The sequence below is a fragment of the Coenobita brevimanus genome, chromosome 22 (assembly GCF_032717465.1).
Source record: "Coenobita brevimanus isolate Jiangsu-jjx chromosome 22, ASM3271746v2, whole genome shotgun sequence".
In the NCBI taxonomy this organism is placed as follows: domain Eukaryota; kingdom Metazoa; phylum Arthropoda; class Malacostraca; order Decapoda; family Coenobitidae; genus Coenobita; species Coenobita brevimanus.
The window spans coordinates 8635782-8707870 of record NC_136975.1 but is presented as its reverse complement, the minus strand read 5'-3'; the positions used below and the strand labels follow the sequence as shown (position 1 = coordinate 8707870).

Here is a 72089-nt window from a genome sequence, read left to right as displayed (position 1 = left end):
GTCTATCATCTCCTTTGTGAATAGGTATAATTTTAGCTATTTTGAAGTTATCTGGGAATACTCCATACTGGAATGAGGTGTTAGGTAACTCTGATATCCTGGGGGCCAACACGGTTATTGTACATTTTATAAATTTTATATTTACACCATAATAACCAAGACTTGTGTCATTCATGGCATTTACAATACTTGATTTTTCCTGAGGAGTGGAAGGGGTTAATTGAAAGTTGGGATAATTACTACTAAGATACTGATATGGGGATGTTTGGCATACTGGTAAGTTACTGGCTAATTCTTGTCCATTTGTTGAAAAATAAGTATTTATGTGATTACATATGATTTCAGAGGCACAGTCCAATTGTCCAATAATCATCATCTTATCGATAGGGATTTTTTTTTTTTTTTTTTTTTTTTTTTTTTTGCTCTATCCTGCAAAATATCACCAATTACCTTCCATACCGCTTTGCTGTTGCCGAATGCTGATTCTATTTTTTAATTTGTATTTTTTTTTTTTTGCCTTTTCTAAATTAATGTTGATCATATTTCTGTATCATTTATATTCTTTTCCATATCTTATTGGTTTCTTAGTATCTTTGTTGTATAGTTTATGTGGGATTTTTATTAAGTCTGTTAATTCTTTAGCTATCCATGGCTTTAAAAGTCTTTTCTCGGATGTTTTAATTGTTTTCAAAGGTTAATCCGTTCAAGGAGTCACAGAGAGTAGAGGTATTTAAGTTTGTATAGTCACGATAAGTAATAGTCACTTGATCAGTCTTACTACCAAGATATTTAGTGCTGGTATTAAATGGTAGGAAGTGACCAGAAATATGTTATCAGAACACCGCATTTGATTGAAATTCGTAAAATCTTTTGGTGGTAGGTGGTGGCGACCATCATCCACTCACTTGATGTAGTGCTGCCTACTTCTTCCTTATCCTTTATTATTCTTTTTCTGTGCCTGCCCTCCTCTCTTCCTATATCTCCCATCTTTCCTGTCACTTCTTATTGCTCTTCTTTCCTTTACAGGTGGCTTTACATTGAGTGACAAGCCAAATGGTTTCCTGTAAGCCAAGAAACCATTTACAGTGCTTTGGTAACCATATAACCAACCCATACGTGCTCCCTACGTGTCAACAAGTGGGTTGGTGGAGGGTTAGTGCCCCTCCCCATAAAACCAATAACTCAATGTCAAATGGCCATCCCTTACAAGATTATGGCATCTAGCATTAGATAGATAGAGAGATAGATTTGACCAAATATGATCAATAACAGATGCACTCCGAACCCCGACTCGAATAGGTTTATTGATACAGGAACAGAATCCATGACCAAACATTATACTAACAAACTCTTGTATATAATTACTGGTATTATATTTTAATATCTCTTAAAATATAAGACACGCTTTGATAGTTTAATACTATCTAATAAAGCCTCATTTAAAGTACTGGATAACTTTATATCGGAATTTGGTCATCTATATATTACTCCTACCAGATATGAGGGTTCGGAAACGCATTCTAAAAATAAAAGACTCGATATATACATTATTAACGTTCATATTGTCAACAACTCAACAATTTATAGTATTTCTAACATACAGAGCTACACCTCCTCCTTGACGATTTCTGTTATTTGTGAATAAATTAAAGCCATTTATACTGTAAATGTTTTCAAATTCAGTTTATAATCTAGTCTCACAAAGTCCAATAAAATGAATATCCGATAACACAGAAAATAAGTTATGATTAATCAATGATTTCAGATTGTTAGGAATGCTTCTGATATTACATGAAAGAATATTTAGACCATTTGAATTATTACGTATTATATTTTCAAATTCTGGTTGGTAATAATATTCCGTGTGGGAAACGGTATATAAATCCAGTAATCCTTGATCCAGTGAAGCACACTGATTATAAGTATCAGCTGAATCACGGGCTATACGACAACTGACTGTAATAATCATATGGTAACAAATTATCACGTGAAATATCAAGAAATAAGTTTAGTTGGTCATTGCTAATTTGTGAAACGGGGAGAGAAGATAAATGCATCTTAGAGGAGAGTAAGTGAAGCCAACAATGAAATATAATTAGAAAAAATATTAATAATATAAACATTAATATATATATATATATATATATATATATATATATATATATATATATATATATATATATATATATATATATATATATATCACTGCTATGAAGAAATCAATGCTTCTTGCCACCTCGACCACTCCTTAACTCACGGCCCACCCACGGCCCACCGACAGCACCCCCAACACCAGCATCATCCTGGAGAGATTCAGCATCAAGAGGGTGGGCGAGAGTCACGTCAAGGGGGGGACCAGCACGGTCGGAAGTAGGGAGGACGTCATCTGTTGCATGTGAGGGGATAATAGATTCAATATGGCTGGAAGTATGGGCTGCGTGGCTTGTAGGGGCTGCTCGATCTGAACCCCGTCCACCCCTCCCCCCACCCACCTTCCTTCTCCATAACGATCAACTTCGTGTGAATAAAGTACGCAATTTTCCCGTCTTGTCTTGCCTTCTTTTGCTGTGGTAGTTGTTCCCTACGTTCCCTAACAGAGGCCTCACACAAGTCCTCGTTCAACAAGATGCTGGGTTTTTCAGCCTTGCGGAGTTGCGGAGAGCCTGTTGACAATCAGAGAACTTGTTAAATCGAGCAACAATAGCCCGCAGTCGAGGGGGTTCGCCACTGCTTCGGGGAGCTATAGGTCCAACTCGATGGGCTCGCTCAAGCTCCACCCCTTCGAGTCCCAGCTTCCCCCACAATAACGGCTGGACCTTGTCTTGTGTCACCTCCCATGCGTCTTGCTGGTCCTCGGGCACTCCTTCTATATGCAAGTTATTCCTCCTGGGGTAGTCTTCTTGATAATTTATCTTCTTGTTGAGCTTTTCAATCTCTACATGCATTTTTTTATTTTTTATACTCATTAACTCCTTCCTCATTGCTACCATTTCTTCCTTTTGTTTTTCACAATTTAGGTTTAGATCGTCCACTTCCTTTTGCATAAACTGAAGAGAGATGACAAGTTCCGTATTTTCTTCCTCCAACTGCTTCACTTTGGCCATGAGAGTTGATTGAACCATTTCTATCATTTCTCAATAGGATTTCTGTTGAACCTCCAAAGCTAAGTTCACTTCGTCTCTTAAAAGCATGATTCGAAGATGGTTCGCTGCTTTACTTAGGACTGAAGGTTTGGCTAACTGGCTATTATTGTCTGGTTAAAAAAATCGCTTTGGTGGCAGACACTGGAGTCACAAACATGCAGTGTACTGTATTTCACTGATGTCTTCAAATCTCCTATAAATATTGTCGTGATTACACACGTAAGGCTTCACTAGCACTTCATACACATGGCAATATCATCACTATCCCTAAACCCAACAAAGACCCCATGTTACCCTCCTCACATCGCCCCATCACACTCCTCTGCACCCCCTCTAAAGTCACTGAACGACTGATACTACAACTAGTCACACCTCACATTCCCCTAGCCCAGTCACAACATGGCTTTAGGCCACTACACTCCACAAACACCCTTCTTATAGACCTTACACAGAGAGTTTTCGATGGCATAAATTCAGCTAGGCCACTGCACAGAACACTCCTAGTCACACTAGACATTAGCAAAGCTTTTGATGCCATCCCCTGCCACAACCTCATAAACAAAATACTCAACACAAACATGCACAATAACACACAAAGATGGCTGGGAAACTACTTAACAGGCAGATGTGCACATGTAACATTTGCCGGTCAGTCTTCTAACATCAGAAACTTCACAAACGGCGTCCCCCAAAGATCTGTTTTGTTCCCTACACTCTTTAATCTATAGATGCACGACGTACCCACACCCCACACACCGCAGATACACATAGCTTCCTATGCAGATGATGTAACACTTATATGTACATACCAAAACGCAAACACAGCTGCACACATCATTCAACCTTACCTCAACACACTACACGAATGGTTCACCACAAACAGGCTCAAAATAGCCCCAGCCAAATCTACAGTGACTCTTCTCACAAACTGGACAGTAGAACACAGTCACATCCCACACCTCACCATAAACAACACTCCCCTACCACACACACACACACACACACACACACACACACAAAATCCTTGGTGTAACATACAATACATCAATGTCATTTAAACAACACATCACAAACATTAGAAATAAAATAACACCAAGACTCAATGCTTTGAGGTCACTTGCCCGTACAACATTCGGACACAACAAAGAAACCACCACCACAGTATACAATACATACGTTCAGTGATGAATTATGCAAGCCCTGCCTGGGCTTATAACCTGACCAAAACACACTACAACACTCTACAGACCATACAGAACAAGGCCCTAAAAATAATCACAGGCTGCACAGCTACTACACCCACAGACCACCTGCATCAAGAAACCAAAGTCCTCAAAGTCAAGGATCACCTAGACATGAGAGGGACCCAGTTTCTTGCTGCAGCCTCCACAAACCCACAACATCCACTACACTACATGGCAGCACATCCACCCACACCAAGGAACATCAAAACAACACCCAGCACACGATACCATACACAAATACTGTCATCTCTCCCCCCTCGTCCACCTCAGACCAGCTTCCAGAAGCATATCCACACTCAGATCACTCGCCGCTCCATTCACTCACATAAAGACAACACACAGCTGCATGCACGGCCTCCTGACATCCACCCTTCTGAATCCTATCTTCCTTGTGAGGACAGGGTCCACCTGGCCAGGCTGAGATGTGGGCACCATCCAGCCCTTTTAACCCGCCCCATCCCGGAGACGTGAATTCACGTCCTCACATGATGTGCACTCATATCCCAGAGACGACAATTAACGCAGCAACATTGCAAAGTCCCTAATTTGCACAATTTTCAATTTTCGTGAGTGATTTCGCGAGTGATTTTTGGCACGTATACACGGGACACCTTCCTCTATTCCTCTACAAGATGCCAAGCAGGGACAGTGCCTTACACCACACAACCTCTCCTCCCTACACGCCATTGTCTTGGCAATTCACCTGTTACCAGTGACCTGGCCAATAAAGACATTCAGGGCCAGAGTGATTCCCTAATCAATGACAATGTGGAGGACAAAGTTTACATAGCATTAGAGGAAGAAACAGTCAGAAATGATGATCAGGTAATGTGGGAAAAAAAGGTCATGAATGGTGATGAGTTAGTGAGTGAAACAATGCTTATAATGCCTATATTACTGTTTGAAAACCAATATACTCTTGTACTACATATAAATTCGTACCAAGTAAATAAATAAATATTGTTTATGAGTGGATAAAATAGTTACCCTCCCATAGAACTCGTTTTCTTTGGTGCCAGCCTGTTAGAAAACCCAGTCAAGTAAGGAGGTACTCGTACCTGGATCGAGTATTTTAAACCTCAGGTGAGCGATTTCTCTATGAATTTTCGATGTTTCTCACCAAAAGCGAATGTTTGAGCCTAAAAAAAAAAGGTCCAAACATGTTGGGACTGAGGCGTACCACTGGCCAGAAAACGTCGAGATGTGGCGGGTTAAGCTACCAGAAGAGGCTGGATGACTCCGTTGCTGATGCCTGTCCAAGATGCAACACAACACCCCATGCTATTAAGCACATTATGGAAGACTGCATTGCACACAATCACCTACGCCAACAACACACCATACACTCCTTGAGAGTGCTGTGGGAAAGCCCGGTCTTGGCCGTGGCCTTCCTAAGGGACTCGGGGCTGTTCAGCCAGACTGCCTAGGGAACCACTACTACTACTACTACTACTACACCTCTTGTAAAGTTTGCACTGAGATTGGGTGTCCAAAAAATAGTAAATCAGAAGAAAACACAGGAGCGCTGGACAATACGTGTGTGTGCCTTGGTGATCTCCTTCATGGAAAATTAGGTGACATCCGGAATATATGGAAGTGTCCCAGATTTTTACCCCAGGCTATCTCAGAGAAAATCAACTGATAATAACCGTCCTCCTTTCCTTTGGCCTAATGAAGCAAACAGCTGTCCATCTAAGATGACCAAGTTTGAAGGCTCTAGGCCAAATAGCCTATGAAGCATCACAGTTTTAAAATTAGTAAGACTACAATATTGTCAAGAATAATAAAACTTCCCATAAGGATGTGGAAGTTTTAATAAAAACTATTTCTCACATGGAGCTATTTTTCCCTATCATCTTTATTCTTTTATAGACTTGTTCCCATTTGGGTCTAATTACCCCGAGAACCTATTTCTTCATGGGCCTATTTCATCAACGTATCATTTATCCAAGAACCAATTTCCGACTGGACCAGTTTTAACCTATATATAAATGAGTACTGAAAAAGTAGAAGGATACAGAGAAAGGTTTGCTATCAGTCATCAGACAGCTCAGGTTCTCTGAGAGAGACAAGGTGAGGTTTAGTGAAGGAGAAATGGTGTTCAATAGAGATTATTAACCCGCCCCATCCCAGAGACGTGAATTCACGTCCTCACATGATGTGCACTCATATCCCGGAGAAGTAAATTAATGCGGCAACATTGCAAGGTCCCTAATTTGCACAATTATCAATTTTCACGAGTGATTTTTGGCACGTATACACGGGACACCTTCCTCTACAAGATGCCAGGCAGGGACAATGCCTTACCCAGCATGACCTCCCCCCCCCTGCATGACCTTTTCTCAGCAATTCACCTGTTATCAGTGACCTGGCCAGTAAAGCCATGTCATGCCACGGTACGAAATTCAGGGCCAGAGTGATTCTCCAATCGATGACAATGTGGAGGACAAACATTAGAGGAAGAAACAGTCAGAAATGATGATCAGGTAATGTGGCAAAAAAAGGTCAGGAATGGTGATGAGTAAGTGAGTGAAACAATGCTTATAATGCCTATATTACCGTTTGAGAACCAATATACTCTCGTACTACATATAAATTCGTACCAAATAAATAAATAAATACCGTTTATGAATGGTGTAGAATAGTTATCCTCCCATAGAACTCGTTTTCTTTGCAGCCAACCAGATAGAAAACCCTGTAAGGTAAGGAGGTACTCCTAACTGGATCGAGTATTTTAAACCTCAGGTGAGCGATTTCTCTATGAATTTTCGATGTTTCTCACCAAAAGCGGATGTTTGAGCCAAAAAAAAAAAAGGTCCAAAAATGTCGGGACTGGGGCGGGTTAAAGGACATGAGCAAATGTTGCAAAAAGGAAGAAGTGAGTCAGACAGTGGTTTCAGGCATCTCGTTTAGCCGTCAACAGAAGATGGACGGATGGTGGGGTTTTTTATGGACCCCCCCCCCCTTTCTAGGGACTCCGAGGCCTTGTGCTGAGACGTCATTTAAAACAAATTCTGAAAAGGAAGAGTAGTGTGTAATGTGCGTGTAGTTTGGTGCTAACATTTAGAGGAACTTAAAATGGGGAGCATGCTGGTCTACTCTCTGAGATCCTGAAACACTAAAAAAAATTAGCAAATTGCGAACGGTCAGTAGCTAGTCCCAAGGGCTGATGAAACATGATCTCCAGCTCTTCCTGTTATCAGCTTTCCATACATCATTTGGATTACCGCCCTGTTCGACTGCTGCTGCAGTCTATTCCCTATATATATATATATATATATATATATATATATATATATATGTATTCATCACCCGATCCTACGTTGCCACATGAGGAGCGTAGGAGCCAGGGGCTAGGCAAGTTGGTCCTGACATTTAAGATGAGAGTGACCAGCCACACTTATCCCTGAGTGGCATTACGTGAGCAATAAACCCCAACCACCCCTTGGATAAAAACCTTCACCGGCTCAATCCGATTGGAGCACCGTAATTACACATTAAACCACCAGGCGCCAAAACTTGGTTATGTGGTTACCACCTAACGTAGTAAATGGTTTCCTGGTGTACAGGAAATCATTTGGCTTGTCACTCAGTGTAGAGTCACCCAAAGGCAGAAGGAAGAGGAAAGAATGAAGGAAAGAAACATAGGGAGCATAAAGTCACCTGGAGGCAGAAGGACGAGGAAAGAATGAAGGAAAGAAAAACAGAAGAGGATGAAAGGATATATATATATATATATATATATATATATATATATATATATATATATATATATATATATATATTCAATGAGATATGGAAAGCTGATAACAGGAAGAGATGGAGATCCTATTTCATCAGCCCTCGGGACTAGCTACTGACCATTCCCAATTTGCTGAATTCTTTTAGTGTTTCAGGATCTCAGAGAGTAGTCCAGCATGCTCTCCAATACAAGTTCCTCTAAATGTCAGCACCAAACTATATGCACATTACACACTACACTTCCAATTCAAAATTTGTTTTAAATGGCATCTCGACACAAGGCCTCGGAGTCCCTATAAGGGTGTGTGTGGGAGGCGGAATCCCTATGAGGGGGAGGCGTGGGAAGCGGTCTGTGAAAGCCCCCACCATCCGCCCGTCTCCGGTTGACGGCTAAACGAGATGCCTGAAACAACTCTCTGACTCGCTTCTTCCTTTCTGCAACATTTGCTCCTGTCCTCTGTTGAACACCATTTCTCCTCCACTAAACCTCACCCCGTCTCCCTCAGAGAACCTCAACTCACTGAGATGACTGATAGCAAACCCTTCTCTGTATCCTTCTACTTTCTTAGTACTCATCTCAAAGCTAAAGATGGATGCTGTATACATGTATAAAATAAGATATCTTGCTCTCATGTTTCTGAACTTGAATCTTCTTAATTCTCTACTCTCTGGCTTTGGCTATCCTATCATTCTCTGACTAAATATGTCTGTACCGTTTACTTATCCCATAACTCAATTGACAATGAAAAACTCTTCAGCTATCTTATTTCTAAGATGGAACACATCTTATCAATTTTTCCTTTCTATGAAATCTCCATCCTGGGTTATTTCAATGTTCACCACCACATTATGGCTCTCCTCTCCTCTCCTTTTTCTGATCCACTACATGAACAAGCCTTGATGACCTAGAGCAGCTTGTACAGCACCCTACCAGTATCCATGACTGCCCTGGAGAGAGGTCCAGCATTCATGACCTCTTTCTTAAAAGAAATCTTTGTGTTTAGCCTGTTAATCTTTTCTCTTCGTTAGGCTCCTCCATTCTCAACCTTATCACCTTAACCTGTCCTATTGCTCCAGTAAGGCCTGTGGACCCTCCCAAGAAGCCGCGGCTATGGCACCATGGAGCTGCTGATTGGGAGGACGTCAGACAGTACTTCTTTGATTTTCCCTGGAAATATCACTGCTTTAACGACAGAGAGCCATCTAAGAGTGCCTTGCACATTACGGAGCTTATTTTCACGGACATGGATGCGATAATATCATTCTGTTCTTCTGTGACTCTTGGAAAAAAAAAAAAAAAAAACTATCGGAGCCAACCTACCCCTGAATCTTATCTCTCTTAACTGTATGTTTCTGACCGCAATCTTCCAGAGTCTGTTCTTAGCTCTGCTAAAAATAATTTCCTTCTTATGAATTACTGTAGAGTGTCCAAATCAAATTTTTCCTGCTCCATCTGGCACATTGCCAAAAACTTTCGAACAACTTTACCTCACATTCCTTCCCTCCTCTTTTTCAGCCTGATGGTTCTGTAGCTGTTTTTTCTATTGATAAAGTAAAACTCTTCACTCACACATTCTCTTCAAATTCCACCCTGGAAGATTCCGGTGCTGTTCCTCCATCACTTCCCCCATGTGCCTTCCTCATGGCCGAAATTAAAATTTCTTCAGTTGGTGTATTTTCTGCCATCATTGGCGTCAGTACTAATAAGGCATATTGGCCTCATGGAGTCTCTCCTGTCCTCCTCAAGAACTATTTTTCTGTGCTTACGCCCTGCCTAGACAAACTCTGTCACCTTTATCTGTCAACTTGTACCTTTCCTTCTTGCTGGAAGTTTGCTCTCATTCAGCCTGTCCCAAAGAAGATTGACCTTTCCAGCCCTCTAACTATTGCCCACTTGCTTTAACATCCTGTGTTTCAAAAGTTTTTGAATTTATTCTTAACAAGAAAAAAAAGTAAATAAATAAAGCACCATTCCTGTCACAACCTTCTTTCTGACTGCTAATATTGGTTCCACCAGGGATGCTCCACAAGTGACATTCTCACCAAACTTTCAACTGTTGGTCATCCTCCTTTCTGGATTTGGCGAAACCTTTCCCATTGCACATGACATCTCAATGGCTTCCGATTGAGTCTGGCAAAAAATCTTTATTTTCCAAACTGGCTTTTTACGTTCTTTGTCGTTCAATATGTGCGTTCATCTCTAGTTTCCATTCTGGTCGTTTTATAGCCGCTTTGTTGACGGTCACTGTTCTTCTCTTAGAGCTATCAATAACGGTGTTCCTCAGGGCTCTGTCCTATCACCAACTCTTCCTTCTATTCATTAGTGACATTCTAAGCTGTATATATAACGCTATCCACTCAGACACTGATGACTCTACCTTGCACACTTCCATTTGTTTCCCTAAGCGTCCATCTCAGCAGTTGCTTCAATAAGCAAAGGATGGGGCTATGGAACACGTAATGTTTGACTTCGCAAACATCTCTGATTGGGGTAAAAAAAATCTTGTTGTTTGTTGTGCTTCAGTTACTTAGCTCATACATCTTTCAACACATCATAGTCCTCCACAGGACTATCCCGTAACTTTTAACAGTATCCAGCTAAATCATACACTCTCATTAAACATGCTTAGAGTTTTATCCTCTCTGGATATATCTTGGAAAGACATTCCCGCTCTTGAAAAAATCTGCTTTCAAGAGATTATTTATGCTAAGCCAACTTCGTGCCTTCCTTACACAGTTCGTCCATGTGTAGAGTAAAACTCTCATGCATGGAGATGCTCCCGACATACAGCTTTTCTCAACAACGTGGAGTCAAAGACTTTTCTTCTCATTAACTGTCCTCCACGTACTAGCTCCCTTCAACCTTTGTCTTTTCGCCGTACTCTTGCATCTTTATCTCTTTTCTATCGATACTTCAATGGTCATTGTCTATCTGAACTGTCTCCACTATTATGATGGGCGTGTAGAACCCGTCTAGCAACAAACTCACATCCCTTTTCTGTCCAACTTAAATGCAAGAGTTAACAGTTACTTCCAGTCCTTCAAGTATGGAACAGGTCATCCCCAGAACTGTTTCCCGCTGTGTATTTCCCACTACCTATTATCTCCAGTCTTTCAAAAACAGTGTATCCAAGCATCTCGAAATGAACAGTTCTTGAAATTGGCTCTCATTTATCTTGTTTTTATTTTTTTCTTGGAGGGAACAGTCTTACAGGCCTCTGGCCATTGGTTTCTTTTTCCATGAACACACACACACACACACACACACACACACACATCTGTCTATCTGTCTATCTATCTATCTATCTGGCTATCTATCTATCTATCTGTGTGTGTGTGTGTGTGTGTGTGTGTGTGTAAACAAACTTCCGAAGAATGTTCCGTTTGGCAATGGAAATACGAAGTAACCTTTTCCTTCGCTATTTTAATTCCAGTTGACAATTTTATATTCTCCTGTAGGGCTTTTATACTACTAGTCAGTAAAGTTTGTATCATGCAAGTGTGTATTAAGGAATGTAGACAACGAGTAGCAACGTAATAAGGGAAATGAATCGATGGGAAAGAGGTATTAGACAATTTCTCCTTGGAATAACAATATAAGTGGTCGAAAGATGCGCTGTATGCCGAAACCTTATGAAGTGCCTTGAAAGTGTGCTGACTATTGAGTTTCACGGATGTAATGTCTATTATCAATTTCAAAAGCAAACTAGGAGTCTTCAGGATGTGTGTGTGTGTGTGTGTGTGTGTGTGTGTGTGTGTGTGTGTGTGTGTGTTTTTTTTTGTTTTTTTTCTATCAAATCAGGTAGAGAATATGATTACAGTACGGAGTAAATTACTAGTCGACAGAGTTCCATTCACTAAATAACGTTTACTGTTCAAATTACTGACTACTTCATATATATATATAGTATATCTACATCTATATCTATCTATCTATCTATATATAGATAGATAGATAGATAGATAAATAGATAGATAGATAGATATTCATCATCCAATCCTACGTTGCCCCAAGAGGAGCGTAGGAGGCCGGGGCTAGGCAAGTTGGTTCTGATATTTAAGATGAGTGACCAGCCTCACTCATCCCTGAGTGGTATTACGTGAGCAATAAACCCCAGCGACCCCTTGGATATAAACCTTCACTCATTCAATCCGATGGGAGCGCCGTAATAACCCATTAAACCACCAGGCGCCAAAATTTGGTTGTATGGTTACCACCTAGCGTAGTAAATGGTTTCGTGGTGTACGGGAAACCATTTGGTCTGTCACTCAGTGTAGAGTCACCCACAGACAGAAGGAAGAGGAATGAATGAAGGAAAGAATGACAGAAGAGGGAGTGTAAAGTCACCCTTAGGCAGAAGGACGAGGAAAGAATGAAGGAAAGAAAGATAGAACAGGATGGAAGAAAAAAAGGATGGAGGAGAGGAAAGGGCAGACACCCAAGAGCAGCACTACATCGTGAGAGTGGATGGTGAGCGCCCCACCTACCAATATATATATATATATATATATATATATATATATATATATACATATATATATATATATATATATATATATATATATATATATATAATATATATATATATATATATTGTTACGGAACAGAGAAAGATAACGTACACTTTAAGTGAGAATGCTAAGAGTCACTACTGTCCCGTAAAGTTCCAGGTTCAAAACAAAAGAGTTAGGTAAAATTACAAGTTAAAGTTTAATGCACAAACTAACAACAAAACATTCAGGACTCATAAGGATAATGTAATGGCAAATAAACAGGTTAAATATATGGTTAACTGCAATAGCCTCTATTAACACGAAAATAGCAAGAGTAAATTTATCTAAGTCAGCCCTGATAAAATGAGATACCAGATAATACTCAGTGAATGCCAGATAAATAATTACAGATACAAACTATTATCAAAAATGACTGACATAAAACCCAACATTAATCAAAAAAGACCTCACTAGGCCTAAGAATTAACCTTATGCTACACAGTACAAGAAAAAATACAACAACAGTTATACTCAAATTACACACAGCTGCTAGATGTTTGGAGATTTCTTGAGCACTCACAATAATAATAATATCTGTACAGGGGAGGACAGAGATGTGAACAAAATGAGGAGCAGATCTAAGTGGCCATGATGCAGAGATTGAGCTCATTATATAGGGGCCAGCAGAGCCTGATACAACTTGTAAGAAGGACGCGCAAATGAAGCCACGGGGACAAAGAGATGAAAATCCCGCAAAGTATAACAGAGAGAACGACTTACTCTACTATAACGGTAGAAGGGGGGGACTGAGGCAGAACACGCTCGTGATCAAACATGCAGCAACTGTGCGTTAAAATTACACAAAGGATGATGAAATCATAGGCTATGTAACACCTCCCCACAAGAAAAAGAAATTTACAAAAGGAAATTTCTTATTATTCTAAAACAATCTGTATATGGCATTACAGACCATGCAAAGGTCTTTCCTAATGTTACAAAAAATGAGATCTCCCTAGCACGTTCAGTCATAGGTACTTGCCAGTATCCCTTTAACAAATCAAACTTACTTATGTACCTAGCCTTTCCGATCTTGTCTATGCAAACTTCCACACGAGGGAGAGGGTAAGTGTCTGTTTTGGTTATCTGATTAACACGTCTGTAGTCAATGCAAAGCCGCTGTGACCCACCTGGCTTGGGGACCAGAGTGACAGGAGAACTCCACTCGCTCTGACAGGGGCTCAATCATCTTGTGGTCCAACAGGTAGGCCAAGCTCCTTCTGGATGAGAGGAACTTTCACTGGGTTCACACGGTAAGGAGGCAATTTAATTGGCTTTGCGTCTCCAACATCGACATCATGCATCAACACAGTGGTTCTTCCTGGAGTAGCACGGAACACTTGCGGGTACTCCTGCAGTAATGCCGAAAACTCCTGCCTTTCCTTTGGAGGTAGATGAAAGCTTAGTCTGGAGATCATTCATGATATCAGGATTCTTCCCCAGACTATCACTCAGGCTCATACTGCATGGGAGAGCTTCACTTGCAGACTCGGGTGGAACAGCTACAGTGCAGACTGGATTATTTTCGTCCCGCCTGTGATATAACTTTAGCATGTTGATGTGACATAGTTGCTTGCTCTTTCTACGATCTGGTGTGGCGATGACATAGCTGACATCACTGAGTTTCTTCTCCACGAAATAAGGACCACTAAACTTGGCTTGAAGAGGTTGCCCATGAACTGGTAGCAGAATCAAAACCTGATCTCCTGGCTGAAAGTGGCGTAACCTGGACTTCTTATCATACCAAGTCTTCATCTTCTCCTGAGCAGCTCCTAAATTCTCTCTCGCCAGCTGTAAAGCAGTGGACAGCCGTTCTTTGAAATTCATCACATACTCCAGCAGGTTGACGTCATCTTCCTCCGACAGCCAGCATTCCTTGAGTAACCAAGGGGTCCTCTTACTTCATGGCCAAACAGTAGTTCAAAAGGTGAGAAGCCCAGTGATTCATTTGGAGATTCTCTTGCGGCAAATACAACAAATGGAAGACCTTTATCCCAGTCTTTCTGATGTTCCAAACAGTATTTCTTGAGCATCGATTTGAGTGTTTGATGATATCTCTGCAACGCTCCTTGGGTCTGGGGATGGTAAGCTGAAGACGTGATCTGGGTGATGCCCAACTCTTTCAGAGACTGCTTGAAAACATTTGACATGAAATTACTTCCCCGGTCTGACTGTACCTCCTTGGGCAGACCAAACTTTGTGAAGAACCCTAGCATTTCCTTAACAACGTTCTTTGCTGAGATGTTTCTAAGTGGAATGGCTTCAGGATAACGAGTAGCCATATCAATCATGGTCAACACATAAGAAAATCCTGAAGAAGTCTTAGGAAGAGGGCCCACAATATCCACCAACACACGGGTGAAAGGCGCCTCAAAAGGGGGAATGGGAACTAGAGGTGCAACCTTTCGGTCTGATTACACTTCCCCACAACTTGACAGGTGTGACAAGACTTACAATACCAGGAAACATCCCTGAAGATACCTGGCCAGTAGAAGTGTTTCAAAATGCGTGCCACAGTCTTCCTCACTCCAAGGTGTCCTGCCAAACTGGAATCATGAGCCACTCGAATGATATCCTGCCTACAAACACGAGGGATGACAACTTGATGTACAACCTCCCATTCACAGTCGGCTGATGCTGCTGGGGTCTCCACTTCCTCATAAGTACTCCTGACTTTACATAATAACAAGTAGAAGCACCGGCTGACTCTTCTTCACTGTAAGCAGAGTTAGCTAGACCTTTCAACTCAGGGTCAGCAACCTGCAACTCAACCAACTCTTGACGAGACAAATTATCAACACTACGGGGTACTGCCTCATCTGGTGAGTGGTCCAAATTAGCAAGAAAAGTGTCAGCTAGGATAACATCATCATCATCATTATCCTCTAAATCACCAGTAACTTTAGACTTAGCCCTAGTGACAGCACATGCAGGGAACACCTCAGGGACATCACAATCCTGGGCCGCAGCCACTGGCTCACTAGACAACTGAGGAGCTGGACACACTTGACTTCCACCAATATCATTTCCAAGTAAGAAAGTTACACCTGACATTGGGAGTGTCTCAACCAACCCAACCATAACGGAACCATTAACAAAACCAGACTCTAAATTCACTCTGCACAGAGGGACAGGGAAATAATTATTCCTACACCTTGTAAGATTACAGTTTCATCAGAGGAATTAACATTAGAGCCTAGAACACTGGTCAGCATAAGGGATTGGCAAGCACCTGTATCACGATATATTTTAACTGATTTCCTGTCATTACTGTCCAGAGGACTGACAAAACCATCAGACAGGAAATTAGCACATGAACTCTTGAGAGTGTCACCCACGTTACTGCTCAAAAGGGAGCTCCATCATGAGAATTTAAGTTACCCCTCAAAGCAGGTTCAGTTAACTCAGTTAAAGAATTCTGGGAACTCTCAAGAGTGGACACTAGACCAATTGACTGAATATTTAAAGACTCCTTTTTGTTCACATCACGCTGTCTCCTGAAACATTTCTCCGTAGTATGACCAAGCTTACTACAATAAGTACATTTACTTTTCTGAAATCTAGAGATGAAGCTGGTATTTACTTCCTGAGAAACATCATCCTTATTCTCTTTCCTGTTACCTGTACTCTGAGTAGAGGCAACGTACTTACTCTCAGCTTTCCCTTTTTCTCTAGAATATCTCTTGTGAGTGAGAACATACTTATCAGCTAAAACTGCAGCATCAGACAAATTACCTATTCTTTTCTCATCAAGATATAGGCTTACATCTTTACTAATACACCTTTTGAAATCCTCCAGCAAAATCATCTGCTTAAATTTACCAAAATCAGAATCCACATTCTTAGAATTTAACCACTGCTCTAACAGATCTTCTTTGATTTTTGCATACTCAACATGGGATTGCTTATCTTGCTTGTAAGTTGTCCTAAATTTTACTCTATAAGCTTCAGGAACAAGCTCATAGGCCTTAAGAATCAAGCTCTTAACTACATCATAATTATCAGATTGATCCTGAGGCAAAGATGCGTAAGTTACTTGAGCTTTACCGGTGAGAACAGTTTGAAGGAGTACTGGCCAATACTCCTTAGGCCAATTAAAACCTGTAGCTACCCTCTCAAACAACTGAAAATACTTTGTTAAATCAGATTCATTAAAAGGAGGGACAAGTTTAACATTTTTAGCCACATCAAAATCATCTGAGCAAGATGATCCAGTTCCACCTTGTTTCATGCGATACTCATGGTCTGCTTGAATCCTGGCAAGTTCAATTTGTGCCTGAGCCTGTACCTGTGCCTCTTCAATACGAGCATTTGCCTCATTAACACGAGCCTCCTGCAGGGCTAGCTGTAACTTAGCTAATTCAATCTGTGTTTGCTCATTTGGAGGAGTTACATTAAACAAGCTTTCATTAATCATGGCAACAATTTGATCTTTAGACTGATGAGAGCGAACAACAAATCCCAATTGTTGAGCAACAATCTTAAGTTCATTCTTTGTTCTGTTTTCTATATCACACACTGTTTGCACATTTGACAAAAAATCCTTGGCTTCATCAAGTGTAGTAATAGTAGACATCATGAATAAGTAACAGTCACAAAATATCAAGCAATATCCTTATGATAATATCCCGAATATCCTGATAAGAGGTCGCCAAATTTATGTTACGGAACAGAGAAAGATAACGTACACTTTAAGAGAGAATGCTAAGAGTCACTACTGTCCCGTAAAGTTCCAGGTTCAAAACAAAAGAGTTAGGTAAAATTACAAGTTAAAGTTTAATGCACAAACTAACAACAAAACATTCAGGACTCATAAGGATAATGTAATGGCAAATAAACAGGTTAAATATATCGTTAACTGCAATAGCCTCTATTAACACGAAATTAGCAAATCATTATCTAAGTCAGCCCTGATAAAATGAGATACCAGATAATACTCAGTGAATGCCAGATAAATAATTACAGATACAAACTATTATCAAAAATGACTGACATAAAACCCAACATTAATAAAAAAAAGACCTCACTAGGCCTAAGAATTAACCTTATGCTACACAGTACAAGAAAAAATACAACAACAGTTATACTCAAATTACACACAGCTGCTAGATGTTTGGAGATTTCTTGAGCACTCACAATAATAATAATATCTGTACAGGGGTGGACAGAGATGTGAACAAAATGAGGAGCAGATCTAAGTGGCCATGATGCAGAGATTGAGCTCATTATATAGGGGCCAGCAGAGCCTGATACAACTTGTAAGAAGGACGCGCAAATGAAGCCACGGGGACAAAGAGATGAAAATCCCGCAAAGTATAACAGAGAGAACGACTTACTCTACTATAACGGTAGAAGGGGGGGACTGAGGCAGAACACGCTCGTGATCAAACATGCAGCAACTGTGCGTTAAAATTACACAAAGGATGATGAAATCATAGGCTATGTAACAATATATATATATATATATATATATAGATAGATAGATAGATATAGATAGATAGATATGTACACACACACACACACACACACACACACACACACAGTCATTATTTCATCGCAGATTTCACAGATCGTCTATGGGAATCGGTACCGATGGTTGGCTCACTGTTCAAAACTTGGCTACGTGGCAGCTGTTTTTCGATTCTTCTCACGGACAACTTAGTAGAAAATAGCATCATAATAAAGGTAATAGCAAAGAGTACGTTATTGGATGCTAAATAAGGCACCATAACTAGAAGAGATCGTTACTTTGAATGCTCAGTTCATTACCACAGAGATGGTCTCAGAGCTAGAATTAAGTTTCAACACTGAAAGTTTCTTTTATTACTCGATAATACTCAGAAAATAATGTATTATTTTATCAAGGGCATTTCTATACTGTAATAAATATCTTGATAATTAGGTTTAAAATTTAAAGTATTACCGTATTTCACTTTCCTCTCTAGCATCTTAACCCAATGAACACTAATTTACTCTACATAATAATACCCTGCTTCCCATCAGAGTATTGTTGATGCTGGAGAGGCATGGGGTGTGGGTGTGTTCGAGGTGGGTTTGGAGGGCAAGGACGCTAACGTGACTCAAGCACAGCTGTCTTGGGTGGTCGGCGAGGCTTGTCGAGTAAGTCACTCTCGCATTTCTGCTGAGGCGGGTAGGTCACTTTAACAATCCTGTTGCAGCAGGCTGGTCACTCACTTACTACTATTGAGGTGGGGACATCACTTTCACATTACTGTTGAGGTGGGTAGGTCACTTTCACATTACTGTTGAGGTGGGTAGGTCACTTTCACATTACTGTTGAGGTGGGTAGGTCACTTTCACATTACTGTTGAGGTGGGTAAGTCACTTTCACATTACTGTTGAGGTGGGTAGGTCACTTTCACATTACTGTTGAGGTGGGTAGGTCACTTTCACATTACTGTTGAGGTGGGTAAGTCACTTTCACATTACTGTTGAGGTGGGTAGGTCACTTTCACATTACTGTTGAGGTGGGTAGGTCACTCTCACATTGTTGCAAAGATGGGTAGGTCCCTCTCATGCCACTGCCAGGGTGGGTAGGTCACTCACATTACTGTTAAGGCAGGTAAATCACAAAGCTAACTTGTACCATGGTGACGTCAGCAGCTGCGGCAGATGTCGTGGTGCGCGATATTAGTGGTGGTGAGTGACGACCCAGTCTTCCTCACTGCCTTCGCTGAGTGGTCCCTCAAGGGCCGCCTCCTGGTGTGGTCGACTAGGCTTTTGGTGGTCACTCGCCTGCCCAGGGAAGACCTCAGGGATTTACTTGCTTCTCACTGGACATTTTCCATGATGAACACCATGGCGATCAGTGCTGAAACCTCAGCATCTAACAAACGGCAAGTTATTCAGCAACCAAGAACATTCCTTTAATCACGAAAATTATATTTGTAATAGTTTTGTAGTATGCCAGGTATTTGAAAGTGGCATGTGATTACTTTTTTTTTATTTGCCTTAAAAATAAAATTGCCTAAATCTTTTGCCAAGCCTAAAATAATCTTGACCTGGTGCACTACACCCACCTCCCTTCCCCTAACCTAGGGCATATGGCTCTCACCCACCCCCCACTAATCTTTTCTTTTAAAAGGTGGGCATAAGGAAAACCTTTGAGGACACATAATTTGGGTCCTTCAGATTCCTTGTGCAGGTTGCATTGAAATCTCTGAATTTTATTTTTTTTACTTTTCATAATTTAAAAGAAGAAAAACTACTTAAGACACAGCATTCTACCCTTCAAAAGGCACCCATTCACTATAAGACACTTAACTATGTGAAATTTCATGACTTCAGTAAATACTTTCGATGTTCTGGTCCAGAAACAAAATCTCCATGCTTGGCCAGCCACCCTACCACCCAGCTCTATGGATGGACACCTGTTGATGTCAGTGATAACAACAACCTCCTTTGACTCTGTCAGGTGCAGGGTAAAAAGTGTAGATCTACTCTTGCCACTCCAGTTCATTATCCTATCTCCAACAAATCCTCATTTTGCACTCCCAATGAATATTAAATATTTCAGTGACCAGTACACCCAGGGGCATACTGTTTTGCACAACAGCTTCAGAATGTAATTACTGAAGCATTGTGCTCACCTCAGTCTTAACCCCTAAAGCCTGTACAAACCAAGGAAGGCAAGGAGTCAGCATAGCACACCTAATCTCTTGGAAGCAGAGTTTACAAGAGATGTAATATGATCTTTCCAAGATAAATCCTGAGAAAATTAAACCTCAAGTATGTTCAAAGATGATGCAGGATTGGATTGGGTAATGTTAAAAATCAGAAAATATTCCTTTGATAGATTTTGATGGGCCGAAAGATGTAAGAACTTAATTTTTGATGCATTAAAAACAAAATTACTTTTAGTCCAATCAGAGATATGAGTCAAGTTGGATATTAGTGTGCCATAGCCTCATCTTTTGTTTGATGGAGTACCTGCTGAGATGGATGCTGTTGGAAGTGATTGTAAAGTGAAGGGTGGAGTCATCAGCGTATAAGTCAATAGGGTTAGATGTACAGCTCTGAAGGTCACTGACAAATATATGGAAGAGAATTGGTGATACAGCAGAGCCCTGAGGAACACCATTGCTGGTAGCCCTGTTAAAAGAACAATAGCATCACAGCAGCAGCTACAGATTGACTAAGATGAAGCCACAGATAGAGGGATAGAAACCGTAAGAGGGCAGTTTGGAAAGTAAAGTTTTGTGCCAGACTCGAGCAAAAGTGTTTGATGGAGTACCTGCTGAGTTGGATGATGTGGGAAGTGATTGGAAAGGTGAAGGGTGGAGTCATCATCGTATAAGTCAATAGGGTTATATGTACACACACTCAAAAAAGTATCGTTACAGGGGGGTCCGATGAATTTCGTACTAAACAATCCAGCTGTCTCGGTAGGGCTGGAGGGAGGTTGTTATCAGAAGTTTCATTTGTGGTGTCAGTTTGTGTCACGCAGAAGGTGAAACAATACTTTTTTGAGTGTGTGTACAGCTTTGAAGGTCACTGACAAATATATGAAAGAGAACTGGTGAATCAACAGAGCCCTTAGGGACACCACTGCTGATAGCCTTATTAGAAGAACAATGGCGCCACAGCAGCAGCTACAGATTAACTAGAGATAAAGGCACAGATAGAGTAATGGAAACTGTAAGAGGGCAGTTTGGAAAGTAAAGATTTAAGCTAGACTTGAGCAAAAGCCTTTGAAATGTCAAGTAAAATGGCAAAGATTTCACATGAGTCCTGACAGGAGGAGTGGAGGATGACCAGGAGTCTGAAAGGAAGGTGGGAAGACCCGCAGTGGATAAACCCATACTGACAATCGAGAAGAAGGTTATGAAAGGAAAGGTGCTGTAATTTTTTGTTGTAAAGATTAAACTGAAAAACTTCAGAGATACTGGACCTTAACGCAATTGGGCGATAGAGGGCTGGGAATGGTTAACCCTCTTTGGGAGCAAACTTCAAAAAGAAAACACATACAAATTGACTAACAAATGTTAAAGAGTTTACCTAGGCTGTAAGTTCAGAAGAACAGCTCTTGATGACTACTGGAGGGACCCAATCAGGCCCATATACCTACTTAGTACTGAGGCCAGTGATAGCAGGAAATTGTAATGCTAGCCAAAAGGAAGTGAGAGGGGGAAGTGATGGATGTATGGGAAAAATGCCAGTCTCTCCGAGTAGAAAACATGCAACTCGTCTGCAACCACGGGAAGGTACTTTTACCATGGTTAAAAATGGATGAACTATCCACACCCTGTCACTATGTAAGGGTCCCTGGCTGGGGGGAAAAGTGCAGGAACCGTAGTAATGCAAGGTACACTATAATGTGCCATGTACTTCCCAACGACAAGTGTGTCTGTGAGGTCATATATGATCCAACAGTCCTATATGGGATGCATTTTAATCTGTACCATCAATATGTTCATAGCTGGCCACAATTATGACTCACTGATTTCAAGAGGATAGTATCCTGTCATATTGGTTCTCGTCATGGGAAGCGAGGTAAATCTAGTGTAGGGATATTTCCTGGTGATAGTAATCTTGTTCCCCAGTTATTCCTTCAAGAACAATGAAAAAATTCCACGAAAAATCCATGATGCACAAGTTGGCTCTCCTCTCTGGAAATCTGTCCAAATACCTGCCTGAGAATCATCAAATGCAGCCCCTTCAAGCTGAAACACTTCCCCTTCCTCCCACACAATAGTTTCGACTGCCCTAACACCTGGCCTGTGGGAATTGGGTCAATGGGCACGTGCACCATGTATACGTCGGCCATTGACATGCGGAAATCTCAGTTTTTATTTAGGAGTTCATATTCTTCTTTGTAATTTAAGTGTGTCATTTGAATCGTTTCTCCGTTGTCTTATGCGAGTAAATAAATCGGCTTTCTTTACTAATTTTGCCTGGAACACCTTCTTATGCTCTTGTGTGTCTTTTAAATAGCTTCGGCAACGACGTATTTTTTTTTTTATGCGAGGAAAAAGGAACCAAAGGCCATGAGCCCGCAGTAACAGTTCCCTCCAAGAGAAAAACAAAATACAATAGAGAGCCAAATTCAAGATCCGATCATTTTGAGATGCTTGGACACACTGCGTTTGAAAGACTGGAGATCATAGGCAGCAGGAAATACAGACAGAGGGAGACAGTTCCAGAGTTGACCTGTTGCATAAATGAAAGACTGGGAGTAACGGTTAACTCTTGCATTAGAGAGTTGGACAGAAAAGGGATAAGAGTTTGCTGCCAGACGGGTGCTACGTGCCCGTCGTAGAGGTGGAGGAATGCAAGCAGACAGTTCAGAGGAGCAGTGACCATTAAAGTAGCGATAGAAAAGAGATAAAGATGCAATAGTGTGGTGAAGAGACAAAGGTTGAAGGGAGTCAGTAAGAGGAGGAGAGTTAATGAGACGAAAAGCCTTTGACTCCACCCTATTGGGAAGAGCTGTATGTGGGGAGCCTCCCCACACATGAGAGTTGTACTCCACACAGGGGTGGATAAAACCCCTGTATAGAGTCAACAATTGTGCAGGGGTAAAGAAAGAGTGGAGTCGGCTTAGCACACCCAATCTCTTGGAAGCAGATTTTACAAGAGATGTAATATGATCTTTCCAAGATAAGTCCCGAGTAAATGAAACCCCAAGCATGTTCAAGGATGATGCAGGATTAAGCTGAATATTATTAACCATTAGTGGGTATACCTGTGGAAGATTTTGTCGGGTTGATAGCTGTAAGAACTGAGTCTTAGATGCATTAAAAACAACCATATTATTTTTACCCCAGTCAGAGATACGAGCCAAGTCAGACATTTGGTGTGCCATAGCCTCATCCTTTGTTTGCTGAAGTAACTGTTGAGATGGGCGTTGCGAGAACCGAATGGAAAGGTGAAGGGTGGAGTCATCAACGTATGAGTGGATAGGGTTAGATGTAGAGCTTAGAAGATCACTGATGAATAAAAGGAAGAGAGTTGGTGATAGGACAGAGCCCTGAGGAACACCACTGTTGATAGATCTAGGAGAAGAACGATGGCCGTCTACAACAGCGGCTATAGAACGACCAGAAAGGAAGCTAGCGATGAAGGCACAGATAGAAGGATAGAAACCGTAGGAGGGCAGTTTAGAAATTAAAGATTTATGCCAGACTCGATCGAAAGCCTTTGAGATGTCAAGTGCAATGGCAAAGCTTTCGCCAAAGTCCCGAAAGGAGGATGACCAGGTGTCTGAAAGGTAGGTGAGAAGATCGCCAGTGGAGCGTCCTTGACGGAACCCGTACTGATGATCGGAAAGAAGGTTGTGATAGGAAAGATGCCTTAAAATTTTTCTATTAAGAATTGACTCGAAAACTTTTGAAATACAGGACGTTAAAGCAATTGGACGATAGTTGGAGGGTTGGGTGTGGTCACCCTTCTTTGGGACTGGCTGAATGAGAGCAAACTTCCAGCAAGAAGGAAAGGTACAAGTTGACAGACAAAGGCGAAAGGGTTTGCCTAGGCAGGGTTTAAGCACAGAAGCACAGTTCTTGAGAACAACAGGAGGGACCCCATCAGGCCCATATGCCTTGTTAGTACTGAGGCCAGTGATGGCAGAAAATACATCAACTGAGGAAATTTTAATGTCAGCCATGAGGAAGTCAGAGGGGGGAAGTGATGGAGGAACAGCACCGGAATCGTCTAAGGTGGAATTGGAGGAGAAAGTCTGTGCGAAGAGATCTGCTTTATCAGTAGAAGAAATAGCTACAGAACCATCAGAGTAGAAAAGAGGAGGGAAGGATGATGAGGTAAAGTTGTTAGAAAGTTTTTTGGCAAGGTGCCAGAAGGAGTGGGAAGAATTCGAGTTGGAGAGTTGAGAGCATTTAGTATGGATGAAATTATTTCTAGTAGAGCGAAGAACAGACTTAGCACGATTCCGGGCAGAAACGTAAAGATGATGGGATTCAGGGGTGGGTTGGCTCCGGTACCTTTTGTAGGCCCTCTCCTTGTTGTGGACAGCATTAGAACAAGCGTGATTAAACCAAGGCTTTCTTGCGTTAGTCAAAAGATATGAGAAAGGAATGTATGCTTCCATGCCCGAGAGAATAACCTCTGTAATGCGCAAGGCACACTCAGATGGCTCACGGCCATGGAAGCAATAATCATTCCAGGGAAAATCAAAGAATTACTGCCTGAGGGCCTCCCAGTCCGCGGCTCCAAAATGCCACAGACGACGTTTCTCTGGAGGGTCCAGAGGCCGTACCGAAGTGATAGGACAGGTTAAGGTAATAAGGTTGTGATTGGAGGAGCCCAACAGAGAGAAAAGATTAACAGAGTAAGCAGAAGTATTAGTTGTGAGGAAGAGGTCAAGTATGTTGGAGCTCTCTGCAAGGCAGTCAGAGATACGGGTAGGGTGCTGTACAAGCTGCTCTAGGTCATTAAGGATAGAAAAGATGTAGGCTTGTTCACCAGGTGGATCAGTGGAAGAAGAGGAGAGCCAAAGGTGGAGTGAACATTGAAATCTAGAATGGAGATTTCAGAGAAAGGAGAAATGGATAGAATGTGTTCCATCGTAGAAGTAAGATAGTCGAAGAATTTTTGATAGTCAGTAGAATTAGGGGATAAGTAAACAGCACAGATATATTTAGTCAGAGAATGACAGGAAAGCCGAAGCCAGAGTGTAAAGAATTCAGAAGAATCGAGTTCAGGAACACAAGAGCAAGATAAGTCGTTGCGTATATATACACAACAGCCACCTTTGGCTTTGAAATGAGTATAGAGAAAGTAGGAGAATACAGAAAAGGGTTTGCTGTCAGTTGCCTCAGACAGCTGAGTCGCAGTTAGAAAAAGAAGATGAGATTTAGAGAAGGAGAGGTGGTGCTCAACAGAGCGAAAGTTAGAGGAAAGGCAGCGAATGTTGCAGAAATGAAGAAGAAGAGAGTCAGACAATGGTTCCAGGCACCTCGAGTCGTCACCGGGAGAGGGGTGGATGGTTGGGGCATTTATGGTCCCCCTCCCTGGGGACTCCGAGGCTTGTTGATGAGTATAACCAAACATTTTAAATATACGTGATCATAGACAAGATGTTAACCTTTTCAAAATCATAACATCTAATGTCAGTCAAGAGTATAACCAAACATTTTAAATTAAACTTGCTTGTTTTCATTATGAAGGATTTAATGAGAGCTATATTTCAGCCATATTGGAAAAAAAAAAAAATCCAAATTTGAATAAATTCATCTATGGTGGTACCACTTTTAAATGACACGAACCTCTGTACAGTGGTGCCACGTGTTCCATACCCGCGATGTGAACGGCTCTGATATATGTAAAAGGCATCACAATAAGATAAACACGTAAGAATACAATGGTAACGTGCGTATTATAATACATGAAAGAACAGTAAACTTACTATGCATAAAATATTTATACAGCAATACAGAAACGTGGCATAAATATTTTACAATGTTGCTAAAAACAAAAGTAGTCACTTTTATTGGCTGTTACCGTATCTGGGGTTGGTAATAATGTCACAATTATGATTATAAGATAATGCACAGGAATATAAGTAAAAATATGCCAATTTCTCAGTAAAAAAAAAAAAAACATTAAACCCTCGTGAGCGGCATCACTCGCACACACCCAGTCCGACCTGGCCAGAGCTTCCTCATATCACCTGGGTGGTGTGGAAATGAAGTCAAATTTACAATATGTATATGTACATTATAACGTAAAAGATAATAACCAAAATGTATCCTAAAATACCACAGACGAGAGAGAGAGAGAGGGGGGGGAGGAGGCAGACCAGGGAAAGTGTTGACTGCAGCTGCGTGAGAGAAGGAGGAAGGGAAGGAAGGAAGTGGGGAGAGAGTGACTGAATGAAAACAAATCATGGCGCCACAACAGCGAGGTCATCTTGTGTCATATGTAAAACTATAATATTTTTAAATATAATTATAATAAAAACAAAATAAAGAAATGAAAGCACAAGTTTATAAGTCACTCATAAAAGAAACAAAACTCCCAAGGGTGATGCACATCTCCCCCGAGAGAGAGAGAGAGAGAGAGAAGGCAGGCCAGGGGCAGTGTTGAGTGCATTGTCAAGCTGAGGGAAAGATGAAGGGAGGGAAGGAAGGAGGGCGAGAATGATTGAATGAAAACAAATCAAGGCACCGCAACACCGAGGTCATCTGGTGCCATATGTAAAACAATAATATAATAAAAAACAAAATAAAGAAATGAAAGCACAAGTTTATAAGACACATAAAAGAAACAAAATTCCCCTTGGGTGACGCACATCTCCCTCCAAGAAAGAGAGAGAGAGAGAGAGAGAGAGAGGCATCGCTGATACGGAAAACGTGGCAACACTGTACAGAGGATCGTGCCCCACCCAAACCGCCAGTTTAGAGTGGTACCACCATAGTGTGTAATAACACCCCACCCCACCCCCGTGCAAAAAAAAATGATGCAGTACTATTTAGGCAGCTAATATTCACTGGACCTTTTGAATGATAGAACTGCCAACCCTCTAATTTTCCCCACGAGCACAAGGAAATCGTAGCCAGAGTTCCATACTGAATAAAAGCCCACTGTCCAGTGTTGAGTTGGTAGTTCAAATATTTGTTGGATTCAACGAGGAACAACTCTCAATGATATTATTACTTGTGCAGTGTATATTTTGACTATTTCTCATTTTTTTTAACTAGTTCCAGATGTTTTTTTTTCCCTTTTGCATCATATTTCGCAGAGCTCAGTGATAGAATAACAATTCTCTGGTTTATACATCCTTTCTATGACACTTCTTACCGAGTAGCAAAATATTTTAGTGTTGATATCTAGTTACAGCTTAAAATTCAAGAAGGAGAGATTAGTAATTTTAAGCCAAGTTAAAGTGAACAGACTAGAGTAACTGGTCTTTTACCCGTGAGAAACCCTGGCTACGAATTCGTTTTGGGAAGGGGAAAACAGTGGACAGTACGTAGAACCTGTGGCTCACGAGTCTTCCATAGATGGCAAGAAAATGAAAAAGATTTATTATTAGAAAACATCGAAGGCATTGAGAAGCTGGCCATATGTGATGAACAGACAATAAATGGAATTAACTTCATACATCTTATTTTCGTTCATTCTCGTTACAGCCAGAACATTTCACTCAGGTGTTACTTTTCAGACTGAGGTTAGTTACAGCTTTCCTTAGTGAAAGAGTTAAAATATAGCCTCCGCTAGATACAATTTTCACTACAAGAATTCTTTCAAAGACTACATCAAGCTGCCCATGCATTAGCGAAAAGAAATAATAAATTACAACCTTGTAGTGTTGAGGGAATAAAGACAATTCATTCTGTCTGAAAACTATAAATGTATTGTGCAGGTGCAGGATGTTGGTTCACTTGCCGTACAGCCCTGACGGTGCCTGGGTGAAGCAGGTGGCCTCCTGGACTCCCGCCTCAGGTCTACACTATCTCACACCTCTCACCCTGTTCCCGGAGAAATACACCAAGTAATGTGCACAGATTACTGGACATTTCAGAACTGGAGTATCTTATGTACTCTGTCGAAATTTCTGGACATTAACAAGCTTGATTGAGCAGGTGAAGGTTTATATCCAAGGGATGGTTGGGGTTTATTGCTCACGTAATGACACTCAGGGATGAGTGAGGCTGGTTAATCTCATCTTAAATGCCAGGACAACTTTCCTAGCCCCGGGCTCCTACGCTCCTCATTGGGCTGGACATTAACAAACTTGAGTAATATAAGTAATTAATCCAAATTACTTACTACTCATTTTTTTTTATTGAGATGAAGATGCACTTGACAGATTGGTGATTATTGGCTGAATGCAACATTACTTCATAATCTAGCATTAATAACTGACAACAAATATCTGAGGGGTAAATTGGGATTAATAAATATTTTTTGGACAAGTTGCATTCAACCAGTCATCATCAACCTGTCGAGTGCATCTTCGCCTCGATTAAAAAGAAAAACGGAGTATAGTAGGCCTATAGCCCCTATGCACTGACTGACATGTATAGCCATCACAATTCAAGGCGTGGAGCACTGCCGGTTGATGTGTATAGCCGCACGCACCTTCCCGCCACCCTTTGAACTCCTGACCATCTTCTATGACACCCATAGGATAGGTAGGTCCCCTAGGTACCTCACTGATGCGTGGCTTAGTCTGTACACGGTACTGGTAGAGTGAGAAGCCATGTCTTCATCATCGTCCTCGTCCAATTCTGTCCCACTCCACGCAGGGTTAATTGCAACATAGACCCTCGCGAAAATTCTGCCCTTAATGCCGGGGAAAGGACTCAGTGACAGTGCCATCGGTCGTGCCTTGGACTACACCGTGTCCTCACGAACACTTAGCGAGTGTACTTCTTCTAACGAGAGAAGAAGTTGCCATGTGGGGAATGAACTCTCTTGCTCTCTGACCCCTTCCCACTCTCAGACGCCTGAAAAGGCTCTCAAACTCCTGCAGGAGGAGGGCAGGGCCTTCAACAGTGATGAGTTCCCTGAGGAAGAGGACGTGGTAGACCCAGGACACCAGGCAGGTGAGCACGGAGTTGGCGGTTTTCTGGGAAATAAACGCCAACTTGCCGTCTCACCTCCACTCTCACTGCCTGCTTGTCGTCATCTCGCCCTCGAACGTCAACCTTCGCCTCAGCCAAGTGCTTCAAAGGCGAAATCACCACAGCCAGGCCCTTCAGGAGTGGAATTTCCACACAGGCCCCACGTGGTGTTACTCAGCAGGTAGCGTCTCCCCAGGGAAGGCCCGCTTCAGGTGAGTCATCACCTCCTTACTCCCCCACGTCCCACACCTCTCCCTCTCCTTCCCTCTCACCCCTGCCCAAGGGCGGGCACCTGGGCATGCGTGCATGCAGAAAGAACGTACTGCACATGGAAATCGTCCAGTTTTACCAGATGTGGGTAGAGTGGATACCTGTGTTTGAGAGGAAAGAGCAGGATCTGAGCCCTCTGTACCTGTGTTTGATGAGGAAGGAGCAGGGGTTCAGGAGATGAGCTTCTCCCCCAAGCCCTCGACTGTTAGCAACATTTTCAGGGTAATAATCATCAACATCATGCAATACCTGGTGGATGAAATTAATTTCCATCAGGCTATGAGTATGCAGTGGCTAGACGTGGCTGGCAGCAAAAGCATGCACGTGAGGGATTGGTAACCTGTGGAGGTGGGCAGGTTGTTTGTGTGACTAGCCCTTTTCATGATGATGGCGCATGTAAGAAAACATGTGCTCTGTGACTATTGGTTGGTAGATGAACTTCAGTAACTACATGGCCCGTTACAGGTACCTGGCCCTCCTAAGGTTCCTCCATTTCAACAGAAATTATGGGCCTGCACCGAATGACGGACTGTGGAAAGTTAGACCCATCCTAACAATGCTCGAGGAGTCATTTTCCAGGGTTTTTCGTCCGTTTCAGAAAGTGGTAACTGACGAGTCGCTGGTGTTACTCCGCGACAGGTTGGCATTTATTCAGTATGTGCCATCTATCTGTCACTGCTTCAGGCTAAAATGTTTTGTCCTTTGCGACTGCAAAACTGGATATGTGCTCGAAGTGATACTTTATTCGGCTACGTTGTTGATATACCTAGTGACGATCCTCACGGCTTCTTGGCATCAGTCGTGAAAGTGCTGATGAAAAGGTATTTCAACAAGCACCACATTCTGTACAACGATAATTATTACTCGACCCTGGGTGTTGACCAAGTATTTGCTTGAACACAGTACTGGGTCCTGTGGAACTGTGTGGGCAAACAGGAGGAATTTTGCTATATTCCCAGCAAATATTGAGAAAGGAGCCCTTCTTACCCAGAAATGTGGCAACATGTTAGCCCTCCTCTGGCACGACAAGAGACAGGTTAACATGTCGTCAACAGTACATAAGGGTGTGTTTGAGGAAACGGAAAAAATAGACTACAGGACCAAGGAACCCCTCACAAATCCAGATGCTGTCAATGATTATACAGTAATATCAACATGTGGCTTGTTGATAAATCAGACATGCAAATTGGTTAGGCAGATTGCCTACGTAAGTCCTGCAGGTCGTATAAGAAGGCATTTTTACACCTTCTTGATATCGCCTTCTTGAATAGTTTCATCCTGTTCAAGGAGCTCATAAAGAAACCTTTCTTTCTACAAGAGTTTGAGAAAGAGCTTGCACACTAAGTCCTTGAAGAGTATTCAACTGCACAGTCATGTGCCAGGTTCTAGGCGGAGGATGCAAACAGCCCCTACAGCGGGCAGGCTAAGCTGTGCGGACTACTTCCGGCAGCACAGGCTCATGAGATCGGCACTACGCAGCAGGTCGTCCGACGTACAAGCGGTGCCACGTCTGTAACACCACCAAACTCCGTCGCCCAGCACGAAAAGAGACAGCCTACCAATGTGCAGAGTGCAAGGTCCCCCAATGCCCAAAATGTGTTTTCCGAGTATCACTTTCAGCGTGATTACTGAGCAGGTGTATGGGAAAATATAAATAATGTACATGTATGCACAGGTGTTGTTTTTAATACATAAGTAAAATGTTAGATACTGAAATTATATCTAGTAATAGTATGTTATGTGTCTTACTGCAAGCTCTACAAGTGCAATACAGTAAGTGTTACTGTTTATGGTTATTGGTGAAACAGTTATTGGAAGTATAGTCGGCAGCAGAAATTCGTCCTTCTCAGCGTTCGTGAAATGAGCCTGTTGGTCTGGGAACACTGTATGAGACAGAGTTGACAGGTATGGTTTAAATGGCTAATATTAAAGAAATTTGTCCAGAGATAAGCTAAGAACACGTTCCCTAATGATAATATTAATATGCAGCAGGTAGGATAATAACGTCATTGTGAAATGTATGACATTGGTGTCTGAAGATTCTTCGTCACGGACACAGATGCACAGGATTATTTGGACTGAACTGATGTTGCCAGTAAGTATTACGTGAAATATTATAGAAAATTTGCAGTCCTGAAGATTAGCTTGGAAGAGATTGCAAGAAAACATTAATTAAGATGTCTGTTACACATTAAACAAACATAGAAACTGACAGTGCGTGTTTCGCGAGTATACGGTGTTGTTTTACAAGTTTAATCACTTCCCTTCCTGACCTCTCTTCCCACCGGTCTCTTCTCTTCCAAGTCACGCTTTGCCATCATCCACGTTTTATCGCTAATGCCGAAAATCATATGTCTGTAGGCAGTGTGGAAAGTAATCATTATAAATGTGTTAAATGAGCTTTTTCACCTCCATCACTATGAGGTGTTATCCATGACTTGAATATGTTAGTAACAGGAATAAATCGTCACTGTTGTGGTTAGGAGACATTACTCGTCACGATTTATATAACACTTATATAACCATCGTTAGTATAGTGCTCCAAATTCACTCCCTCTCCACCCGCTCGCCGCGTCCTCCCCTCCCCCTTTCACTGTCTCCATCACTCCTCCCCTTTTCTTCCCTTCCCTCTACTACCAGTACCCCTTGTTTCTCTTCCTCAACATCCCCAGCCCCTCCCCACGGTTTCATTTAATTGACCCTGCTTCGTTTTACCTCCCTAACTAGATCGGTTATTCATGACTTGAATACAGTTATCATTTACAGGAATTTAAGTCGTAATTGTAACGACATTATAAACACAAGCCTCGTGCACGTTATATTGCCAACTATACTACACACAAGTAACCAGATTACTTATACAACCATATACCCATCGAAAATATCAGTGTTCAATACATCTCCCCCCCCCCCTTGCGAACTCCTTCCCTCCTCACCTCCTTCCTCCTTTCTGTATCCCTCACTCCTGCCTTCACCTTATAACATATTTACCTGTATCCCAGCTTGTAATATATCTAACGCCTTCCCGTATCCATGGTATTCCTGTTTCCAAAAATAAATCCCTCTCCCCCCTTCCCATATTGTGTTCCCCACTGGAGTGAGACCTACGAGATACGTCTACTTAATTTATAATTCAGAACAAAATACCATCGAAATACTTTGATCTGAACTCCTTCAACACATGATCTTACAAGCTCAGAGAATGCACCCAGCAAGAGTATCCATATCATTTCATCCCCATAGCTGCATAACATGGTAGGAACAAAAGGAAACTGTATGTCTATCCGTCAGCGCACTGGACATCTGTTGTGCAACTGCCGATATTATCGATACAGGAGTGACAACGAATAGGATAGATCGGAAGTGAAGTTTTCCCATAAGTAACCCCTTCACCGCGACAATCGGATACTTCCACTTACACCTGCATGCTGTCCGAGGTAACGACAAGCATATTCTGCCAATGGAACAATTTACTCATCCAGAGGGGCATAATCCCCCCTCATCGTATTATACGATGATTATGGTTGTCAAATGTATGGTAGAAGGATACAGCTTTTGCGACTATCATCACTTTTGCTACATTTAACCGTAACACAAGATGTACAAATTATCATCAAGAATACCGTCAATACTTATTTAGGAAATATTTTCTGAATGCATGTAGATCAAACTCTTGTGCAACACAACAAACACGGTGATTATTTTTCATTTTGTACTTTCTTTGGGGAAAAGAAGTTCGTTTGTGCTTTATATATTATGTATGTTGGGATTTTTAAAATAAGTGTAAAATAGAGATCAATGGCTAGGGAGGAGTAATAAAACGATTACTAAACTGAGGCACAGACTGCCGTTCTTTGAACAGTTGATGCCTCTTGACAGCCACTGTCACGGATATTATAATATTATTATACACTATTAAAGGATACAATCCAAAAACAAAACTCAAACGTCATTATATTGTTCAGTTCCATAGACAAAAATGAAGAAGGGAGAGAAAAACAGACATTTGAAATAACAGAGGAGAGAAGTCGGGCGGGGTCAATACAGGCTAGAAACAAGGGGTATTGGTAGAGGGGGTGGACGGAGGAGGGAGGAGTGATGGAGACAGTGGAAGGGGGAGGGGAGGAGACGGGGAGAGGGTGGAGAGAGAGTGTATTTCGAGCACTATATTAACGATGGTTATATAAATGTTATATAAATCGTGACAAGTAATATCTCCTAAACACAACAGTGACGATTTATTCTTGTTACTAACATATATTCAAATCATGGATAACACTTCATAGTGATGGAGGAGAAAAAGAAGCTCATTTAACACTTTTATAATGATTACCTTCCACACTCTGCCTACAGACATACGATTTTCGGCATTAGCCATAAAACGTAGATGATGGCAAAGCGTGACTGGGGAGAGGAGAGACGGATGGGGAGAGAGGTCAGGAAGGGACGTTATTTAACCTGTAAAACAACACCATATATTCGCGAAACACGCACTGTCAGTTTCTGTTTGTTTAGTGTGTAACCGACTTCGTAATTAATGTTTTCTTGCAACCTCACCCTTAGGACTGCAAATGTTCTATAATACTTCATGTTATACTTACTGGCAACATCAGTCCAGTCCAAATATTCCTGTGCTTCTGTGTCCGTGACGAAGAATCCTCATATACCAATGTCATGCATTTCACAATAACGTTATTATCCCACCTGCTGCACTTTAATATTATCATTAGGGAAAGTGTAATTATTTCCGAACACATTTCTTTAATATTAACCATTTAAACCATATCTGTCAACTCTATCTCATACAGTGTTCCCATATCATCAGGCTCGTATCACGCACGCTGAGAGGGACGAACATCTGCTGTCGACTGTACCTTGAATTAGCCTACCTGTTCTATGAGAGAAAACCCCCTGCCAGTGGGCTATAACTAAATTATTGCCCTCGTAACTAGGAATATACTGCTCAATATATGAACATAAGCATACTTGTGGCGTGAAGTATAAATAATTTAAGTTGTGTATAACATTTGTAATATTTACACGATGCCTCCGATTAGTACAAATCAGTCTGAATTATGGTACAAGTAATTACCTCATACTCAACCATATTGCATAAATCAGCAACAGCATTTACGTGTCAAAGTGGAATTACCCATACTCGTGATGTGAAGTGCAAAAATATGTGTCGTAGCAGAGGGAAATTATATTTGACGCAAAAAGTGAGTACAGAAAATCAAAGGGCTATTCTTTTCCCCAACACCGACGAGGCATAGTGGCACTACGAAACGAGTGGAAAACTCTATGGGGAACCACATGGACAGGGTGATGACTCATCCTTACGACAGAGAGCAAGAAGAAGTGGAAGAGTGAGTAGAAATTTCCGCATTCCTTCCAGGGACGCCCGGGCAGTGTTACAATTACCTGTCCGGTCAGTGATGCCAATGCTAGCCAGCGACTTGAAGGTCACTGCCAGTGGCACGCTCTCAGAACCAGCCTGCCATATTCATCGCTGGGACCACCTGGAGACCTCAAGATACTTTCATATAATAGAGGAAGAGTTGGTGAGTCTTATGTATACTTATTTTTTCCTCTAGCTATAATAGCATGGCAGATATTAGGGTGTGAAATAAGGGCATTTTCTCCAAAATCTGGAAAAATCCTCAATAGGATGAGTGGGCGACGGCAGGACACCACAAGCAAATGGGGGATAGACTGGCTGATACTCGTTTTATTCTAACGGCCTAGAATTTTTCTCTCTCCATATTGAATGCTAAGTTCTAACAAGAGATGAATACAAGGATTAATGTAATATGTTGCTAGTCATGAGGAAGTGTTATGGAAATGACATAGTACTGCATTTTTCTGGTACTCACTATGTGAAATATGCTGTAAAATGCTGAAAATCTAGGGCAAGTTAGTGTAGGCAAGGTATAATCTGTAGCTTGCAGTATACATGTTATAGAATATAATCCAAGAGAACATCGAGCCTACAAACAATTTTTAAAAAATAATAATAATCAACTAATTAACAAGAAGCAGAAAGCAGAGTGACACAAGGAAGGAAAGTAGCTGGTGCAAAAAAAGGCCTTGATAAGAAAAAGAGGCTTGAGTGTTGCAGCTGCACGAGGCTTACATAGAGTGCTAGGATCATCTTTAATATATGGATGTGAGATTATGGTGTGGTATGAAAATGAAAAGTCAAGACTAAGAGCAGTGGAGATAGGACTGCTGAGAATGTATATGGAGTACAGAGATTGGATAGGATACAAAATAATGTGATTCGCGAAAGATGTGGAGTGAGGAAGTCTGTGGACACCAGAATCAAACAGAGTGTACTAAGATGATATGGTCATGTGGAGAGAATGGATAACAATAGAGTGGCGAAAAAGGTATATCTGAGCATATCTGAAGGAGTGAGGAGGCAAAGTAGGCCAAAGAAGGTGGAGGGATATGGTGGGTGAATGTGTGAGGAAGAGAGGTTTGGAAGTCGGTGAAGCTAGGGAACCGACAAGAGATTGAGCTGGCTGGATGGATATTGAAGCGCATGATCAGGAATTTGGCACCCCTTTTTAATGTGACAGCGTCTGGACTGACTCTATCGGATAAGTTTATGTGAAGCTACAGAACGTGGTAAATGTTTTGGGTGTATCAGATAAAGCCAGGATTCCGGGGGCTTGAATGGTGAGTGAATGGAAGTGTGGCCCATTGGATTGGGCAAATCTGGGCTGTCTGGACATTGCTACTTCTCACCCTGCCCTATGGTGGGAAAGGAGGTCCAGGTGATGACGATGATTAAAACCTGCCATGCAGTTCCATTATTTGGGTTGAATAATATGCAATTGCCATTATTCCTACAGGATTATCATAGAATGAATAAAAAGGCACTCCCACCCTAAATAATGTACTGCTGTTCCCTTACATTTTTTAGAATGTTACATTATTATTTTCAGTTTCCATGGCGCGACGATAAACGTGACGGCGTTACCATATGAGCCCTACTGGCTAGAGTCCATGGAAGGGAACACCACCAGGTACTCAGGCACTGATTACAAACAACTGGTTGTGGTTGGTCAGGCCCTGAATTTTACTTTCCGTGTCCTTCCGTCACGCAGCTGGAGTGAGGTGAGAATTAAATATGTGTATTCGTTCAAACTTTTCCCGATTTCAGTCTTTTTGCCAAAGAAATTTCATTCATTGTTACATCCGAAATTCATATCAGCATTGTTTTGCAATATTTAGTAGCCCACTGAATTTCTTGTGATATGTTAATGATTACATTGATCTACAGCCAAAATGGTTCTCATATGTGAGTATGTGTCCCTGACTATTTTGATTGCATTGATTTCAAATCTAATATTCATTTTGGGCTATCGGCCCAGGCTTGAATATCAGACTGGAAACATATTCAGTGTGGCATAACTCGTCTCGACCTTGTAACATATATTGAGGCACACACAGATAATACTGTATACTGGGGGAGGCGGTGGCTGAATCGGTAGAGAGCGGCAGTCCTATTGGACCCAGGATCGAATCCCGGTTGGGGCAGGGAACAGTTTAAGGATTTGAATTTCCAAAAAATGCAGACTTTCTTGATCTGCCAGATGACCCGCCGACATATCGTAATAATACCCTCGTTGATACCAATACACCAGTCCTGTATGAGACAGCCGTAGCATGTATTCAGTATGGATGGTGGATGTTAGCGCCAAAATGGTGGTATCTGGAGGTGTAGGAGGACTACTGGGCCTTGGGATAGGTCACTGCTCCCGAGAAATAGGCCCCGAAGCCTTTATCCAGAGTCGGACACGTTAAAAAAAAAAAATAATAATATTTTGATGATTTATGGTACAAAAATATGGAGATCCAATGCACATATTATTAGCAAGCAATGACGTTCTAAAAATAATTTTGCACGTTGCTTTTCCGCTTGTTCAGGTGACTCTCTTCACGTTGTACCATCCACCAGTAGTCGCCCATCATGTTGGGATTGAATCGGCCTTGATGTCTGCTGTCCATTATAGCAATGTGTTGGTGAAACCTTTCACCGTGCTCATCACTGGTGTCTCCAAGGTTATCTGGGAAAACATCGAGGTGGGAGTGAAAGAAATGAATCTTCAAGGACACCCGTATGCCCAGAGCTTGATAACTCTGTAACATGCCTGCCGCAATTTCTTCGTAGTTGTCTGCATGATGGTTTCCAAGGTAGTTCTGTAAGACATTCACGAGCGATTCCCATGCTTCCCTCTCCAGTGGGTATAATACCTTGATGAAGCTACCATCATTAACCGGCATGCGGATCTGAGGACCATTCAAGACCCCGGCTTTCAACTTGGCTACGGATGCCACGCCACCGAGCTTCATAGACAAGTATTGAAATCCAGTACCCATTTGATCCATGGTTTTTATTAAATTTTTCACCAAGCTCAGCTTCAGATGCAGTGGAGGCAAGAATAGGTTTCCTAGATCCACAAGGGGTTTGTGAAGAGAGTTGAACCTTCTGGGTGCATCTTTTGGTCTTGCCAGCTATTCTTTTCTTACACTAGCTCTACTATTTCACAAGCTGAGAAAGCACATGTGCTTTGTGTAACGGCTCTGAAGGCTCAGAAGCAGACTGATCACTTTGAGGTTCCCGTATATTTTCCACTGATGCTTCTCATACTCGATAGTGGAAAGCACAGTCTTCATAGTTTCATAGCTCTCAGTCATCTTCTTCGCGTGTGCTGTTGGCACGGATGGAAGCCGTTTCCCGTTGTGTAGGACTGCTTTCAGAGTGTCTTTTCCTGAATCTATAGACAGCCTCCAATCATCCAGCTTGTATGGATCAGACTTGCAGAGTTGTTGCATGAGAGACACTGCATCATCGCAAGAGCAAAGGTTGTTTACAATCCTGAAAAATGCAGACAGTTGTCTATGCTGATGACGCACCATAGTGATGAGCACTCCATCTTCCAACAAGTTATGCTGCTTCAGTCGTGATCCCAGAAGCTCTACCGTTTCCTTCAGACAAATCAAGGTCCCTTATGAGATCATGAAGGGCTCCCTGGTTGAATGGTTTGGGCCTACTATTTCCTGAGTCACCCTGGTAGTTATCATCCGTGGGGCTATGACTGGAATGAGATTCACTGCTTAGCTCGTGTTCAGCAGGGAGGTTTGGAACCGGTAGTTCTGCACTGTGTGCCACTGGTCGTATTGCAGAAGCAAAATTGGGGTACTATACTGTGGCTCGTGTCTTGACAGTTATTCCTTTGATATTCGTGAGACAGAAGTTCAGTATACCATTGGTACAGCGAATGGCAAAACCAAACTTCGTTTTTCATGCATCCATTCACTCAGGTGACACGCTATGTGAGGCACCCATTTCTTGTCTTGGTAGCCCAATGGACATTTGAAGCAGCTTTTGTAGTTCACTCAAACAGCTTTCGTGATGGTTTTCTTGAAGCTTTCTGGGGTGAACGCTTCACAAATGTAACAAAAAAGGTCAGGATCATTTACACATGCGGCGTTCCATCTTTCACCACTGTCAAAGTGACTGAGAATTTCTGCAAGAATAGAAGTGGAAACAATATGTGTAACCTGCAACAAAAATAAAAATTTAATCGATGGAACTAAACAAATAAATGTATGAATCACACCCTGTGAGCAAGATTCACCGATATATTGGTTTTCAAGAACAGGTCCTGATACGTTCTTACTGATGCCGTAATCGTGTCAGTACCTTCGATTACCCTAGAATCAGACCATGTTAATTCAGAATCATGAAATAATTTCATTTTTGTTGACCAGTGTTATTTAAAATGCGATACTTACAGAAACTACTGTTTTTCACAGAATACTTATTCAGAAAGTATTCACTGCATGGACTAGTATCTGGTCACATTTACATGGCTGCTACAATCAGAAAGCTTGTTTCAAAAATCATTTTATCCCTTTTAATATGTTTTTCAAACTCCATCCAGCTCCAGTATATCATTGTTTTTCAATACCATCCTAGATGAAATGAATAATCTTACTGAAATAGCGCTTTAACGTCTGCACTGCCCTCATTGGTGATCGAGGTAGATCAATGAAACGTAGGATCTGTCGCTAGCATTGGTCTTGTCAGTGCCATCTAAAACTGACTGATAAACCCCAGGGATGTCTGTCCTATTTGGTGTCTTTGATGGTCCCCCAGTATGTAGATTGGTCATTTCAATCATAGTAAACCAAAGCTTATGAGAATGACATGGAATATTTGCTTGATCTGATGTGCACCGATACGTTTCTTTTGACACTATCTCTTTTAATATATCTGTCTTATTATTTAAAGATGTCATTCAGTTTCTTTCCAAACAGTAAAGCAAGTTTACGCATCATGCTGAATAATAAATCCCTACCTAGTAAAACTTGAAAATTAAAGGAAAATTGCCTGAGCTGCTTCTTTATCCCTGTGGATTTTGTCGGCATTTTTGACCCAGTAAGTAGTCTCTCTCACTGTGTGTGTGTGTGTGTGTGTGTGTGTGTGTGTGTTAAACACAGCAGAGGTAAAGAAATAACTTCTCTCCATCTCCCCTTTTCTTTGTGACTTCCTACTTCTCGTTTTCCCTACAGCGTTGGATCTCTTTCCTTATACTACCGACATTTCAAAGATCATTACTCATGTTAACACAATGCTTTTGTCCCCCCCCCCCCATTTGCAGAAGCCGTAAAGTAGTCGTCAAGCAGTAAACTCACAGTCCTCTTTCCTGTCCAACTCTTTCCTGTAAGAGTTACCTGGTATTCTCACTCCTTCATATATACAGTACAACTAAAAAGCGAAGTAACTGTCGTCATCATTCTGTATTTCCCTCTGCCTTTGACCCCCAGATATTTAAACTCAGTGTGTCCACTCTCCTGACATCTCGAAATGAACGTGACGATTATTATTATTTTTTTTTTCAGTTCCTCCTAGGAATGCCTTTGGTTCCTTCTTTCTTGCATTAAAAAATACACATTATTGTACTTCGAGTCTTTGTCTCATACTTCATTTTGCACGGAAGTAATTAATTTCTATCAAATTAGGAAAGGCATCATCCTGGTAAGTTGTAAGGAATGCTACATCATAACTTTTTCTTCGAAACGTTTCTCTGAAGTTTATGGTAACAATGACACGGGAACAGAATCAGTTAGGGCTCTCATTTCTTTAATTATTTTAATGTTATATTTCCTTGTAGATGACAGATCAGGTGGAGATTCGTAAATCGTTCATGTCAACAGTGATACGTGGTGTTCTTCCAGAACGACTTGAGAGGTGAGATACTAAGGTTAACTTTTGCATTACGATATTCACTGTTACTCTCAATCATCCAGTTTAATTGCAGCTAGCTTCATGCAGCAAAGGAAAGTTGTACATTGTCAAAAGATAGAACAACCATATCTTATTTGAAATTGCCTGATGTCTTTTAATCATAATGTGATAAGGAATGTAATTTATGTTTTAATATTTGCTTTATTTGTTAAAGTGGAGTAAGTATATAATGAAACTGCCAGTCCACAAATGTCTAGAGCATTCTTCTACTGACTGCCTACAAATATGAAACTGCATTCTGTACATATTACCTCCTTTTGCTAGTGCACAATAATAAACTTATTTTGGTTTACTTATGTTACTAAGAAATATTAATAAGTGTAAGAAAGTCCATCCCATACTGAAGGGGTTAGAGACAGGCTCAGTTAACGCTACTTCTAAAAGTGATGTCTTTTTAGCCGAGAGAAAATAATGTATCAATAGCAGCATGTTATAATCTCGCAGTGCTTCCAAGAAAGACTGTATATTCATCTGCGATAGAAATATATTATATACGAATAATTCTTGGTTATCTTCGTCTACCCGACTGGGGAGGATAAATAGATGAGGTGATGATGGAGTTCTAATAATATAGCCTCATGTAGTCTGACAATGTTCGATGGGAGAAGAAATGCTCTGAAGAGATGCATGGAGTTATGCGAAGATGATGAAGCTGTAAACGTAAAGAAATTTTAATATTTTGACACTTTCCAGATGAAGCTTTACTTTCAACTGTAATGTAATAATAATAATAATAATAATAATAATAATAATAACAATAATAATGATAATAATAAGCCATTCATCCATTATCTAATCCAATGCTGCCCCCATGAGATGCGTAGGAGCCCGGGGCTAGACAAGTTGGTCCTAATATTTAAGATGAGAATGACAAGCATCACACATCCCTGAGTGGAATTACGTGAGCAATAAACCCCAACCACCCCTTGGATATAAACCTACAAAAGCTCAATCCGATTGGAACTCCCTAATTACCCACTAAACCACCAGGCGCCAAAATTTGCTTATATGGTTACCACCCAGCGTAGTAAATGGTTTCCTGGTGTGCAGGAAACTATTTGGCTTGTCACTCAGTGCAGTCACCCACAGACAGAAGGAAGTGGAAAGAATGATGGAAAGAACGACAGAAGAGGGAATGTAAAGTCACCCGTAGGCAGAAGGAAGCGTAAAGAATGAAGGAAAGAAAGACAGAAATGGAAGGAAGGAAGAGAGGAAAGGGCAGACACCCCAAAAAGCACTACATCGAATGAGTGGATGGTGAGCGCCTCCACTTACCACCACTGATGATAATAATAATAATAATAATAATAATAATAATAATAATAATAATAATGATGATGATGAAATAATATAAACTAATAATAATAATAATAATAATAATAATAATGTAAAATAATAATAATAATAATAATAATAAATATTATTATTATTATTATTATTATTATTATTATTATTATTATTATTAATAGGATTATAAGGTGTTCCGGAAAAAGCATTATACAACGTAGACAGAGAAAGATTGTGGAAGATGTTGTGCATGTACGGTGTACATGGTAAGCTACAATGTGCTATCGAGAGTTTTTATAATGGTAGTGCAGCATGTGTAAAGGTTAATGGGCATCTAAGTAAATGGTTCACGATCGGCGTGGGCGTGCGACAAGGTTGTGTGATGACCCCATGTTTTTTCAGTATATATATGGATGGGGTGATGAGAGAAGTAAAAGCACGAGTAATGGAGAGGGGGGTGTCGTTGGTAATGAATGGTGATGGATGGAATATCTCAAATTTATGTAGATGATACAGTACTAATTTTAAATACCGGACAAGGACTTGGTAGATTGGTGCAGAGATATGCTGATGTCTGTGAGCGTCATGCCTTCAGAGTAAATGAAGAAAAGAGTAAAAAGATGGTTGCTGGGAGAAAAGGTAACTCCCAGTGCGATTTTACAGTGAAGGGAGAGAGACTGAAATTGGTTAGAGAGTTCAGTTACCTGGGAACGGTGATAGAAATGAGAGGAAAATGTGCAAAAGAAGTGGAAAATAGAGTGACACAAGGAAGGAAAGCGACGGGTGCAATGAAGGCCTTGATAGGAAACAGAGGCTTGAGTGTTGTAGCTGCACGAGGCTTACGTGAAGGAGTGTTGTCAACTTTAACATATGACTGTGAGACTATGGTGTGGCATGAAAATGAGAAGTCAAGAGTAAGAGCAGTGGAGATGCGACTGCTGAGGAATGTATATGGAGTACAGAGAGTGGATAGGATAGGAAATCATGTGATTCGTGAAAGGTGTGGAGTGAGGAAGTCGATGGACACTCGAATCGAAGAGAATGTACTAAGATGGTATGGTCAGGTGGAGAATAGTGGTGAAAAAGGTATATCTGAGTGAATTTGAAGGAGGGAGGAGGCGAGGTAGGCCAAGGAGAAGGTGGAGAGATATGGTTGATGAGTGTGTGAGGAAGAGAGGGTTGGAAGTCGGTGAGGCTAGGCAAGTGACGAGAGATCTAGCTGGTTTGATGAAAATTGTAAGGGGAAGCGCATAATCAGGGATTTGGAACCCCTTTTCAACGTGACAGCGTCCAGATTGACTCTGTCGGATACGTTTGTGTGTGAAGCTGCAGAACCTGGTGAATGTTTTTGGTGTATCAGAGAGAGCCAGGATTCCAGTGAATGGAAGCGTGGCCCATTGGGCTGGGCAAATTTGGGCTGACTGGATATTGCTATTCTTCACCCTGTCCTTGGGTGGTAAGGAGGTCCTGATGGATAATAATAATAATAATTTATAATAATAATAATAATAATAATAATAATAATAAATTATTGTTGTTGTTATTATTATTATTATTTCATTATTATTATTATAATTATTATTATTATTATTATTATTATTATTATTATTATTACTGAAGGATAAATTATTTCTAACGCCTGCATAGATAAGATGACTATATTATTTACATACGTAGCCTATTTAATTGTAATGTTTCCAGATGGGATTATACTTTCGCCTTTGAACAAACTGCTGCTAAATTCGTCATGGCCACGCCGATCACAACACCCAATTGGCTGAGCTTCTACTACCCTATGAGTGGCCAAGTGTGGATCGCTGTTTTAGCTTGTACGCTGACTGTGTGCTTCACACTAGTCAAGGTAAACGTGCAAGTAGTCAGGCACGTGCACATCTTGTATTAGTAATAACTGGCAGCAGAATACCTATCTGTCTATCAATTGCCAGATGCCGTAATCCTGTAAGGGGTGGCCACAAACAAATCTCCTCCATGTTGCCCTGTCCCCCGCCATTTCACTGCCCTGCTCCCAGCACACCCCTCGCTCTCTCATGTACCTCTCCACTCCATCCAATCTCTTCCTTGGCCTCCCCCTCCCTCTACCCCCCTCAACAAAATTCACATACATTCTCCTCGTCAGTTTCTAGCTCTCCATCCTCCCTACATGGTCAAACCACCTCAGTGTGTTTCTCCTAACGAAGGAGTTGGGAACGTCCGGCCTTCGGGCCGTATAAGACCCGCAAGACCATTTGATCAGGCCAGCGAGGCAATTCATAAATGCAGTTTCATAAACTCATGAACGAATGCATATATATATATATATATATATATATATATATATATATATATATATATATATATATATATATATATAGCATCTCATCTCATCTCATCAGCCGTTTGAGTGTCCACTGCAGAACCGGCCTATCCCGACCGAAGTGGGGATGATACAGCCAATGTATGTCTACAAAGTGGCTTAGGCTGTCTAGTAGAGATTGTATGTTGGGAGAGAAGTGTTTGTAAGTGTAATTGTAATGTTGAAGTGGCTTTGGATGTGTGAATAGTCTGTGAACCAAGTGTAATCAGCCCGCGCAAGCTGACTGGGTGCAAACATACTTTACAGTATGCGACACTGGTTCAACCACAGCCCCCCTTGTGTCCGCCAATGCAGTACGTGGCCTGAAGAACGCTCCCAGGGTTTATTACCATGGCGGGGTGCGAACCCTCGTTCTTCAGTGTACGAAAACGCACACTTTACCACTGTACCACAGAGGCTTATATATATATATATATATATATATATATATATATCTATATATATATATATATATATATATATATATATATATATATATATATATATATATATGCAGAGATTTCACTTCACCATGAAGATATGTATGCAAAATAACCACAGGAGAAATGAAAGGAGTGACAGTGAGTACTTTCGTATATTACATCTTCAGACAGAGTGAGACAATCGTAAAGGGTAGAGGTCTTTTATGCACACCCGCAGCAGGTAGTGGCACACAGAACAAGGGATGACCTGAATTTTTAGCTGCGGCTGAACTTATGGTCACCTGCAGCAGGGAGTGGAACACAACAAAGGATGACCTGAATTTAAAAATGGGTGATGTGTGATAGGTACCTTTCTTTTTTCTTCCTTAGGGGGGTACATGCATGTGACAAAGGAGGAGGGAGTAGGAGGGGAGTAAATGGGAGGGGGAGGGAGGGGGAAGGGGGAGGGGAGGAGGGGAAGGGGGAAGGGGAGAGGGGGGAGGGAGGAGGAGGAGGAGGGGATAAATACTGCTGCTTAACTTAAGACCTAGAGGATTAATGCTTGGTGTGTCCCACACAGGTGTAACTACATTACCAGGAGATGACAGGGAACAATCAGGTGTTAGTCTGGGGGATACTGCTTTAAAATTAATTCAGTTACGAATTATCACACTTAAAATGACCATATCTCATGTTTACATTCTTTTCATATTTGCCAGAAATTAGACAAGATTCTATTACATTTCTTTCATCTAAGTTTTTTGATCTTGCTAGAATCTTGGAGCCTGCCCAGTCAATATGGTGGTCACTGGATGCTTTGTGCTGAAATAAACCACTACTCTGTTGGGCTGTCCTTACACTGTATTTATGTTGTGAGATTCTAGTTTCCAAATCTTTTCCAGATTGTCCTATGTAATATTTGTTACAGCTTTTACACGGGATTTTGTAAACAACGCCTGAACTACTGAAAGGGCTGTTCTTGATTAGTTTTTTTTTTTTTTTTATGGTATTCTCATATTTGAATACTATTTGTACATTAAGTTTCCTCAGTATGTGAACAACATCAAGAAAATTTCCATGGAAGGGGAGGACAAGGGTTCTTTGAATATTCTGGCGATCTGGCCTATTAGTTTTCCCTTCAAGGAATCGTTTCTTGGTTGTATTGTGGCACTGAGTTAGTATGCTTTGTGGATATTTTAGCTTCTTTCCAATACTCTGAATCATTTTTAGTTCATCATCTAAAAAATCTGAGTCTGAAATTCTATATGCTCTTAAGTACATGGATACGAACACAGATCTTTTTTCATTAATATAGTGGTTTGAATAGCAATGCACATATGACATAATATTTGTAGGTTTTCTGTATACCTTAGTCTTCAAAACATTTTGGTCCCTGATAACTTTTACATCCAAAAATGGCAATTCATTATCCATTTCCATCTCATGAGTAAACTTAATCGATGGAACTAACGAATTTAATTGCAGGAGAAATTCATCAATGGGAAGACTGTTATGCCAGAAGCACAGGATATCATCAACGTATCGGAGCCAAACTATGTTTTGCTCCTTTATGGAGGTCAGTAAATGTTTCTCAAAGTATTCCATGTAAATATTTGCCAGAACTGGGGAGAGGGGATTACCTATGGCCAAACCAAATTTTTATGTGTAAAATTTGCCTTCAAAGGTAAAAGAAGAGTTCACAATGCACAATGTAATTAGCTTGATAAAGTTTGCAGAGGGAATACCATCAGTGTTATTACCCAGAATGCTTGGCAGGAAAGTTAAAACATCATCAACAGGGACATTTGTGAATAATGATTTAACATCAAAGCTGACTAATTTGTAGGGGTACATGACATTTAGAGATTTTAACTTACCAAATCCTCATTGTTTTGTACAAATGAATCAGAGATAGTGCCTACAACCGGGGCCAACAGTGTTACAAGCCACTTGGAGAGCTTGTATGTCGTAGAGCCTACAGAGCTTACAATTGGCCTGATGGAGTTGTTTGGTTTGTGAGTTTTAATGAAACCATACATATATTGTGCAGATGGATTTTGCACAGAGAACAGTTTGTTCAAGTCATCCCTTCCTCTTAGCAAAGTCTTGATTTCTTTATGGAATTTTCAACTTAGTTTTTCAGTTGGATCACTTTTTAGTTCACTGTAGATGTTGGTGTCACGCAACAGTTCACTCACTTTTTCCTTGAAGTCACATTTGTTCATGATTACTACAGCGCTGATTTTATCAGCTGTAGTTATATGCAGGGAGTCATCTTCCCCTTCCATGAAAATTTTCTTGATGTTGTTCACAAACTGAGGAAACTTAATGTACAGTACAAGTAGTATTCAAATATGAGAACACCATAAAAAAAAAAAACCTCATCAAGAACAGCCCTTTCAGCAATTCAGGCGTTGTTTACAAAATCCCGTGTAAAAGCTGTAACAAATATTACATAGGACAATCTGGAAAAGATTTGGAAACTAGAATCTCACAACATAAATACAGTGTAAGGACAGCCCAACAGAGTAGTGGTTTATTTCAGCACAAAGCATCCAGTGACCACCATATTGACTGGGCAGGCTCCAAGATTCTAGCAAGATCAAAAAGCTTAGATGAAAGAAATGTAACAGAATCTTGTCTAATTTCTGGCAAATATGAAAAGAATGTAAACATGAGATATGGTCATTTTAAGTGTGATAAATTCTTAACTGAATTAATTTTAAAGCAGTATCCCCCAGACTAACACCTGATTGTTCCCTGTCATCTCCTGGTAATGTAGTCACACCTGTGTGGAACACACCAAGCATTGATCCTATAAGTCTTAAGTTAAGCAGCAGTATTTATCCCCTCCTCCTCCTCCTTTTCCCTCCCCCCTCTCCCTTTCCCCTTCCCCTCCTCCCCTACCCCTCCTCCCCTACCCCTTCCCCCTCCCTCCCCCTCCCCTTTCCTCCCCTCCTACTTCCTCCTCATTTGTCAAGTGCATCCCTTAGGAAGAAAAAAGAAAGGTACCTATCACACATCACCCATTATTATATTCAGGTCATCCTTTGTTGTGTTCCACTCCCTGCTGCAGGTGACCATAAGTTGAGCCGCAGGTAAAAATTCAGGCCATCCTTTGTTCTGTGTGCCACTACCTGCTGCGGGTGTGCATAAAAGACCTCTACCCTTTACGATTGTCTCACTCTGTCTGAAGATGTAATATACGAAAGAACTCACTGTCACTCCTTTCATTACTCCTGTGGTTATTTTGCATATATATATATATATATATATATATATATATATATATATATATATATCCCCCCTGTGGCGGGGGGGACACAACCTGGCCGCACTATGGGGTGGTACTACTACTCTACGGCCAGGTTGTGTTAGGAAGAATACTGCCATCGTATTCCCTGCGTGTCGTAAAAGGCGACTAAAAGGGGCGGGGTGAGGGGACTAGGGACCCCCTCCTCTGTTTTTTAGTTCCTAAAAAGAGACAGGCCAGAGAAAGGGATGGGGGATGGAGTTATCCCCGTACCCTGAAGATTGGGTCTATGAATGTGCGTGGATGTAGTACAATTGAGGCTAAAAGGGAGGAGATTGGGAGAATGTTTGTGAGAAGAAAGTTGGATATGTTAGCTTTGAGTGAAACGAAGATGAAAGAGAAGGGGGAATCTATGTTTGGAAGTGTGAATGGAAGATTGTCAGGTGTTGATACAGGAAGGGCAAGAGAAGGTGTGGCCTTGTTAGTGAGTCCGGAAGTACAGCAGTGTGTGATTGAATGGAAGGAGGTGTCATCGAGACTGATGTGGGTGAAAGCGAAATTTGAACGTGAGTTGTGGGTGTTTGTGAGTGCATATGGGCCTGGTAGTGAAAGGGATGAACAAGAGAGGGAGTCTTTCTGGAATGATGTTGATGAGTGTCTGCAGAGTTTTGGAGCGAATGTGAATGTGGTAATGATGGGAGATCTCAATGCTAGAGTGGGAAATGTAGCAGTTGAAGGCGGAGTTGGTATGCATGGTGTGCCTGGAAGAAATGAAAATGGGGAACGAATGATAGCGATGTGTGTTGAGCGAGAGATGGTGATTGGGAATACGCTGTTTGAGAAGAAAGATATTTATAAGTATACATGGGTGAGACAGGAGGGTGGAAGGGTTGTTGATAGAGCCTTGATGGACTATGTGGTTGTGTCTAGGAATGTAATAGGAAGATTGTTGGATGTGAGAGTTCTGAGAGGGGAGGGTGGAGGTATGTCTGACCACTACCTGGTGGAGGGAAAGTTAAGAGTAGGTAAGAGATGGGTGAGAGCTAGGAGGGTTAGGTGTGGCAGGGAGGTTTTGAAAGTGAGTGAGTTGGATAAAAGAGAGAAAAAGATAGAGTATCAGGAGAAATTGAAAGATGAGTGGAACGCAGTGAAAGATCGGGAAAATGGCAGCGTGGAGGAGGAATGGCAGTTGTTTAAGAGTGCTGTGGTGGGGCATGCAGAAGAGGTGTGTGGTGTGAGACGTGTGGGTGGTGGTGTAAGAAAAGGAAGTGAATGGTGGTGCGAGGAAGTAAGTATGGCTGTGGCTGAGAAGAGACGTGCATATGAAGTGTGGCTGCAGAGGAAGGATGAGATGTCATATGAAAGGTATAAGGAAAAGAGGAATAGAGCGAGAAGGGCTGTGCGTGATGCTAAAGTGGCAGCAGATGAGAGGTGGGGTAGGCGGCTGACAGAGAATTTTCAACAGAATAAGAAAATGTTTTGGAAGGAGGTGACAAGGGTGCGAAAGGGAGAGTCTGGGAAGGAAGAACGAGTAAAAGCAGAGGATGGAAGGATGTTAATTGAGATGGATGCAGTAAGGAAGAGATGGGCAGAGTATTTTGAAAGATTGTTAAATGTAGAGGAGGAAAGGGTGGCTGAGATTGTGGCAAATAGAAGGGTGCAAGGAATAAATGTGTTGGGAGAGATGAATGATTCTTTGATCACGAAGGAGGAAGTGGAGAAGGCAGTAAAGGAGATGAAAACAGGGAAACCTGCAGGTATGGATGGGTGTGCTGTGGAATTCCTGAAGGGTGGTGGAGTGACTATTGTTGACTGGTTAGTAAGATTATTGAATGTGTGCTTTGAGAAAGGTATGGTGCCAATTGACTGGGCAAGTGCTTGTGTGGTCCCGTTGTATAAAGGCAAGAGTGATAAGTATGAATGTACTAGCTTTAGGGGTATAAGTCTGTTGAGTGTTGTAGGTAAAGTGTATGGTAGAGTGTTAATTATGAGAGTTAGAGAGGGTACAGAGGGAGTGATTAGTGATGAGCAGTGTGGCTTTAGGAGAGGGAGGGGATGCGTTGATCAGGTGTTTGCTGTGAGACAAGTGTGTGAAAAGTATTTAGCGAAAGGCAAGGATGTGTTTTGGGCATTTATGGATTTAGAGAAAGCGTATGATAGAATTGATAGGGAGGCTTTGTGGACTGTTTTAAGATTGTATGGACTTGATGGTAGGTTACTAAAAGGGGTGAAAAGTTTTTATGTAAATAGTAGAGCGTGTGTAAGAGTGGGAAATGCTGTGAGTGATTGGTTTCCCGTGAGAGTGGGGCTGCGACAGGGATGTGTGATGTCGCCTTGGTTGTTTAATATTTACATGGATGGTGTTGTAAGGGAGGTGAATGCAAGAGTTTTAGGTGGTCTGAGTCTGGTAAATGTTGATGGAGGAGAGAGGAATCTGAAGCAGCTGCTGTTTGCAGATGATACTGCACTGGTGACTGATTCAGAGGAGAGATTGAGACAGTTGGTAGAGGAGTTTGGAAGGGTGTGTGAAAGGAGGAAATTGAAAGTAAATGAGAATAAGAGTAAAGTGATGAAGTGTACGAGGTTGATAGATGGTAGGGGGATGAATATAGTTTTGAATGGTGAGTTGCTTGAGGAGGTAGATTGTTTTAAATATCTAGGGTCACATGTTGCTGTGGATGGAAGAATAGATGCAGAAGTGAAGTTTAGAATAAATGAAGTAGGAAAGGTGCTGGGAGGAATGAAAAAAGTGTTTAAATGTCGTTCGCTTAGAATGGATGTAAAGAGAAGGCTGTATGAGGGTGTTGTGGTACCGACTGCATTATATGGGGCTGAAACATGGAATATGGGTGTAGCAGAGAGGAAAAGTTTGAATGTAATGGAGATGAGATGTCTGAGGAGTATGTGTGGAGTGACGCGTATGGATCGAGTGCAAAATAATGAAGTGTGAAGGAGAACTGGAGTTGTTCGGGAGATGGCTGGTAGAGTTGAGCAGAGGGTGTTGCAATGGTTTGGGAATATGGAGAGAATGGATAATGAGCGATTGGTGAAAAAGATAACTAGATCTGATGTGAGAGGTGTAAGACTGAGAGGAAGACCACAAATAGGATGGATGGACAGTGTGAAGAGAGCGCTGGATGCGAGAGGGATGTCTGTTGAGCAAGGAAGAGTGGCTGTGCGTGACAGAAATAAATGGAGAGAAATTGTGAATGAATAAGTGATGACGCAGCCCTGAGGGGATATTCTCCCGCATTTGGTCTGATCAGCTAGTCAGGTCAGGTGCGGGTAAGGGGATGGGTCTGTTATGATGTGGCAGGGGTAAACCAGTTCTGCTGTCGGGCCCTGCTGTGGATGTCACTGATTGCATTGCGCAGTTGACCCTTGTGCGGTGTGATGCGGTGAGGATCTGTCCGTTCTCCCCTTTGGGGCTAAGATGCGAATGAATGTGTTTGAATGGATGAGTAAATGGAGAGTGAGTCGTCCTGTTTCGGCTACCTCCCTTTCCTTGGGGAAAGCAGCCTAGGTATATATATATATATATATATATATATATATATATATATATATATATATATATATATATATATATGTCTATCTATCTATCTATCTATATATATATATCTATCTATGTCTATCTATCTATGTCTGTCTATCTAATATATATATATATATATATATATATATATATATACTGTATATATATATATATGTCTATCTATGTGTCTATCTATCTATCTATCTATCTATCTATATATATATATATATATATATATATATATATATATATATATATATATATATATATGTATACTGTATATATATAGATAGATAGATAGATAGATATACCGGGCTACAGTTGATTTTAAGTTGACATTTTTTTATTGGCCAGCGAATGATGTTAAAGATATCCTAATGGCCCTTAAGAGGAGAAAGGTTCCCCACCCCAGTCCTAACGCTTCCTATCACATGCACATCCACACCACAACGCTCCTTCACTTCCTCATATTATTTTGTCAGTCTGTCTCTCCACTTGACTCCACATGCTCCTCTCAAATAACTCATTACACTGCTCGCATTCTAGACTTGTGTCCCTCCAACAAGGTCCAGTCCTCACTTTCATACGTTGGAGTTGGTATCACAATACTGTCATGCAGTAACTTTTTCACTTCCATGCTCACTTCCCTGTATGTTATCACTGCCTTCAAGGAACCAGCAACTTTTCTTCCTTGTACCTTTTCAAACACTTCACCCTCTAAACTTCCATCCTTACTCATTACACTACCCAAGTACTTCTACACACTCACATTTTCCATTTCCTCCTCAGCTAACCTAACTGTACGTTCAGTGACTTCATTTACCACGAAGACCATAACTTTGCTCTTCTCTACATTCAGTTTTAGAATCCGTTTCCTACACACACTCTCAAACTCTTTCACCAAGCTTTGAAGTTCCCCTTCGTCTTCACTTAACAACACAGTATCATATGCAAACAACAGTACAGGGAGTTTCCACACGCTGCCCTCTCTCACTAGCGCCACTCCAACATTCGCTGCCCAACCTTGTATCTCTTTTATAACCCCAACCATATAGCCAACAGATTGAACAACCGTGGAGACTTGACACATCTCTGCTGCAATCCAACCTTCAAATAGAAAAATTCACTCAGGTCACTGTCCACACGCAACAGACATGGGTCCTTACGTATTCATTTATTTCATTATTATTATTATTATTATTATTATTATTATTATTATTATTATTATTAATTTAGACGTGGGACATTTTCTAGCAGCAGCCCAGGGCCGTCTTCCACTGTTTGTGACGCACGTAAAAATATTTTCATAAGGTGGATGTTTCTGTTTAGCTCCTTAAGGATTTTTACGCAAATGTGCTTTTCTGTTGCGAAGCACACTATGGTTCATCACTTTAGCGAAGTCCTGTATGGTAACACATCTATATATTGCCACTGTTCTTTATTGCTTTAGACTCACCGCGGACAATCATGCTTTTTACCCTCTCATGGTTGCTGCTTCATGTTCTTCTCTTGCATATGACAGGAGGCAAATGTACAGTATATGATTTTTATTCAGGTGAGTGAGTTAATGGAGACAAGTGTTTATCCTGGTACTATTAACCCTGCCTTGGTCAAGTAACTTTATTATTTTTCCAGTTAATGCCAGACAATAGGTTCAAGTCAGTGTTTGACGGGAGATTCATAGCTGAAAATCAGAGTGAGAGATAAAGATATACAGTATAATGGAAAAATATTTAATTTTACGGCAGTAAGTACAATGACTGTCCTTGGATGATGTCAAATTCATACAATGAACAATTAAAGAAATATATGCTACCGTTTTTATACATTTCCCTAAACATTGTGGCTGCAATACATATGTATGGTACAGATGAGCAAGGGAAAAGTTCAGATTGTTACTTCTCACGCCCAGCCACCACGACAGCGGCCAATGTCATGTAAGTTGTAGGGTGTTTCAGACTTGTTGTTTTCTTGAACCGACAGAATGGCATTCTTAATAATTCTGGTTTCATACAGTTTTATTACTCTCTGTCTTTTTCAACGTAATAAGAACTTTGGCCATTCCTAATAAAACATACTCCTTAAAAAAGGGATAATACATCATACCTTCACCAATATCCGACTATTCCATGGTATTTTCACTATATCAGAACGTGATGTATGTAGCAATACATTGCATTAGGAAATGCAGAAAAAGAAAAACCCACTTTAGGAAACGACATATCAATCAGCGCCGGAAAAAATGGCACGAATAATCATAAGAATTATATGTTTTCCTGACGGTATGTGATGCACGGAGGTTCACATAATTTGTGACAGAAACTGTCTAAACCTTTCCACCTACAAACATCAAACATCACAACTTGCCCTATGACACAATAAAGAAACAGCTACTCACTCACTCATATCAGTGTACGTGTATAACTGTGTCTATAAATATTAGATCACGAGGAGAAAAGTGTGGCAAACGCGGCATGGAGTGCTGGGTGCTGGATCGGTGGTACTGGAAACTGTGGGCACCCTGTTGGGCCAGGGACTGTACGGCCGCCTCTCAACCAGCCAGTCGAACCACATCCTGGTCGGCACCTGGTTGTTCTTCGGTGTGGTTGTGGGCACAGCATATCGCAGCAGCCTCATCGCCTCCCTCACCCTTCCCAGGCTGCCACCCAGACCCGAGACAATTGAGGAGCTGGTCAAAGCAGTTGACAGGTGAGATATCGACGGACAAAAGTTTGGACGCAAAGATGTTGAATGAAACTGAAATTTGAGTTAATGCTAGGCCCTTTGGATATTTATCTCACAACACCGTCACCTTACTCAAGTTCTTAAACTCTCTCAGTTCTTATTTTTCCACCAGTTATCCAACACATCACACTGTGAGTTAGGTTTCTCCGAGCAGCTAGTGTTTTATTCATATCCAACGATACATTATTGTCAGACCTGATTGTTCAATAAGCAGGACAACACCGAAGAAATCTACAAATTGTGTCCTCTAGTACCAAGTAATACACCAACCACATGGACCATACTTAAAATATTCCATCCCCCAGTGTTTATCTTCAGCTTCACATTTCTTGTTTTTCATCTTTTGTACTGACCGCTCTCGTAACCTTATTTACTCCCGCATTCATTATTTTTCAGAGACATCACTGCCACACAGTCCTTTGCTTATGCTCCCTCCACTGTGTGTTAATACATGGAATGGATTCGCATATCCTTTAACAAACCGGAAATTATCTTGTTCATTGCTTATCAAATATTCAGACAGTTGTGTAACTTTATCATTATTATTCCTTACACCACAATGTGATAAATGCAAGGAATGTGCAGTAATTAGACGGTACAGAGAAAGACCAACAAAAAGCAATATAGTTATTTCATTTTTACACGACCCAGATTTTTTCCATTTTGTAGTTTTATTTAACGGTTTTAACCAAACTCAGTGGCAGAAAGAGGAAATACTACGTCTTGTTTCATTTCCATGGCACTTCATTGTGATTACCATCACGTGTTGCTTTTTATTTATTGTTACAACTTAGCATTCGAGATGTAAAGACGGCAATATTAGGGCAAGTCAAAGTAAACAAAAATAATAATACTTGATTCTTGACATTATATTTTAGTGATGCGTTATTCTAGGGGCCTCAGTTGTAATACATGATAAATAATTTTTATTCGAACATTTTCAAAGTAAACAAAAATAATAATACTTGATTCTTGACTTTAAATTTTAGTGCTACGTTATTCAAGGGGCCTCATTTGTCATACAAGATAAATAATTTTTATTCGAACATTTTTTTCAGAGTGACAGTCGAATCTATTGGTTCTGTCTTTAAGGAGTTCTTTTCAAACTCTGAATCAAATACCTTTAGAGAGCTTGGGAACTTGATGGTCGTGGGAGGAGATCTTATGGATGGACTCAACTCAGCTCTGAAGATGAAGTGAGTTGGTTTAATTTACACTGATACCTGTAAAACTCATTGCATAACCTATTGGTATTTCGAAGATACATTGACTGATATAAGAAAATAAAACTTATTGGGTTACTTTAATTATAAATCAAAATATGTATGTAAACGTTTGTCACATACATTTCCAGTAGGAAAAGAAATCGTGCTGTATATGAAAAAATGAAAAGGAAACAAGAGAAGAAATGGATTAGCATTTTCAATTATTTTTTGGTGTTCTGCTTTACATACTGTATATTGTACATTGTTCTTAGTCTGGTTACTAAGAAAATATTATATATACATTTTTTTTATGTCTAGGGCTCAACGTGTAAGCACCACATCCCGTTTCCTGAGGCCCAGCAGCACCATACCCCTCTGTACCATACCCCTCCACATGTAACCACTTGGGCACTAACATCTGCCGTCCATAATGAAAACATGCTAATCACCTCTGATGAAGGATTGGTGTATTGGTAAAAGTGAGGCTGTATTTACATGTCCGCAGGTCTTAAGATAGATCAGTAAAGTCTGCTTTTAAGAAAATTCAGGACAATAAACTGATCCTGTAAGGACTCTAAAATATAATACAATGCATATTAGCTGCTTGCATATATAGGTGATCTAGAGGTTAAGTCAAAGTTATGGCTAGGGCCTGGAGGAAGTGACGTTCGCACTCGCTCTCAGCAGGAATGTCACACAGCACAATAGGCCACACAGCACCTCGTGACGATTGATAGAAAAGTCCCCCCAGCTGAGAAAATTCTTCTCAACCGTTCAGTACACGCGACAGAAACTCTCCTATACGAAAGAGAATGAGTTAGGAGGCAGATGGTGACAGGACAGCTAGCGAGAAGAGAGTCTAGACTCTAGAGGGAGAAGCACGGTGGGGAAAAAAAGGGGCAGGCTCGCGAGGTTAGCAAGCATAAAACGCGCTTACCTCCATACGCACTTGTGAGACATACTTAGCGTAAATTTTTAGATATCCCTTTTGAAGAAATAAACTACAAACTACAAACCCCAGTACAAATCTTTATCTTCCTCCAGTCATCGATTACAAGTAACTAAGGTTATCTACAAATCTACTCACTGTCTACTACAGCGCGGCTACCACTACGATTACAAGTTTGAAAATCCTCGTCCCAACAGTAGAGTTGAACCCGCATCCTCGGGAATACTAGAACACCTTTCTACCGACCCGGCAACAGATAGTGATAATTATGGCATAGGGTATGTTGCTTAAGCCTCATTTATTCATGTTTCCTCCAGACGACATTGCTCGGCTTTAGGGAGATCTCTCGTCCTGAAGGGGTAAATGGATACCCGATCTGTCGTCACCTGTTTGAATAATCTTTCCATACCTGAATGAGATTGCTTGGACACAGTAAGAATATAAACTCAATTGTCGCCGGACTGAAGGTAACAGTAGACCATAAAGGTCTCGCTAGTAATTTGGTCTATTGTACTGTTATCGAACATGTATAGCAGTGACTTTCATATAGTGTAATTACTTAAAACAAGTACTTATATGGAGGAGACAAAGCATAATTCTGTATAGTGATAATCTGTCCTGTGATTATGATCACGGAAAGAGTCCTGGCAATAATTTGAAACAAATGAAAGTACAGGAACGCAAAATTAATTTATAACTATAATTGAGCCAAACTTATGAAGATTTTTTTCTACTGTGATTTTCACAGTATAAATACACTTTTGCCTAAGGGTCTGAATCTCCGAAATTTTAAAATACTGTTCCGAGACTAAAAAAAATAAAATGGAGGTAAACACAATGCTATGATTTTCCGAAATAACGGGAAAGTACTTGTTTTTAGGTTTAGTTTGTTCCCCAAAGCAATGCATCTGTTTTAGACACAGGCCCGTATTCTCACTGGGTAAGAAGGGTCCCTGAGCACCGCTTCCTTTGCTATTTATTTTTGAATATGGGTGGTTAATATCCTTTTGTACGTATTTTATGCAGAAAATGGCAATGTTTAAAGGATTTATTTAAGACCTAGTATGACAGTAAGGCGTAATAAGCATAATAAATCGATTAGGAAAAGGTGTTAAGGAGCTTTAACAGCCGAAGAGAATACGGACCACAATGGCTATTTGAATAATGACCTCTGCTGCATGAACTAAGTCTGTTAGATGTCATTCAGAGTGAACTTAAAGTACTGTCAGGCATTACAGAAGGCAAATACATGTTTACAATGGATCTTCCCTCTGCACTAAAATATTCGTGGTATAGTGGCAGTAATTTCTAAACTGATAAACTGTGGACTAAATCTCCATAGTTCGAATTAGTTTTCATACCACATCTGTTCACTATTTATCTTACGTTATCATCTGACTATCCCCAAACGAGTATATTGAAGACCTTTTGAGAATTGAAAGCCACTTACAGGTTTCAATAATCCCTTCTTACCAGGCTGCATACAGTGATCTGCCTTTAAGTAGAAATAAATAGGAAATGTGTCCTCCACGTATAGGAATTAGGAGAGACTTTTAAAGGAAAAACCTTCAAAAGAAAAAAAAAAAAGAGAGATTTGCACAGCCATGGTTTAATCCTTTTATCGCCCATATTTCTCCCAGATGAATAAATATTTCCCGGTATGAGCCTAAATAAACCAATATTTATGTCCATACTTACAGGAGTACTCCATTCCCATTTTATATACTCGTGTTTTATACATTATTTACACTTAATTTTTAAAACTAAGAGTTAGTGGAAAAGCAATTAGGCAGCTAAATTTGAAGGAGCAAAAATGAGTAGATGGTTTGGCATGTGACTAGGCGCCAGGATTCCAGAGGATTGAATGCCATTTGAATGATTATGTAGCCCATTCTACTGGGCATGCTATTTGTAATTCTTCTAGTATCGTGCGTGCTGTCCTTATATATCTTGCCTCATGCTATTCCCAGGTGGGAAAAGAGATTGGATGAATTTACACTTTTTTCTCATTTTATCTTTCTTTCAGGAGTGCTCATATTGGTACCCCCCTGAACCTGCAGCTGATGCTATCCCGTAAGTTTGCTAAACTAGACGGCACTTCTCCATTCTATCTAGGCAAGGAAAACCTGCGAGAGGCTTCGATGGCCTGGCCAGTGCCTCATGATGCCCCATACACACCTCAGATTGATAGATGTCTCAGGATTATATCACAGGTGGGTAAGATAGTTCAGTCTTCTAGCTTAATATTTTTTTATACGAAATCACTTCTTATTTCGTATCTGAGGAACAATGACCTCAATCAGCAATATTATTGAAGGTCTCCTTGTAGTAAACAAGTTACTTATTTCACAAGGATGATGTCTTACATATTCTATATTAGCAGTCTCCAAGCATAAGTTGACTGATACCCAGACCCCTTAACCCCTACACCGCGATGATGTTTTTGCGCTCCTTCCGCGTCCCGCGAGGATATTTGCGCTCCAACAGACTTTGTAAAAATATTTGCCAAATATGAGTTATTAGTCCTAGACTATTATAATTATATGTGCATATGGCACATACCTTCAGCTTTCTCCTGGGATGTTTGTTGAGCCTTCATCGAGTACCGTAGGACTTGTGGAAACTTCTGAAGTTGGGTAGCGAATTCTCCACTTTACACTTCCTGACACCCCGTAATATGATTACTACAGCCTAATATTATCACTAGAAACACTATTCTATGATTTTCAAGTAATTTGGAATCCATAAACAAAAAAAAAAACACTGTGAAAGCAATGAAAATTACGAGCGCGTACGAGCTTCCCACTTGCGCTCGTTCCCCGCTGGTATTCTGTCATTTATTATTCATTAACACACTCACACTTTATATTCCTATTACTTTATTAAACTTATATATATATATATATATATATATATATATATATACAGTATTTATCCATAAGTTTCCTTCGATAATAGTAGTTTATTTTCACTCCAGGCATTAACTTTCTCGTTCAGTAAACTAGCGTAGAGAGCAAAGCTTTGACTGTCATTACTCCAAGTATTTGTACTCATATCCTTATACTAATAATTGTTTATATTTATATTTTATTTACACTATGTTATACACTGTCACTTCCAGTAAATAAGGGCTCCTTTCCCTTGGAGCCAGGATGAACTTGGAACACTGAAGCACTCGTAGTTTATCATCATTTCCTCCACTGGCTCATCACACGATTCACCAGAGATTATAATCACTGTTCATCATTATCATGGATAAATTAGCCAGTTCACGCTCCACAGCAGTGTCATTTAGTCCTTTACCCCTTCCCACATGAGGTTTAGTAGGGGTAGAAGTCACAGGGCCCTCTAGAAGCAGCGGAAATGGAGAGGCGCGAGTGCTACGTGCTTTCATCTCAAGAAACAACACTCAACTAAATGACAAGACGGATATGGGGCCGCCAAGGGTTGACAACGTCAGTGAGGTGACCGCTGCTTATTTATATGCTGTGAAATGATTGGCAGGAAATTAGGGAGTTCCAGGTGAATGTAAATATCACTTAGGCTTCTCCCTTCCTTTCTTATATATATTTTTATTAAGAGAATAAATTATATGACATATTTCAAGGGGAAATTACCACGAAAAATTAGCGAACAAGTGCACATGGGGTGTTGCCAGGTGATAATTAGCCAACTCCAGGTATGGCATTATCAGTTACCTTATTTTGTTTTTTTATATAATGTTTTGTATAAGAATAGGGCATAGGGCTTATTTCAATGGATGAAATCGCTGCAAAATTCTGGGGAAGATTTGCTTAGTGCAGTGCGGCCGGGCAGGCGAGAGGAGAGGGTAATGGAGGGGAGGTAGGGAGGGGAGTCAAGAACGGGGATAAATGGCTAAATTGTCAACAATGGATGGGAGTACAGATGACATTAGCAGTGCTGACTATTGTTGGACACTGGCAGTACTGATAGATGATACAAGCCATCACTTGAAAGCCTGGGAGAATTCAAAATAACACAGAATCACAAAAGTGATGCCCCGTGTTATGATCCACTGCGCCCGAGCATCACGAAAGTGATGCCCCGTGTTATGATCCACTGCGCCCGAGCTTCACGAAAGTGATGCCCCACGGTTAAGGGGTAAATGTTGATGATTGCAAAAGAACCTATAAAAGGCAGAATAGTCAACTCTAGGAATTGTGGGGAAAGTAAATGTACATGAAGGAAATAATACACTATTCCCACACCTCTCAGTGATCATGGAACATATTGACATAATAATACTACAGTTAGACAATACTTGAGCTCATTATCAGTCTTTCATGAAAGGGATTGCCGATGCTGGTAATGGAAGGATCACCATTAATTTACTGTCCACTCATAATCTCCATCAAATAATTAGTTAAGGCATACATAAGCATGGTTTGAAGCCCTTGTTTGAGGAAAGAAATCTGATGTTATCTTATCCATACCTGGAAGCAATACTCACACCAACATCTATCTATCTATCTATCTATTGCCAGACGCCTCAATCCCGTTTGGGGTGGCCACAAACAAATCGCCTCCAAGTCGCCCTGTCCCCCGCCATTTCACTCCCCTGCTCCCAACTCACACCCCCCTCTCTCATATACCTCTCCACCCCATCCCTCCATCTCATCCTCGGCCTCCCCCTCCCTCTTCCCCCCTCCACCTCACTCACATACACTCTCTTCGTCAGTCTTTCGCCCTCCATCCTCTCCACATGGCCAAACCACCTCAGTGTGTTCCTCATAACGCTTCCTATCACATCCACATCCACACCACAACGCTCCTTTATATCCTCATTCGTCAGCCTGTCTCTCCACGTGACTCCACAGGCTCCTCTTAAATAACTCATTTCCACTGCTCTCACTCTTGACTTGTGTCCAACATCAATAGTAGTTAATGTACCAATCATGACAGATTATTTTTTCATAATCTATCAAATGTACCATTTTCCTTCTATAAAGGATGACTCATTAGTCATCACCAGCATCAAAACAGAAGTCATCACGGACTCCAAGAAACAGAACGCTGTCACTTGCACTTGTGAAACAACAACTGAACATAAAGGTCGAACATCATTACATGCATTTCACCTTTGTCCTACGTACATCTTCACGTTTCAGCAAGCTGAGGCAGTCCCTTGTGAAATGGATATCATAAAAAAAGAAAAAATCAGGACATCCTTCATCACTGCAGCTTCACATTTGCTCCAGATAAACTCATCCATCATTAATGCATTGGACATTCACAGTTTTTCTACTCAAAAAACATCAGTTTTTGTGATATGCCAAGACACCTCCAGACCATACATCAGCATCTGGTTTATACACCTCACCAGATTACTGTGCAGTTCTGACACCTACAATATCCACTTTACCCACTAAAAACCAGTATGCTATTCTCAACCACACATTTAAATACTTCCAATCATTACCTAGGATGACCTTAAATATAAGTGCATACATTAAGTAGACTTCACAAGTTTGAAACCATGCAACTAATAAATCTGACAATACAACAATGCGAAGAATACAGTAGGATTATGTTCAACCCATATTATATACACAACCCAGCTCCAGTCATTTTCGCAATTTTCTCCGTCATATTTGCTATATTACTTTTGGCCATGCACAAAATGCATGCCAGGATTGCTAACCTGGAATCGGTGTTAAAGAACTGTTCCTTACAAGGGAGACAAACTGAGTAAATAATAAATATATATATATATATATATATATATATATATATATATATATATATATGGCAGTCCCCCAACTTACGAAAATATTTGGTTCCTAAAGGTCTTTCGTAAGTCGTTTTTTTTCTTAAGTCCATCTCTCATTCTTATACTCTCTCTCTCTCTCTCTCTCTCTCTCTCTCTCTCTATCTATCTCTCTCTCCCCAACCCAACCCTAATCCCATAATTACTGAGGTCAAAGTTCTTGTAGACCAGCAGCCCAGAGCCTTGAGCCTAGACGAGCGAAGTACCAATATTGGAGTATAGGTACATCTTTGAAGTACCATGAAATGTACTGGAATGGATTTCTGTTGGGTACCCTGTGCTGCGTGTGATCCCTGGGGACCCTAAAAGTGGCCCCTATAATGAGGCTAGCACAAACATTGGAGGTACCAACCTGAATCATGTCCAGATTGTGCACACTGCTAATTCAATCGTACAAACATACCTGACAGACACGCCAACCACTGCACAGGACCCGTCAGACCCCCCAAAAGGGACCAAAATATTTCCACTAGCACAGACATTGCAGGTACCACATAAAACCAATTCCAAATAATCAAGTACATTCCCCAAAGTGCCAAATGGCCCTTGACAGAAAAATTTTCCATTGCAATGGCCCTACCAGACACCCTGAAAATGGGTCCTTCCTCCCCTGTGGAGGCGCTGGACTAGCTCAATCGGTAGAGAGGTGGCCTGCAGTCCTAACGGACCCAGGTTCGAATCCTGGCTGGGGCAGGGAACAGTTTAAGGATTTGAATTTCATTAAATCAGGCTTTACTGATCTACCAGAAGACCCGCCGACATGTCGTAAAAATACCCCCGCTAATACCAATACACCAGTCCTGTATGAGACAGCCCTAGCATGTATTCAATATGGACGGTGGGTGTTAGCGCCGAAGTGGTGACATGTAGAGGTGTATGGTATGTAGGAGGACTGCTGGGCCTTGATAGCAGGCTGTGAAGCCTATGCCCAGAGTCGGACACATAAAAAGACAAAAAAAATACAACCAATTCCAAATAAACAAGTACATTGCCCAGAGTGGAAAACTACCCATGCCAGACAAACTTTGAGCTGTGATGGCCCAGGCACCAGACACCCCAATGCCCCTTTGGCCCCAGTGGATGAGCTGAGTTGCACAGACACTAGGGTCACCAGATAAAATCAGGTGCTTTTGTTTGATCAATAAGAGGTACCCACAAATGGTGGTAACATGGTAAGTAATGAAAAACACACACACACACACACACACACACACACACACACAGGTTTTCATCTTATTTCTTTAATCTATCAGGTATAAGTGAACATTTGTGAACAGGAAATATATGTCATGTCACTTGCAGCTGATCATGTCACTACAAGTCACATCCCTACTTCACTGTCTGAGTCATCACTCCAGCGTAATTCCGAGATTGCATCATCAACATCTTCAAACTCGCTGGCAAGGTCTGCCTTGTCATCTCCATTACTGTCGGATCTCATCGACGATGCCATTGTGAAACAGAGCATCAGGCATTTCAGAGCCAAAGAACCAGTCAGGAGCACAGTACCCATCTTTCACTTTCCATCTGTTCTGCAGGGGATCAAGGCCCTGGCCCAGATGTGCAGAATCTGCATTCCCCCACACAAGGCTTACAAAGTGTGCTCTTCGGATCTTCTTGACCAGGGTCTTTGCACAAGGTGGCAGAAGTGCACAGTTCACTATCCTGATATTAGCCATAGGGTTTTCCTGAAAGTTTTGAAAAAATAAGAAAACATAAGCTTATGGTATGCCTAAGTGGCCTAATAGTGTTTCTAATAGATTTACTTGAGTTATGGAATTTTACAAATTACTTCTGGATTGTAGTAAGCATGGAAGCAATCTTAAGTTTCAGAAGGATGACACCAACAATGTCAAATTTCAAGTCAAGTTACATGTCTGAAGGAAGGTACGGTTGTGGCAGAACTACGACACTTTTACCGTAGTCAAGTTAAGGCAACTTTTGCAGGACTACTCTTAATTGTCACATTTACATGAACACCAACTCTTATTAGAGACATTCTTATCGGATTTACTCTTCCCGTCATCTTGATCAGTTTAGCTTGCCTGACTTCACTGATGTTCTTTACGTGTTTTAGTCCATACAGTGTGCTTATGACCTCTTCAGCTCTCATCTGGTTTGGTGAGCGGTCTTTTTATGTCAGGCTGTTGAAGAACTCTATGAACTTCCCTTCATAGTCTTTCAAAAGTATGTCAAATGGCTTAATTTTGCCTTTTATATAGAATGCAGCAGTGAAATCACAGCCTGTGAATGCATGGAGACCTGGCATAGCTGCAGAAAGTCCCTCTTGTTTCTCCTCTAAGGCAGGGGCATTGCTCCTCACATCAGTGTATCTACAATCATTACCAGTGCCACAGTCCACGATAATGTGATCAGCTGACGAGTCACCCTTTTTCATTTGCCTTCCAAGCATTATTAGAAGAATAACCAAAACGTCGGTGTCTGATGCTCTAATCACGGGGTTTCCAGCCACAGTCGAAGTATGGAAAGCAATGAGGGTGTCTGCCTCTTCATGTACGCCCTGCAGGTCACCTGAGTATGTCACATCAATCTTGCCCTCAGTCTCATTGACCGACAGACGAACACAGTAACCTCCATGGGATATGACCAGTATCTTCTTGCCTAGGACGGGACTATAGTGGTCTTTCTGCCATTCTTTCTGAAGGAAATGTGCTAACTGATTTTTGAAAATCCCATTCTGAAGCGATTTCTGGCAGTACTGCTCTGGGGCTTGTTCAGGACTGCTGATGACAAATGGATGATCTGCTCCACACTGCTTTCTTTCACTCTCCTTGAGCAACATTGGCAAGTAGGTACCAAACAATACATGGATTTCTTTTCCACCATGGCTGCACACGTGCGACAGGAGGGTCCTGGCTAGTTTCCCATAGGAAGCGATGTTTCCAATGGCTGACAGATATGAGTGCAGTAATAGCCCCCTATCTGTCAAAGTTTCATCAATGGGAGGTAATGGCATTGGGTCAAATCTAGTTTGCATTTTCTCGAGTGAACCAAAGATGCCTCATTACTCTTGACTTCCCGTGAGTGATCACCGTGCCCAAAAATATTGAAGCAATATGAACTATAATAGCACTAATGCAAATAAGAAATTGGGATAAAGTGCCCACATTCAGGGAGTCTGTTGGGGCCATTGCAATGCAGAGTTTGTCTGGCATTAGTAATTTTCCACTCTGGGGAATGTACTTGTATAATTGGAATTGGTTGTATGTGGTACCTGGGTTGTTTGTGCTAGCCCAGCTCCTCCACAGGGGCAGAGGGACCCATTTTCAGGGTGTCTGGTAAGGCCAACGCAGCGGAAAATTTTTCTGTCAAGGGTAATTTGACACTCTGGGGAATGTACTTGATTACTTGGAATTGGTCTTGTATGGTACCTACAATGTCTGTGCTAGCAGAAATATTTTGAGCCCTTTTCGGGGGTCTGGCGGGTCCTGCGCAGTGGTTGGCCTGTCTGTCAGCCATGTTTTTACGATTTGTTCAGCAATGTGCATAATCTGGACGTGATTCAGATTGGTACATCCAATGTTTGTGCTACCCTCATTATAGGGGTCACTTTTAGGGTCCCAGGGATCACACGCAGCATGGGGTACCCAGCAGAAATCCATTCCAGTACGTTTCATGCTGCTTCAATGATGTACCTATACCCCAGTATCAGTACCTCGTCCGTCTAGGCTCAAGGCCTTGGGCTGCCGGTCTATTGCCCTCTACCCCATCCCCTTCCTACACCATACCTACTTCTGTACTGTTCTCTCTCTCTCTCTCTCTCTCTCTCTCCCCCCCAGATTAAAGCCCATTATTGTCTCCACTCCTCCATTTATCCCCTACCCATCCCTGAACTGCAATTATCACCTCACTTCCTTGTCAATGTGTTCACCTGACTCCATCCTTCTTTGCCATGACTGCCCTCCCTCCCCCGCACACACAATTTTTTTTGTATCTGCGGATTTTTCTTAAGTCAATCCTTCGTAAGTAGGCGTCTGACTATATATATATATATATATATATATAAGAACAATAATGGCCCCCAGTCCCGTGCAGCCCTTAAATGGGCAGGGGGTGCTAAGAATCTCACGGTTGCCTCAATTGCAATCTAATTCCTTTGTTAATGCAAAAAATACAATTAAAATTGGTAACTGGAATGTGAGAACGCTAAATCATGACGGTAAAATCGATGAGTTAGTGAAGGTTTTTCAAAATTACGGACTTGATATTTGTGCTCTGACAGAAACTAGATTAACTGGAGTCGATAAGTTGGATTTGGAGGATGGTATACGGTTATTGATATATGGCCGACAGGATGGAATGCATTATCAGGGAGTAGGATTGTTGTTGGGTTCTAAGGCAAATAAGGCTTTATGTGAGTGGGATCCTATAGATGAGCGATTGTTATACGCACGGTTTAAATCAAATCATGGCAACATCAGTCTGTTTGTGTGTTATGCACCTACTAATGATGCACTCGATGAAAGGAAAGACACATTTTATGAAAAGTTGCAAGAAGGAGTAGGAAGGGTACCTAGACATGATGTTTTGATCTGCGTTGGAGACTTTAATGCAGTAATGGGCTGTTCAAATGAGGGATTTGAGGCATGTATGGGTAAGATGGGAGTTGGTAGTAGGATGAGTGAAAACGGAGTGAGGTTTGGAAGCTTCTGTCTAGCAAATGACTTAGTCATCGGAGGCACACTCTTTCAGCATTGCAATATACACAAGACAACTTGGATGTCGCCGTGTAAATCAGATTGATCACATCGCTATCAGTAGGAGGCATAGAAGTTCTCTGCTAGATGTTCATGTTAAACGGGAAGCGGATATTGGTAGTGACCATCAACTCAGCATTGTAAAAATAAGGTTTAAACTTAAAAATCAGAAGAAGGAAAAATCTGGTGTTGGTAGATACGATATTGTTAAGCTTAGAAGGGAAGGAGAAGAAAAGGAGGAATTCAGATTAGAATGCAGAAATAGGTTTTTGGTGTTGGAAACGTTGGAAGAGGGGGAGAGAAGTGTAGATGAGATGTGGGAGGATGTGAACAAAGTTTTGCATGAGACTGCTGAATGTACGATTGGAAGGAGACTTAGATTCAGGAGAAAGAAATGGATATCAGAGGAAACGTGGGATATGATAAAAAAGAGAGGTGAGGCTAAATTGAGGAGTGAGATGCAATGCGTTGATGAACGAGAGATTGAATTAGCAAGAGCTGCGTACTGGAGTTTGAATTCAGAAGTAAGAAGGTTAGCTAGGAGAGATAAAAGAAGATGTGTGGATGAAAAGGTTGCAGACTGAAATCTTAATAAACAAAAATGATGGACAGAGTCAAAGAATAGCATATGAATCGACTACAGAACTGAGTGGTAATGCATGTAAACGCAAGGAAATACCAGTTAGAGACAGGGAAGGAAATTTATTGACCAAAGATGGAGATATTAAAAATAGATGGAAAGAGCATTTTGAGACAGTTCTTAATAGACCAATACCACCAGAAGAGGATATACCGTCTGCTCAGGAAGATTTAAATATAGAAACAGGAGAGTTGAGGCTTGCAGAAGTGGAGAAAGCAGTAAAACAGTTAAAGAATAATAAGGCACCAGGGGAGGATGGTTTATTTCCGGAAATGTTTAAAGTGGAGGGGGATAGATTAATAATGATCTTGACCAAGCTATTCAATAAGATATGGGTGACGGGGTTACTACCATCAGTTTGGAAGAATGGTGTAATTGTTAAAGTTCCGAAGAAGGGAGACCTGAGTGAATGTGGTAATTGGAGGGGAATCTCTTTGTCACCGATAGCTTTGAAAGTTTTCAGTAGAGTGTTGTTAAATAGGTTGGAGCCGGTGGTTGAGGGTATTCTGAGGGATGAACAGGCTGGTTTTAGAAAGAGACGTGGTTGCAATGATCAGATCTTTATAGTTAGGCATTTGATGCAGCAAGTTAATGAAATGAGAGTACCGTTAAGTCTTTGTTTTGTTGATTTTGAAAAGGCTTTTGATAGTGTTTCGAGAGAGACTATGGGAAAGATCATGAGACATTATGGAATACCAGAGGAGTTTGTGAGGGTCATTATGAACATGCATGAGGACACATTTTGTAAAGTGATGGTTGATGGTTGTCTGAGTGATTCGTTTGAAGTCAAGTCCGGAGTAATTCAAGGTGGTGTTCTATCGCCTTTACTATTTATATTGGTCATTGATTACATTATGAAACGCGTTGGAACAGAAACCGGTGCAGGTATACTTTGGGGAGAGAACAGGAAACTTTTGGATTTAGATTATGCAGATGATATAGTTTTGATTTGTGATGGGCCAGAAGAGATGCAGAGAGTGTTGGACTGTTTGGTGAGTGAAGGTCGCAAGGTGGGTTTGGTTATTAATTGTGGAAAAACTGAAATAATCAATATGAATATGGAAAATGCGCAGGAATGTGTAATTGGAGGTATGGTTGTAAAGCAAGTTGATAGGTTTAAATATTTAGGTACTTATTTAGCCAAGGATGGTTCTTTGAACTTTGAATTCGAGGAAAGGTTAAAGAAGGCTAATCAGGCAATGGGAATGCTTAAAAATATTTGGAATAATAACAATTTTTCTGTGCACACAAAAATCAAACTTTATAAGGTAATGGTTAGGAGTATCTTAATTTATGGACACGAGTCTTGGTACAGCACAGTGACTATGGAAAATAAATTCTTGGTGTTTGAAAAAAAAGCACTTAGAAGAATATTAGGAGTTAAGTGGTGGGAAAGGATACCAAATAGTAGAATTAGAGAAATAACGGGAGTGCAGCCGGTCGATGAATATGTTAAGTTCTCACGATGGAAGTGGCTAGGAAATGAGTATAGGAGACAGGGAATAGTACGAGGTACACCAGAGTGGGTGGCACTTGGTAGGAGAGGTAGAGGAAGGCCAAAAGAGACGTGGGTGAGGACAATGAGACGGGAAGCTGGAGATGAGTGTTGGGGAGATCTTGAGGAGTTAGCACAAGATAGGATGTGGTGGTGTGAGTTCATCGAGGTCCTATGCATCCCCGAGGGTGCCACAGGAAATGATTGATTGATTGATTGATTGATATATATAGAAGCTTCTGTGGTACAGTGGTAAAGTGTGTGTTTTCGTACACTGAAGAATGAGGGTTCGCGCCCCGCCAGGGTAATAAACTTTGGGAGTTTTCTTCAGGCCACGTACTGCACTGTCAGACACAAGGGGTGCTGTGGTTGAACCAGTGTCGTATACTATAAAGTATGCCTGCACCCAGTCAGCTGACGCGGGCCGATTACAAATGGTTCACAGACTACACACACATCCAAAGCCATTCCAACACTACACTTACACTTACAAGCACTTCTCACCTTACATACAATCTCTACTAGACAGCCTAAGCCACTTGGTAGATATACATTGGCTGTATCGTCCCCCACTTCAGTCGGGATAGGCCGGTCCTGCAATGGACACTCAAAAGGCGGATGAGATTATATATATATATATATATATATATATATATATATATATATATATATATATATATATATATATACACACACAATATGCGACTGATGGTTTGAGGGAGGGGGGGCAGAGTAGTAAGAGACAGATAAATAAAAGGATGAAGGAGAGAGAGAGAGACAGAGAGATCGGGGGAAGGGAAAGGAGGAGGAAGATAAATAAGGAGGGGAGGGGGAACGCCGGGTACCCATCCTAATATATATATATATATATATATATATATATATATATATATATATAATAAAATGTGGGTTACAGATAGTACACTCCTAAGAGAGAGAGAGAGAGAGAGAGACCAAAGCTATCGCTTTATATATACCTGACTACTGTTGACTTACCATTATAGTATTATATTGTTATTGTATAAATATTTACATATGTATATATGTCTATTATACATGTACAATTAGGTTACAATTATATTACTACATTGACTACAATTATGAATACTGTAATTATGTTACAGTATTGCCACGATCATGTTACTTTTACAATATTATGTATTTCATTTAATTAGCCGACAAGTTGATTGTAATATGAATATAATATGTTTATGTAACACAATACATACTGTCGTAGGTATAGCCGCTTTTCGTGACCGAGCAGTATGTATGCATTAATATGTTATGACAATATGTAATAGTCATAGACACTGATATTTAGGTATTGATTTGAATAACACTTACATCGTAAGTCATGTCCGATGTATAAGGAAAGTCGGACACATACTCTAGTTCAAGAATGTCGATAATGACAAACTCTTTAAGCCAGACAATACAGGTATTTCATGAGCACGCAGTATGACCAACTTGAGCCAGTTATCTGACGTCATGGAAAATTACCTATGGAAAGGTACCAAAGACACACCTATGCACTGGTCGGTATATAACCCCAGGGAAAGCAACTGTAAGGGCAGAGAGCCCGAGACAGCGGTCGGAGATAGCGTAGGAAGGGGTGGTTAGGTAGTTCACCGTTACGTTACATTACGCTGTCAAGCACATCTTCCTGTAGCTCTGTACGATAAAACTCCTTAACCCAAGAGGCGACTATAACTCACCTCACTTACAATAAAATACTCGACGACACACCATTTTACTAACAATGGCCCACACACTCCACATGCGATAGAGGGGCAGCCATTAACCAACTCCAACAATCCCCAACTCTCTCCGCCTAATCAAGCCCCTTGGCCATGTATGTCGACACGTTTACCCAACTGCGGATAAATCGATTCTGGTGAGATAGCTAATGAAGATTATTACTAATTCCAAGCCTTCGAAGAGTTATATCCTGAAATGTATAAAATAATATCTGTATATAGTGAGAGAATTGAACTGGATTATTGGATAATATTGCGGCATTGCAATAACTCGGCCATGTGACGCCGAATAATCATTAAATCCTGTATACTAAAGCAAAATCGATATCTCTATTGGGGGAAAAAAATGGCAACAAGTGTAAAGAGGTGTAAGAAGCTTAGCTCCTTAAGAAAACGAAATATATCGATCTGATAACCAGAGGCTCCTTCAAGCTTGAAAGAGAGAGAGTAGGTAATAGGTACCATCCGTACCCCTGTGTCTATGGAGAATCCTCCAAAGAAGGTCCTCCCAGACTCGGACATACGACCAGCAAGCGATGGAAGTAAGGGAAACCAGGCTGTCATCACAATGCAGGTGAGCCCCACCACAGATCAGAAACCTATGAGTAATCCATGTGTGCTCAGTGTGAAGCCGGGCAACAGTCACCTCCAATCGCCGAGACACTACCACCAACTGAAAAACATCCCATAATTTATTATTAACAACAGCATCCCACATGCTCTGCCAACAGGTATGAATCACATACTTAAAGAAAGGTGTCATGTCGGAAGCAGGAAGGGGTAGTTGGTGGGAGTCGTCGACAACAAGCAGCTTTTTCTAATGCTTTTGCCCTCTCATAACCCTCCACGCCAACATGCGCATGAACTCGACGTAATCAGACTAGTTGCTTCCTCTGAATATAAAAAAAGCCACTCAAGAAAGGCAAGGAACAAGGGATAAGCTAAACTGAAAGACTCAGTGGTCAACCAGACTCATTGAAAATCAGTAGAAACTTTAAACGAAACCTCTTCATTTGTTAATATCAGCTGCAGTCAGTTCTGAAGTAAAGAAATGAATTAAGAAGAATTCTTTCCCATTCATAATCTAAGAATTCAACCCAAACCCGACACCAGTGTCTGACTC

The 72089-nt window shown here is 41.0% G+C and overlaps 1 long non-coding RNA gene across 1 annotated transcript; it reads left to right on the top strand.

Annotated features, from left to right (window-relative positions):
* Positions 1–36530: 36530 nt before the first annotated feature.
* LOC145392375 (uncharacterized) lies at positions 36531–43875 on the top strand. The gene is made up of 3 exons (XR_013895988.1): positions 36531–36618; positions 40686–40762; positions 43808–43875. It is a non-coding gene; the product is annotated as an uncharacterized LOC145392375 (long non-coding RNA).
* Positions 43876–72089: the final 28214 nt, after the last annotated feature.